This window comes from Pinus tabuliformis, chromosome 7 (genome assembly GCF_031772625.1).
Source record: "Pinus tabuliformis cultivar Carrire ecotype Pingquan chromosome 7, CPIR1, whole genome shotgun sequence".
Lineage (NCBI taxonomy): Eukaryota > Viridiplantae > Streptophyta > Pinopsida > Pinales > Pinaceae > Pinus > Pinus tabuliformis.
Genome location: NC_142293.1, coordinates 217024158 through 217096246, shown reverse-complemented (window position 1 = coordinate 217096246; position 72089 = coordinate 217024158). Strand labels below are relative to the sequence as shown.

General features: G+C 36.6%; 2 protein-coding genes across 2 annotated transcripts in view; one reads left to right on the top strand and one right to left on the bottom strand.

Moving 5' to 3' along the window:
* Window positions 1-5802, top strand: part of LOC149246633 (uncharacterized) — a 6993-nt gene extending 1191 nt beyond the window's left edge. The window contains exon 5 of the mRNA XM_089442055.1: window positions 5430-5802. Within this exon, the coding sequence (XP_089298181.1) occupies window positions 5430-5713 (284 nt within the window). The 3' untranslated portion in view covers window positions 5714-5802. The remainder of the gene's footprint in view (window positions 1-5429) is intronic.
* Window positions 5803-45711: 39909 nt separating this feature from the next.
* LOC149246632 (uncharacterized) lies at window positions 45712-46120 on the bottom strand. Its single transcript, XM_089455728.1, has one exon. It carries the CDS (start codon window positions 46043-46045, stop codon window positions 45806-45808), a length of 240 nt encoding a protein of 79 aa, XP_089311854.1. The 5' UTR covers window positions 46046-46120; the 3' UTR covers window positions 45712-45805.
* Window positions 46121-72089: the final 25969 nt, after the last annotated feature.

Sequence of the window (72089 nt, the reverse complement as noted above, 5' to 3'; positions counted from 1 at the left end):
GTGAGGTCTCTTTTTTATATATATATATATATATATATATAGATATATAATTTTTTTTTTTTTGATATTCAGTCTGTCAAAATGATCACAGAATCCCCACAAGCCGTACTTGTTAACAATCGAAACCGAGAAAGGAACTGTTGGGGTGTTATTCGGGCTTTTAAAAAAGCCCATTTGTTTTTTCGTAGGATTGGGCTACTGGGGTTGACGTTATAGGATCATATTTCAAGCTGCTGAGTATGATGTAATCAGGTAATTTGATGTGTCAGTTAAGCAATCGATATGGGATATTTCTTTCAGTGGCTACCAGTCACAGTTCGAGCAATCAATTCATTTCTTCCAGTAATTTGGGTTTTTAGCCTCTTGCCGGTTGACTTCCTTTCAATCCTCCTGTCACCATTAAAGAAACAACACGGCTTACAGCAAGGAGGGTTTTGATCCACTTACAGTTACAGGAAATTTCATTTTATTTAGTGTCGGAAGGAACGGTGAATCTAAGACAGGGAAGAAAGAACTTGAAAACTGACTGTATGGAGGAAGTTACCCGAATGTATGAATATCCATATAACTGTATTCTCGGTAAGACTGGCTTGTCACGCACTATTGATCGCTGGCTTGTAACCCCCACAACATCTTCTCGACTTGAACGTCCGCACCACGTATGATTGGTTTTAACCGGCCAAAAGCTGGAACTGTTCGCTATGGATCTTTTATCTGGGCGGGGTGCTGCTCGCTTCCTTCCTGAAACAATAATACATATTACATTTGTTATTGTGCCTTTTTGTTTCTGCTCCGTATTGGGTTATCTGCTGGCCTGCTTCTCCTAGATTCATTGTTAGCCGTCCACTGCAAAGGTTAAAGGGCTTGATACTACGAAGTGCCTGAATTCTGCTCCAATTTGATCGATTCCACGGTCCTTGATCCCTGGACCTTAGGAAGCTCTCTAGTGATCTTGAGGGTAGACAACTCATAGACAATTCAGAGCTAGGGGATAGGTAGGTTTTCGACTGGCATATCAGACCATTGACCACATCTTCACTCTTAGCGCCATGATTGAGGAGGCATAATACCGCTCTTCAAAAGTCTACTGTTGTTTCGTAGATTTTCAAAAAGCTTTTGACTTTGTGTCGAGGGAGGCCTTGCTCTAGAGACTCAGAAATATTGGCAACTCTGCAACTTTATTGACCGTTATTATGCGCATATATGAGTCTGTTCTTGGTCGTCTTCTCGCGGCTCATGGGATGTCTGATTTCATCAGAAGCACTATTGGGGCTAAATAGGGTTGTCCACTGTCCCCTACCCTGTTTGGGATCTATATTGATGGGTTGGAGGCATTTCTACATGAGCATATCTGGACACTGGTGGTTGCTTTCTTCACCAAGTTCTAATATCTATTCTACTCTTTGCTGACGACGTTGTCCTCTCCTCATCTCCAGAAGGATTACAGAGGCAACTGGATGCCTTAGCTCTGTTTTATGATCATCGACAATTGGCGGTCAACCTGGGTAAAACCAAGGTTATGATCTTCAATGGGGTGAAGAAAACCTCAGACCTTCACTTCCTATTTAGAGGGGAGGAGATTGAGATCACCAGCACATATGCTTACTTGGGGGTGCAATTTTCAGGTCCCCCCTTCAGTGTGTGACCAACGCTTCAGCCACAAATCAACAAAGGATATGGATCCTTAGCCCTTCTCAAGAGACAGTGCTTTCGACATCACTTCCAGGACATCTCGTCAAAGATGAGCCTCATGGACACCTTGATCCATCTCACTGTTCTATATGGCTCAGAGATTTGGGGACCGTCTTTACTTGAGTTAGATTGGGCTTCTGCTGAGAGAGTCTAGATTCTTCTTCTCCGCCGGATCATTAGATGCAAACTGACAATACCGCAACACATCATCCTTGTCGAGTTTGGAGCTCAACCCTTTCGGCTTGAGACGGTCTTTAGATTGTCTTTAGATTGGTTTCATTCTTGCATCATGTCCAGGGCTTTGCAAACTCGGTAAAGAGTAGGGACCGGTATCCCTACTTGGCATATTTTTCTTCTAAGACTATTACCCGTTCTACTCCCTTAGACCGAGCTAGATGTTGGTTTACAGGAGTTTCAGATCTCTTAGAGTCAGTGGGAATTTAGTTGGATCGTCTCCCTCCTTTTCTATATTCCTTAGATGCTCTTGGTCACCTTTTACCTATTAGACAAGTGCTAAACAAGATCATCAAGGAGGACATCTACAGGGAGTTCATCTAAGTCACTTGGGTCAATCCTCGGAGAGGTTGCGCCCAAAGATGGCCTTCTACGCTGAGCACTTCTTGGAGTTGAGAGATAGGCTCATTGTTCGACCCCAGTATATGTTTCACCATTGGATGCATGCTCTTCGCATTCCTCTAGGACAATTCAGAGTAGGTTCTCATAGACTTCAGGTAGAGACGGACCACTAGGTGGATAGTCCAGACAACATTTGCCATGTATGTTATTTACAGGAAGTGGAGACCGAAGTGCACTTCATTCTTGGATGCCACGTCTACTACGAGATCAGATGAAGGTTTCATTGCTTGTTTAGAGATTCTCGGACCCTCACCGACTTTTTCAGGTACCCCGATCAGAGATGTTTGGCCCTATATATGCAGGAGGCTCTCAAGTTCCGAATGCATATTCTTCAACCTCCCATCAGACCAGACCCCACACAGAGGATCATGACATTTTTTAGGGTACTACCTTCAGATAGGGGCACCAAGAGACCGATTGATACCAGTACATATCTAGACTCTAGATCAGTGAGGATCTGTGGGACCTCACCCCGCCACACGAGATCTCAACAACAAATCTGTCTTGGATCCATTCTTGGGAGACGGACTAGGCCCTCCAGACCTTAGCAGCGCGTGAACCCCCCCAGGGGACAATTTAGTGGACAATCCGCACTTTCCACCAACTCTTCATCGAGCCAACAGACCTTGTTGAGTTTCTTCATTGCTCTTTATTCAACCTCGAATGTTAGGAGAGATGGGTTTGATCCTCAGACTTATTAGCTCCTAGATCTTTTCCGCTAGGGCCAAATGTTGATTTACTTTATGCATTATATCTTTTTTTATTAGACCGTTTGGTTCCCCGCTTTGTATGGACATCATTGTACTCAATAGTCCTTTTGACCTACTTTGTGGTCAGTAATTGTACATAAATATAATTATCTTATCTTATTATCTTAGAATTACTTCACAACAATGAAATCCTTGGAGGTAACGGAGATTTCAGATTTTCATGACATACAAGCTTTGTTACACGGGAACCTCTCTAAAGAGTTGGGAAACCCGTTCCAATGGCTCTCGCGCTCCCGAGAGCTTTGGAACTGTATGGGAACGTTCCCTTTTCAGCGAGAGCTGCAATGGGAGCTTGGGAAAGTTTTGGAAGTTTTGAAGACGGTTATTTTTGGAGTTCTGACATTCCCTGGGGTTGGGGAATACAAAACCTGTAGAGAAATATGTTGCACTACCCACAAAACATGAACGTGAGTTGAAAACTTTGTAGGAAGAAAGGCCAAAGACATCCTTAACATCGATATCCTTAATTGAGAAACTGGAGCAATCTCTTGATTGGTTAAGGAAGTGTGTGGCATCTCGATGTAAAGGCGATATTTGGGATGTCATGTTGACGAGTATTTCTTCTATTGTTTATGTATATATATCGCAGAAGATTGTGTGTGTGTATTGTATGTAGCAGTGAATGCTTAAACATTAGAGTTGCTTTACTTTTTCGCTCAAGAATAACTAGAGAAACATATGTAAAACTGTTCCTTTGTATTTTTAAGCCAGATTGTTTCAAAGACTTGTCATGTGTCATAATGAACTTGACATTTTAATATTTATATATATAAAAGGAAGAAACTCAGGGAGAGAGATCCAAAAAAATATATTTATATATAAAAGAAATTATATATTTATTATTTATATATTTAAATTGATTTTAATATTTGAATATTTTGATTCAATATTAATTTTGATCATTATATAAATTATGTAATTAAACAAATATTTTTTTATTTTTTTATTTTTTTATTATATAATATTACCGCTTTCAATTAGCTATTTCCTGTAAATTTTGGAGAAACCTCCCATAGTTCTTGACAACCATACTTAAGTTCCCAACATTCCTGCATTCCAAAAAACTCGCGCAATATAACATACCAGATATCACACATAGGATATGAAACTTATAAAAGCATGTGAGAATTGTCTAACATAATCTTTTTTTGATGTTACTCCTCTTATCGATCAAGAACAACGTCGCTAAAGTATGTATAAATCAATGAATCGAAAGATGATATAACATATCTTCATCTTCCCCAACCGTAAGTGTTCAAATTCAGTTGTATTCGTTGTTTTGGTGTGGCCCCCTGATCTTTTATATTCAGATCCAATCCTTCAACAACCCTTCTGCATTTAACCAACCTAGTTGGGGGGCAGAGATTATAGTTTTTAAAGAGGCCTTGTTAATGACCACTCAGGCAAGCATAGGACAAATGGCCATTGTGAGCTTGAAACAATCATGGTAAATCTTTTTTTTTTTTTTTGGGCCTAAAAATGGTTGAAGCAAGTCTTTCCAGAGTGAGTGAGCTTCATAACAGTTTCATTCATTATTCCAAATAGTTGGTGGGCAGGGATTATAGCTTTTAAAGAGGTATTGTTAATGACCACTCAGGCAAGCATGGAACAAATGGCCATTGTGAGGTTGAACAAGCATGGTAAATCTTTCTTTTGGTCTAAAAATTGTTGAAGCAAGTCTTTCCAGAGTGAGCTTCATAACAGTTTCATTCATGATTCAAAATTATTCTCATTTTGATAATACTCTTGGCCGGCTTCAATCAACTTCATACTGTCATTGGACAATAGTCTTTAGTCTGAATTAGATTCTCAGAGAGTAGCTTGTTATGCGAACGAGATTCTCAGATTGAATTGGTCACTGAGCATACATTGAATTCTTTCGTTTGGGGTGAGTGATGCTCTGAATCTGTTTCATGAAGGCACCCATTGCTATCATTGTAAGCAGGTTCCTCTAACTTTCCATATACACCAGCTTCATTGTGCCAGATAGGAAATCATTATCACATAAGTATGTTTTAAATTTATCTCTTTCATATTGGTTAAATTTGTGACAACAGTATATTGTAAAAATCAAAATTTACTTTATATAAATGTAATGGTGTGTTGGTTTACCAAACTGATAGCAATTATTTAGTGGTGCCAAGATAGATATTTCTATGTAGCCACAGAGATGGGATAAATTAATGGTAAGCTTGATTTTCTTCAATAAAATATCTTACCTTCTCCTTGACATACTCTTAAGCTTTTACCACTTAAAATTGGCATTATGTGATGAATTTTTCCTTGTGCCACTTTTTGGGGCTGAGTTTTATTTTTTTCCATGGGGCACAGAGGAGAGAGGTCGCAGAGGTTTAAAGTTCGTTGAGCATGCGAGAACCCGTGCAGAGTATCTTTGCTGTGGAGGAGCGGCCGTGCGTGTCAACACAGGAGATGTAGCCAATTCTGTCGCCAATTCTGTCGAGTCCGCACGGAGGGATTATCTCGAGCCACCCTTTGCAGAAGTCTGTGCAGAGGAGTTGTTTGCAGAGTGTTCGAGAAGTTTGTGTGGGTTAAGATACCTGTTCTGGGGCCTCGAAGTCCTCGTTCGTGGAGTAGTATTTAAGTTTTTGGAGTAGTCAGAGGGTGAATTTTTGGAAATTTCTTCAGTTTATTTATTTTTGGTTGAAATTAATGTAGAAATGTATTTTTGAGAAGATTTCATTAGTTGAGCATGAGCTTTATATTAAGATTTAGTTTCTACACTTTATTCTAACTCTCTTACTTGTATGATGTAAATTTTTTATACATTATGGTTAATGATATTATTTATTCATGATGGTTAATAATACATTCATAGAGTGTTCTGTCAGAGAGTCTCCAGGGGAAGCCCTCATCTGAGAGCTGTTCAGTTTATTGAATATATCAGGTGTCTTTTAGTTAACAATTTTCTGATTTAATTTGTCTTAGAATTTCGCAGGGATTTATTGAAATCCCAAATTTGACAGGTGAATTCTTCACCATCAAAGTCTCTTAGGGTTTTTGAGGTTGGTAAATCCACATATATAATCAAAAAACCAGTTTAAACAACACCAATTAAGATTTCGCTACAATTGTTTTTTTTTTGCCAGATTCCAACAAAAAAATCTATTAGAAATTCCAAAAAATCACACTTAAAAATTACAATGTTTGTTTAGGATTTCATCCGAGGTTTGTAAGCGGAAGGCAGCAGATCCTGTTTTGCTATTTTCACTGGATGAAGTTCTAATAGTGTTAGAGATACTTTCAAGAGCTTATCTTGCTGTTTATGTATACGAGGAGCTCAATGTGCTTGCAGATTGCAGATTCCTTATCTAAAAGGTGTTTCGCTAGTTTATATGCAGTGCCTAATCAGAGAGTCCAGAAAAGCTGAACATTATGAGTTTTACCCCCCACACTTTTTATAAGAGGGAGTCGTTAACTGAAAACTCTCTGGCAGTTTTTTGAGATATAACTGAAAATACTATTAAGAAACTTCTATTTTATTTATGTTCAAAGTTTATATAAATGTTGAACTTCAAAAAGATTTTTTCTGCCTTCAAACCAAGACTGAAAATTATGCATTTATCTAATTTTTGGATTTACGTGTATGTATCTGGAAAATGTAAATTTAACTATTTTTTTGGAAAAATGTAACTCAAGGAAAAATAATTGAAGTTTATAAAATTTTATGGTTTTTTTTTCCTTGTTTCATGAAAAATTGAAATGAGTTGAATAACCGCTATTATGGTTAACAAAAATGAAGTAGATTTGTCATCCATGACATTTGATATGGCCGACCGAGAGGTTAAGAAGGCAGGCTTGAAATTTGTTGGGCTTTGCCCGCGCAGGTTCGAACTTTGATGGCAATGATTTTGCTGTGTTTATAATAATGTCTAATCTGCACTTTGCTCTTGCAGGTTCTATTAGCACTCTTCAGTGTCCCAAGGTTGAGAAAGGAAGCTAAGGAGATAACCTCATGCCAACTTTGGAGTTGGCTAGGTTGAGAAAGGAAGTTAAGGAGGTAACCTCAGACCAACTTTGGACTTGGCAGCTAGCTCTGCCAAATCAGAGAGGGTTCTCTCTAAAACAACCTCACAGCCAATGGAAGTGACTGGAGAATATATGGATTTTAGGCTAGGTATTTAGCACAATAGGGTTTGATTTAGGGTTTGTTGGATAGAAGCACTAGGTCTGAGAACTAGGTCAAGTATCCCAAATGATTAGTTGCAGATATAGAATGAGGCAAGGTAGGTGTAATCAATGGCACAAAGTGAATTTGTCATTGTAGTATGGTGAGGGGAAAAAGGAAGCAAAATGAGCATATAGGTATGAATTCATTTGCTTAGAAGAAAAAACACTTATATGAAAATCTCAGACAAAACAGAGCATATTGATCATGAAATCTGCTTTAAAACTTAAGAGATAATCACCAGAAGAATATAGATGGATGCTGGAAATACGTAGCCATTAGATGCATAGAGAAAACTGAAGAAATATAGTGCCACAAACCACATCACAAGAATCCCATAAAAATAGTTGCAACTGCATATATTTCTGCAAAAATGTCTAGTACACTAGTCCAAGAGCTGAGCTTCAAGAATCCAACCCCCTCTATGAGTTCATTCTAACTACATATAGATGCAAAACAACATTCCCCCTCTCAGGGGTCGAATCCTGCTTCCTAGGAACTGATTTCCTAATCCTACCTAACCACTGCCACATCATGAGGAGTTAGAAACCACTTTCCTCCTTTACACTAACTGATTTGAATTTGACTTTGAAGGCATTTAATTACAAGATATTCACTCTAACCATCATTAAAACACTCAACTACATCAGGTAAAATCATTTTGACACTAATTACATCAAGAAAAATCAACTCTACACCACGAAAATGCAGAAAAAGGCTTCATCCATAGAAGCGTAACGAATGATTGCAGAAGCGCAGCGTTTGACAGAAGAAGCACAACGAAAGTTTGGAAGGTGATTTGGAGGCCTTCCCGGAGGAGTTTTTGGCTGAAAATGGTATGGTTGGAAAGATGGAGATGTCTACTACACCATGGAATCATCAAGCACTGGAAAACACTGCTCCAAACCCTTGAAAAATTGCCTTGAAGTCAAACTGTCCAAAAGAGCAGCGAGTGGTCTAAAATAGTGGCAGAAAGGTAAAAAATGAGCACTATTTTTTCATTTTCTGAAAATTTATGCATCTAAGTATGGGGGTTTACGCAGTGCATTATATTAGATATCATTTTGGGATTCAACTACGTTAAGTAAGTCATTCATATATGACCATTTCCATGAGAGGTAGTCGTAACTGACTAATTTCTCATGATTTTTGAATAGTTCACTTAGCACTCATTGCGTCGGGTGATGCTCACAGGGGTGAAGAAGTGGGATTGAAACTAGTGAAATGAATCACATAGCATCAATCATCACTTCCGGGGCTTGCACCCGGTAACCAGGACTTCCCAGGAGGTCACCCATCCCAGAACTCCTCTGGCTCAAGCGCGCTTAACTGTGGAGTTTTCTCCACAATCAAGCCCACTTAGCTTGCTACCAAGCTTCCCAAAGTACTTTTCTGTCATCCTTGCATCATTAGCCATCTCCACATGCTTTTCAATCTTCATTTAGAGCCTCTGGGAAAAAGCGCAGCGAGCACACGCTGTGTTTCTGGGCAGTGAAATTTCTGCATTTCTGCAAAAATAGGGCTCAAAGATGAACCAATATCTCTCTAACAAAAATACTTTTTGCAAAACTGGGAGAGGTTTTTGTAGATAAGTTTTTTATGAAGAAAACCTCTCTCAGTTTTGTAAAATTCATTCCCATCTTCTTGGAATACGTGCCACAAAAGAATGACTAAAACAGGAAATTAAATTGGAGAATTTGATTTTCTGAAATAGGCCTCCAAGAAAGTTGAATATCTCCCAATCTATGAAACCTGTGTAGAAACTGAAGGAGGTTATTGTGATTGGTTTTTCCTTAACATAAACCTCCTTTGGTTTTCCAAGATTCATCTTCATTACTTCAGAAACTAATTTTGAAATAAAATTATCCCTATGTGCAGCAAATGACCTCAAAACCCTAAAAATCATGCCAATCACCTCCTTTTTGGTCTTTGATGTTTCCATGGCGCAGGAGATGTAGACTTACCCTTTGAATCAATATGGAATGCAAACAAAGGTATGAGGAAGTGTTGCTCATGAGAAAGGTGTTGAAAATAGCAACAAGAAATGCTAAAATTAGCACTGCCATAAATCACATTTCGAGATACATTCCAATTTTAGTTAGTCCCTAAACTAAAATTGAGAATTAAAATTTGAATTTGATCTTAGCAGCTGTTTGTAAAATAATTAATTAATTCATCTTGAGTTAATTAGTTGTAGAAAATCAAACATGAAGTCTATGTGAAGACATGCAACAGTTTCTCCATTGATTGAGGAAGTTATCCCTTGATTAAAGGAGATCAGGATGAGCTGTAATTAGTTAGCTCAGTTAACTGAGTTAAGTCTAGTTAGATTAGTTCAAATAGTTTGTTGAATTAATTGTGAGTTCAGTTAGTTAATGCACGCATGCATGTAACTGCTGCACTTCAGATAACTGAATATTCTCTCATAAATAACTCATTTATGTCAGTTCATATAGAGACCCAGTTGAGATCAGATGATGGGGCAGCGTACTATCAGTTGTAGGAATATTCCATGGAGTATATCTCTTGCATGCAAAAGGAATTCATTCCTAGAGATTGCGCAGTTACTTTTGGGTTTGGTGAGTGTGTGATGAGGCCAATTCACATAGGTGGCAGCATTGGACCCCAAGGAAAACTGTGCAAGGAAATAGGAGGCTTGGAGGGCTGAGGGAAGGCATATCTTGTGTCTATTCAGTTTGTGAACTGTATTGTTCGATTGTACTGAGAGCAGGATAGCTTGTGAGTTGATGCTTTGTGTAATATAAACATATTTCCACTTGTATGATAATACAGAGATCGGGGTTTGCAGCTTAGGCTTTCCCTAGAGTATTCTTCTGTGTTCAGGTGTGATTGATTTCTCATTCTCAATTATATGTGTTCTATTTGATCTTGCTCAAATTCTATTAAGCTTCCGCAAGTTTGTTGTAGAAGTAGATATTGTATTTTGCTTTAGTATATTGCATAATCTGTTGATCTACAGTGGAAATTTCTACAAAAGGGGTTGTGAAGGGGAGGCAAGGGATTTGATTTGCAAAACAGGGCTAAAAGCGCAACAAGTTGGGGTGAGGAAATGAAGGGGAAGGGAGATGAGATAATTCCTGAGAAAATTATGGGGAGTAGGGAAGTGTTTTTGGAACACAATGAGAGTGGAATTTCTGAATTTGAGTGAGGGGAAGGGGGCAAAAGAGGGAAAACACAGTCCTAGTCTAGAAGCACAGCAACTAGCTAGGGTTGTGTGAGAAAATGATGAAATAACTGAAGTAAAGTGAGGGGAATGGTAGGGAGTGTCTAATGAGGGATATTAGGGATGTATAGGCCAAGAAACTAGGAAATTTCCTTATTAAGTGAAGCAAAACCATGAAATCATAAAAGCACAACAACAAACCTTAGGGAAGAAGTTTATCAGTTTTGTGAAGGAATTGACTAAAGCATGGGTTTGTAATGGTCCCACTTACTTGTTTGAAGTTGTTTGAAACACCGAGATGGAGTTTTCACCTGTTCTTTCCCTCCTTATGTCTCCAAAACAAAAGCGCAACAACCCTGCCAGAAGCGCAACAAGCTAGTGAACTGAGCAATTGGTGATGTAATCTGAACTTCTAATGGTTGTGGCAAGTGCTACAATGGTTGAGAGGAGCTCTTGGAGACTTGGAAGGATAGAATGAACTCTTGAAAAGCTTTATTTCTCTTTATAGCTCAAAAAACTCAATTTTGGCTCATGACATCATGTGTACTTTTGAAAGAAAGACTATTGACTGATGTGACTGCAACATAATTTCTTCAAATGGAAATGTTACCTTTTTACTTTATTCCCTAAGTTGCTAACTCCCATGATGGTGACCCAAATGATGGACATGACTCCCTTATTTGATTTTTATTGACTGACATTATGATGACAATCAAATGTAAATCCTAGACCATGACCTATATGATGGTACATTAACTCTTTTGATGACCTAGGACACCTAAATGATGACATGACCATGATGAGTGATGATGACCTTGAGCAAGTGGAGGGAGTAGAAATGACCTAGACAGAAACCAATGACCATTTGACAACCAAGAGGTATCAAATTTTATTTGAAAACATAACAATTTGACCTAATCACCCTATCAACCACATGGAAAGAGTACATTTGATCACTGGTGACTCATAGACACTAACAGGGTTGGATCCTGTTGTCGACGTTCCTTTTAAGTCAATGTCCTGTATCAGCACGTCTGCACTTCTATTTCCAAAATGCTTAAGCATAAATTAGATTTGGCAAATGGGAGAGTACGAAACCGCTTAGGCATAATTTGCATAATTTAGATTTGGCAAGCAAATCAGTGTCATGTATCAACACTTTTGTTTCCAAACTGCTTAGGTGTAAACTAGTCCAAACTTCTTCAACATAAATCAGATTTCGCAAATGGGAGAGTATGCAGAATTAGCATGAAGTTATGCACAACTTTGGTATGCGCTTTAACATTAATTTTGATCCTAAATTATAGTTCCATAGATTGTTGACAATATAGATCCCACCCACTTTAGAAGAATTTTGTCAAGCTAGAAAAACTGGAACGGGGAGAGGCGACGAACCCTAGTTGCCCTCACGCCTATTTTCATGCCTCCCCTTGCCCTCTTGCCGTGTCGTCTTTTTGTAGGTGGCTCAGTGGTGCGGTTTCACGGTTTATTCAACCGTGGATGGTGTCGTTATTTGAATGTCGAGGGTTTCTCTTCAGTTGGTGTGCTCAGAGTTACCCACTTCCTAGATATCTTTGTCACAATTTGTATGGTCCCACCTGTTGGTTCTTTTGGTGTCGCTGGTGAAGAGGTGGTCGTGGTTTTCCCTTGTGCCCAACGACCCTGTTTTTCTTGGCGGTTTCCTACTCCGTGGTTGCGAATGTCATTCTAGCCGGTTGATGCTTTGGGGTTGCTGTCGTTTTTGTGGGTTGTGCAGCCATTGGGGCCACTCTCTTACTCTGTTCAGAGTTTTGCCTTGTAATTTGTCCCTCTGAGGTTTTTATCATGGGCCCTGCGGCTCTTTTTCTTTATGCTTCTCGGGTGGGTTTTTTTTTAACCCGCATTGTATGTTGCTCGTTATAGGCTTCGTCTAATGCCCTGTTTCGAGGTTTACATTTAGGCCTATGTTTTCTTATAGATATTTAGCTACGCGTTTTAGTTTGATCGTATTTTTCAATGATGTATTTTCGGGTTTTTTTCTTCAGGCTTGCTTTTCTAGTTTTTTTTCACGCTGGTTGGAGCGTTTCTAGGGTTTTCTTGTTGTTCAGAATATCTTTTGGTGCTATTATGTTCTTGTTGGTCATAATTTCTTCTGGTGTTTATCTTGCTGGTTACAATATCTTTTGACGTGTTATCATGTCAGTGAAAGTATCCTCTGACATTGCTAGAATGATGAGTGGTTGCCCGTCGTTGCGCTATAAATGGTGTTCCCTATGGGTTTGCACTATAAATGGTGTTCCCTGTGGGTTTGCGCTATAAATGGTGTTCCCTATGGGTTTGCGCTATAAATGGTGTTCCCTGTGGGTTTCTTTGAGGGGCCTGCGTGCCTTTGAATGATATCATTCTCATGTAATATGAGATTAGACTAACATGTAATATGGGATTATACTAGCACATATATGCTATGCATATGTAATATGGGATTATACTAGCTTGCTACATCTAACAATGTTTTTTATTTAATAGAAAGTTGTTGGTTTTTCCTTTCCTAAAAAAAAAAAAATCTCACCTAGTTCCAGTGTATTATAGTGACATACTAGAAACATGGTCATAGTCCAATTTTCATGTTTATGTTGTTGATTGTCAAAGTAAAGGAGATAAAACTCTTCACCATGTTCAAAATTTTGTTGAGTTTTGAGAAGCTCAAGTTATTTTCTTAATTTGGTTGCATATGGTTCCACCCAAATTGTTTTAAGTGGAGGCTGCAAACCCTATTTTGTTGGTGAAGGCTGGTGCTAGTGAAGATAGAACCAACCTTTTTTGTTTGGCCAATGGAGTCTATTTTTTATAAAGACCAAATTTTGTCCAAGTTTTTGGTGGAAGCTATATGAGGCTACAAAGACAGTAGTCGAAGGCAACTGTTGAACCTTGAACCTATTTCAGGAGTTGTCAAGAAGAAGGGTTGTTTTCTTTTTATTTTTGGAGATTTTGGTGTATTATTTTTAATTTTTGGAATTCAAATTGGGATATTTAAAAAAAAAATGTTTTTGTGGATCTTGTGTGAAGAGAATTAATGGTGAAAATGAAGAATGTCAAGTTGGAGGTGGAAAGGTTTAATGGTAAAACTAATTTTGAATTATGGAAAATTCAAAACGTGAGACTTGTTAGTGCAGTAAAGATTGCATAAGGCATGAGAAGAGCACTCAATAACAATTGGTTATGTCTTGTAGAGGATGTTTTATTTAATATTACTCTGGGCCTACAGGTATTGTAGTGGTTGATGATATGTGTGGATTATTATCTCATTTACCATTAGATAACATTTTCACTTCTTCATAGCTTGCACCAGGGCATAATGCTCTTTGTTGTAGGTAGGGTAGTTAAGAACTGACCCATAAAATACTCCATAATGGTAGCATACAAGCCTTCCTCCCTGTATTAAGACCGCTCCCATAGCATATTCACTCAATGTATCTCCACTTCGAAGGGATGTTGCAAGTTCAGTAATGCTAAAATCGGTGCTTGACTGATTTTTTTTCTTTAACTCCTCAAAGACCGTTTGTTGACCCTTTCCCCACTAGAAACTCTTTCCACTAGTTGTTATGGCATGGAGTGCCACTGCTACTCCCGAAAAAAAGGCTATGAATTTCCTTAAGTATTGTGTTGCCCCAAGGAAACTCCTAACCTCTAAAACATTGGTCGAGACCAACCACTTTATCTCTTCTCTATCTATCACATGCCCTAGATACACCAAATACTACTGTGCAAACTCCTATAGCCATCACATGCCCTAGATACACCAAATACTACTGTGAAAACTCCTCAAAAACCCTTTCTTGACCCTCTCAGCGCTAGAAACTCTTACCACTTGTCGTTATGGTGTGGGGTGGTGTTGTTACTGTTGAAAATGAGGCTATGAATTTCCTCAAGCATTGTGTTGTCCTAATGAAATTATTTAACTTCAGAAACATTAATAGGGACCAACCACTTCATGATGGTCTCCATCTTGGTGGTATATATCTTTAGCTCTCTTCCACCTATCACATACCTCAAACACACCAAAGACTGTTGTGAAAACTCACACTTGGAGATTTTCCAGCAGTTTTTGCTTCTTCAATGTCTATAGCACCTACATCAAATGTGAGTTGTGCTTCTCCCAAGTAGCAACGTATACCAGTATATCATCCAAATAAACAATAACAAATGAATCTATAAATAAACGCAATATAGCATTCATTAACCTCATAAATGTTACTGGTGTATTGCATAAGCCAAAAGGCACGACTAACCACTCATACAAAACTTACCTAGTTTTGAAAAAAGTCATCCAAATATCCTCCTTTTTTACTTCAACCTGGTGATATCCAAACTTTAAGTCTAGCTTGGTGAGGTATTTGTCTTGTTGCAAATGATCCAACAAATCATCTATCTTAGGTAGGGGGTACTTGTTATTGAGGGTAATTTTTATTAACAACTTGTAATCGATATACATCTGCCAAGTCCCATCCTTGATTGCAACAGTGATGATGGGTGAACCACATGGTGAGGTACTTGGTTGAATTGTACCATGTTCTAGTAGATGTTGCAATTGCTTCTTCACCTCGCTTATATAACAAACTACTTGTATATCCCAATGTTTGGCAACGAGGAGTCTAGAAATAATTGAATCTCATGCTCCATTTCCCTCTTGGATGGTATCCCATTAGGATCTGAGAACAGACCCATGTATGCATGTTGCAACTCATCTAGTTGTTATTTATGTTTTTTACTACACTCCTATGTTAGGAAAAAATACTAAGAGGGGGTGAGGGGCCGGGGGTGAATCAATGTTTTTAATTCACTTTTAGTTTTCACAATTTCACATTCAAAATTTTGTACGTTATTGTTCTTTATGTAACCCACATCTGTACGCGACTTTAGTGAATGAAAAAAGGTTTATATCCAATTTACTTAATTTGTCATATCTTTTATCAGTGAGTTATCTTAACTATTGCATTATTAGCTATCCAGAACATAAGAAAGAGCAAATAAATCACAACACATAGGAAGCACTTTTAAAACACCAGGATTTTAGGTGGAAATCCAATATAGAAGAAAACCACCACTGTCATTGTCTCTATCTTCTTTTTTAATATATAACGAAAATCATCATTACATCTTGTATTGGTGCAAACTCTTATTAGCACACAGACACCCACCCACAGGAGGCTACAACCTCCACTAGTTCTCCAACACCCACTGGAAGAAGGCTATAACCCCAAGTCTCGTTTACCGACTCCTACAGGAAGGGAGATCCTACTCCCTCACTGAAGGCTAAAACCCTCAGCACCTTGGAAATGAAACACCACTTTGCACGTAAGATGGACTAAGTACATTACCACTACTGACAACATAACCACCGACAAGAAAAGCATCAATAAAAGAAGTACCTAGTTGTACCAAAGGTTGCATGGGGGTAGGAGTGCCCCCGATAGGTAGATGGATGCTAGAAACATTCCCCCCAAACAATAATGGAGGGGGATTTAAACTAAGCAATGGATTCTAGCCAAAAGGGTTATTGAAGGTTGTGGAATTGGGAACACCTAATGGGGTGGGAGTTGAGGTACCACAAGCCAACACAAAAGGAGTTGGGTTGGTGGAGAAAATAAATTATTGAGCACTACCCAAAGTGGGTGTAGTTGGTGTTCTTGGATTAATCAAAGGTTTTATAGTTGGATAACCAACAACATGTGTTGAACTTGGTGCATGTGGGTTTAGTGGTTGACTGAGTAGAGGTGAAGCAAAGGTGTCCACAAAGGAGTGGGATTCACTAGCCATCATTGGGACATTTAGATGGGAAATTGAAGAAGATACAAAAGGAAAAGGAGCAACCTAAATCAATATAGGCCCAAGAGGGTCAGTGAGGGGAGGATTATAGTGAGGAAAAAAACCTTATGTAAAAGGATCCTTTGACAAGGGAGACTTTGGGTAAGTAAGGTGCAATTTAGGGTCTGAAATTGGATACAAACTCCCCTGATCAGAGGGGTAATCTGGTTCACTCGTATATTCCTCCATAGTGAGTGGATGGAGGCCTCGTAGGCATCTAGGTCTACGAGGTCCTATAGTAGCCATAATTAATGATATATTTTTTTATAAATATACTCGGTAACAAACAACACACTCCTAAAAAGAAAAAATAATTAAGAGATTAACACACAATCCTACTTTTTCCAATAAACACAACTAGTTGGATATGAATCCCAATATCAAAGGACTATGAGAAGAATCCAGTTGGGATAGAGACAATTACTATTACTCCCGAGCTTCGCCCAAACTTCAATGGTGCAAGCACTCTCATGGAGATGAGTACCCTCCCAACAAGCTAAAGATGGAGTAGGTTCGTGTTAGGCCCCTATACTACTAGTGTAACCCCTTATTGTTATTAGTATAACCCACTTATTATATTGTTGTACCCATGTAGTGCCCATATTGTTACTATTGTGCCCCATAGAAGCCCACTATTGTTATTATTGTGCCCTTACATTATTATTGTTATGTCGGCTCTGATTATGTTATAACCCCTCAGACTCCTATATATAGAAAGGAGGTCTTTTCATTTGTATCATCCAAGAATTGTTCATTTATGTAATGTAAAGGAGGTTGCCCCCTCGAAGAGGCTGAATTCTAAGGCGTTGATCTATCTTTTCTATCTTTTCTTGAGCTGGTTTCATAACAGTTCGTCTTCCTTTAGGTACCAGGGCAACCTGCCCCAGTCATCTTGTGTATGTTTCCATAAGATTTTGGCCATTACCATTTACCTACAAATCATTGTTACTACGGGGGGGTCACAATCGTGGGAAACACGTTGTGTGGGTAGGGTACCTAAGACCCCAACACAACCCCGAAATTCCCGAAGGAATCCCCTGTACATAGAATGTCCACTAAAATGCACTTAAAGGAAGGACACCTTCTCATACACTCTGATGTTGCCTCACGCTTAACTCTTGTGTTAGAGGAGCGGTCCCAGTCAATGAGGGTGAAATAGTATTTTCACTCACTATTAACTCTAGTCTGATTTATATCCTTGGGGAGTTGACTTGCATAGCCTAACCCAAGACCCTATCCTAGACTACTGTGTGTTTTTCCTGCTAAAAGAGTTGCTAATCAATTTTATTATGTGATTGTTTTTAGGGTACTTCTTAAATGTCTCTAGTAGGGGTTTTGACGTATGGAATTCATGATAACTCTGACTCAAACTATGTAGCTCATGCTCTTTATATTTTTCTTTCAATGAAGAATAGTTCTACAAGGAGATAGTAGCACAATTCGTTTCCCAAAATAAACAAGAACAATGCAAACTCCAACTCACCTAAGAAATCTAGACAACCATACTCAAGTTAAATGCACACTAATGAACTGAACGATCAAGCAAAGTAGATAAAATGATTTCTTTTTTCTTTTATTTTAAGGATGCAAGTAATGCAAGCTAAGCTAGTTTTCAAAATAAAATGATGAATGCAGGAAAATTAATCAAAGTTGAGGACAACAAATACTCCAGGGCCACAAATAGGCAAAACACAAATAATCAAATCCATAACAAAGTTGAGAAATAGAGGCTTTAAAGTAGTAACATAGGTGATCTAAAGAAGACAGTGTGGCATACACAAGAGTAACACATTGGGTACACAGAAAGGTGTGTTATAACGCTCTGGTTTCTACTTATAGGAAGCATTACAAGATTTTTACTCAGAAAAATACAGTCTAGGTAAAAAAAACAAGAACTCAAATAAATTAAACTAACATGCATGCAAATGATAGGAACTCAATTAGTGACGAGATTAGAGATCCAAGATCTAGGAGAGAAAAATAAGCCAAGAAGAAATACGCCTCCTAGTGGAGTTGCCAATTCTGTTGGAGGGAATAATGCTCATATGAACAAACAATTACCCTCTTAGGTTTTTTTGGAAACACGAAATAGACATGATAAGGGATTGACTATCTTAAGACATGACCCATTCAACAATGCAAGAAATAAAGCAATATTGACAAAGTAATGCTAAGGAAGAACCTTCTTGTATTCCTTGTAGATGAGTTGAAGTTGTCAGTGTAGCTGGGAAGTGCTCCTAGCTAGCTCCAAAGGCTTATCTTGCACACAAAGGAACAAAACAAACCCTTCACAACATAATAATACCATCAATCAAAGCCATAATAGATAAAAAAAACTAAGCATCATTGAATAAACCATTATAAGCCAAGCTTCCAAACAATCATTAGTCAATCATAATAGAGATAATCAATGGACAATGGTCTGGAAGGAAGAATAGTCGATCTATATATTAATGAGAAGAAGGAAGTTTACAACCAAGTGTTGAAGTTGCAACATGACCTCCTCTAGCTCCTATCTCTAATACTCTCTCTCAATGATTATCTTGATAGCGCAACAATTCTTTGAATTCTGATCCCATTTATGAATGGCCAAGCTCTCAATTTATAGGAAAATGGAGGCTATGAAGACTGTTAGTTTCTCTCTAGTACAAATTGGTAAAATGGTTTGGAGTGCCTAATGTTTCCTATTGTCAAATGCTTTAACACTATAAGGAAAATACCTTCTAGCGGAGGTTATAACAAAGGCTTTTAGTGTTATAAAATTGTCAAAAAAACATTCATTTGTGATAATGGATGTTTTAGTGGAGATTATAACGGAAATTCATCATAACTGAAAAAATCTAGGTGACTGGAGGTTTTAGCAAATGTTTTTTTGTGATGCACTTAATAGAAAAAATAGCACTAGTGTGCTACATATATCAAAAGCATCGAGGTTGCATACATAACTAAAAGCATTAAGGCGTTGAATGCAAAGAACACTAGTTTTTGAAATGTATACTTCCTTGGTGTGTATACATAAAAAAATGCCACGGGGCATTATTTTAAAGAATGACACCAGGGCACGCAAAAAATATTGCAGACCTAGTGCTTTTATTTAAACTCGCAACGTCAATGTGTATTGTTTGTATAAATGCACCAGTGTGCTAAAATTATAAAAGGACCGTTGTTGTTAACTTTAATATTGCACTAGAGCTGATTTTTTTTTTTTTTTAGCTGTTGTGCGCCCGTGACCTAGCCTGTGCCTCTGCCTCTCGCACTGCCTCCTGCAGCAGCCCTGCGTGGTAGCCTACTGCTGTTGGGTTGCCTCCCTCCCCTCTTGCTTCCTCTTGGTTGGATCCTTCCGCGCTGATCTCTGCTCCTTGCTCTGGGCTTGGCAGCCTTCTGCTACTGAGCTTTCCTCTGGCCAATGCCTAACCTGTCGGGGGACGACTCTCCTTCTCCGAATGAAGATCCCAACCATGAAGCAGCCTTTGCCTCCTTAATAGCAAATCATGGAGCTCCAAAAAACAGGCCAGTTGCAAGTAAATTTGTCAAAAAACTAGATGACATTCCTGAGATATCTTTACCTCCAACTCTACCTCGAAAAGCAGCCATTTCTCTGGCCGAACGGGGACTGGTTGGGCAGTTCACAGGTCTGTGGCCCTCCCCCAGAGCAGTCCAAAAATGGGCGGAGAGAAACTAGAGCGCCAATATACAAGGGAAAATCGCAATTAGGTTCTGTGGAAGGGGATATTACACATTTTTGTTTGAATCTAAAGAAGAGAAGAACCTTATTTTCAGGAATGGACCATACTTTATGGATTTGAGAGGCCTATATCTGAATAGGTGGTCTCCGGACTTTGATCCGAAGATGGACATCCCAAATGCAGTGCCGGTCTGGGTCAGGTTGCCGCATCTCCCTCTTCATTGATGGGAGGACGAATCAGTCAAAGCTATAGGGAACGCAGTGGGCAAGTATATTGATAGATGCGAACCAAAAGACAACATGCACGCTTGTGCTAGGATCTGCGTGGAACTAGATATGGGAAAAGGGCTTCCGGAGGCAATCAAACTCAAGGTGGATCAATGGACGCACATTCAGCAGCTGGACTATGATCAAATCCCCTTCAAATGCAAGGTATGTCACGAGTATGGTCATTTTGCAAATAGGTGTAGCAAACCTAAGGATGTCGAGACGGTTGAGACTGCTGAAACTCATGAAAATAACTGGGAACAAGTGAAAAGGAAGAAAACTAGTAATAAACAAAACACTCAGAACCCTCCTCAAGCTCATGGAAATACTGCTACTTCCTCAAACCCCCTCTCCAACCCTGCTCCTCTGGTTGAATTGTCTTCTAATCCCTTTGAACTCCTGGAAGAAGATCCCCCATCTCCTCGTTCCCCTCCCCAACTCATTTTTGCCAGTGCTTCCTCCCCACCCCCAGCTTCTCGCCTCCCCCACCCTCCATTGATAGAATCCTCACTAGAAACAAAGTCAAAGAAACATCCAATGCTCTGGAGCAACCTAAAAAAGCTGGGAGGAAAACCAACAAGGAACTTAGAGATGAGGCCGCAGCAAAGGATATGGCTATCGGAACTCAACAGCCAATGGACACTTTCCTTGGCAAACAGAAAGGGAGTGGGGAGAAAACGCAACCAAAGGACAAGGCTAGGAACCACCATAAACCAAGTAAATAATGATCTTGGTCTCTTGGAACAGTAGGGGGTTGGGTTCTGCCTTAAAACTCAATGCAACAAGAGATCTAATAAAGCAAGAATAGCTGGATATATTAATGATCCAAGAGACCAAAATCAATAACCGAGAGTTTCAAACCTTGATAGCAACTCAAAAAAATTACGAAGGAATAGCAACAGACTCAAACAGGGCCTCAGGAGGCATTGGTACGTTGTGGAATAAATGGAACTGGAAAATTATCAGCCAAAAACTCAAGACTAATTGGATCAAGATAGATCTAACAAAGAAGAACACAAACATCAAATATACGGTCATAAATATCTACGCACCAAATCACTATAGAGACAAAGCTTTATGTTGGGAGTCTCTAAAAGAAGAAATACAAGATGTTCAGATAGACAATCTAGTCATGGGAGGGGATCTAAATCTGATTCGGAATATAGAGGAAAAGCTGGGAGGCAGATTCATAGGAGATTCGTCAAGAGCAGTCTTGGAGGATATTATTGCTGAACATAAGTTGCTTGATATCCATCCCAGCAACGGAAAATTCACATGGAGCAACAAAAGAACCGGTGCTCAAAACATAAAGGAAAGGCTTGACAAAATCTTGATTCAGGAGGATTTAGCTGCAAGTTTTACGTCCATCAAGAGCAAAATCGTGCATGCCTCGGCATCCGATCATAAGCCGGTTGTGCTCACCCTGGACAAGTGGGAAAATCAGGGTCCGATCCCATTCAAGTATAGCAAAATTTGGGACAGCAAGGATAGCTTCAGGAATTTAATAAAAGCAAGCTGGGACGCAGAGGTGTTGGGCTCCCCACAGTACGTATGGGAGACCAAGCTCAAAAATGTGAGAGAAAAAATAAAAACGTGGGCCAGAGAAGAAGCTTTCAGGGACAAGAAACGAAAATCAGAGTTGCAAGACAAGCTGGAAAAGTGGAACAAAGAAAAAGAAAGTCAGCAAGTTACTGAACAAGACAAAGCCCACGAAACAGAAATGTTTGTGGCCCTCTACCAACAAAATAGAAACGAAGAGGAGGAACTTAGACAAAAGTCCAGATGTCTTTGGATCCAAGCAGGGGACAAGAATACTGCCTTTTTCCACAACAACCTCAAGATTCGACGAGCAGGCAACCAAATTGACAAAATCCAAGTGGAAGGGCAGGAAATCAAGGGGAGAGAAGAAATAAAAGAAGCAGTGTTTAACCACTTTAAAAACCTCCTCACAGCTGGGGAGCTACAAGTGGATAGCGCTGATTTTCTTCAGCAAATTAGCAGCAAAGTTAGTGAACAGCAAAACAGTGAGCTCGAGAAGGAGGTAACAACGGAGGAAATAAGGGAAGCTGTTTGGAGCATGCACCTGGAAAAAGCTCCAAGCCCCGATGGATTCACCATCGCCTTCTACAAGTGCCATTGGGAGACAATTAAAAAGCTCTAGTACGTATGATTAAGAATGTTTTAAAAAAACATAAAGTGGGGGAAAACACAAAACTTTCTCACTTGGCCCTCATCCCTAAAGAGCCAAATCTTGTCTCCTTTGACAGATTCAGGCCAATTTCTCTATGTAATTCTTCATATGAAATCATCACCAAGATTTTGGCAAATCGACTAAAAAAATCCTTCCTTGTATCATTTCGGAAAACCAAGGGGGCTTCATCCCAAAAAGGCAAATAATTGACAATGTAATCCTCATTCAAGAAGCCATCCACAGCAGCATCCAAAACAATGAAAAAGGTATGGTTATAAAGTTGGATATGGCTAATGCTTTTGATCGTGTTTGTCATCGTTTTCTTGTTGCAGCTCTTCAAAAATTTGGCATTTCAAACAAGTTTATTAGGATCATCGAAGCTTGCATTTCCAACCCATGGATTGCAACTTTCATTAATGGAAGGCCCAGTAAATACTTTTGCAGTACTAGAAGACTAAGGCAAGGATGCCCGCTGTCCCCATTTCTCTACATAATAATGGCATAAACGTTTAGCATACAGCTGGAAAATCAGCGAATGAGAAGGGAGATTACTGGCATTAGAATTGCTCGTGGTGTTAAAGAAATTAATCACTCTTTCTTCGTTGACGACACCCTCTTGATTGGGGGCACATCTAGTATAATTGCTAGAAGGTTCAAAAAGGTGTTAGATGACTTCCTAGCTACCTTGGGAGGTCTTTTGAATAATAAAAAATGTAGAATATACACCTGGAATGTGCCTAATAATATCATGCAAAGGATATCTAAAATATTGGAAATTCCAATTCAACGAAAATGGAGCCATTTTATTTATTTGGGATTACCATTGGCCAAAGAAGGGATTAAGAGAGAGACCTGGAACAAACAAATCGAGAAAGTTAGAGGGAAAATCCAAAGTTGGGGGATGATGTGGTTAAACTTGGCTGGTAGAACCATTTTAATCAAAGCTCTCCTTTCGGCTTAGCCAATATATCAGTTCGCCTTAACTCTGGCTCCATCTAGCATTTATAAGCAAATGGAGCTTATAATCAGAGGCTTCCTTTGGCGGGGAGGGAGATAGGAATCTAAAAAGTTCAGTTTGGTACAGTGGGATCAAGTGACTCTTCCCTTTGAATATGGAGGTATCTCCATCCGCCTCCCTAACATAACAAACAAAGCTCTTGGAATTAAACTAGTCTGGCACATGCTAATTGGGTAGGATCAATGGTGGGGAGAAGCCTTGGCCAAGAAATATCTCAACGGGCAGAGGTCCTTGCTGATTAACGCGTTGATCCCGGATCGTCCTTGTACCCAAATCTAGAGGCTTATTAAAAAATCATTCCCCACATCAAAGATCAATTCTCAAGAAATCCTGGAAATGGAGAAAACACCTCCATTTGGAATGATCGAATTATGGGAGCAACACCGTTAAAAGGACATCACAATCTGAATGACCTTCATGACTGGTTGGAGGAGAAGGGTATATCTTCCTTATTTTCCATCTCGGAGTGGGATCAAGATAAATGGACTGCTTGGAAAAAGCCTCCTATACCAAATCGCCTCTCTGATCAGTGGGAAGAATTGAAGGCCCTGCTATATGGCTCAGCTCCGATAAACAAAAAGAATAAGGACAGTTATATTTGGGACCCCAGCAGAGGAATGTACACTGTCAAATCTGGTTACAACTTCCTTCGTAATTATAGCAACTATGATAATTGGAGCCTCTGGCCTGCTGTGTGGAAGAATGCTTGTCTTCCTAAAATCAAGTTTTTCGCCTGGACCCTTCTAAAAGGGAGGATTCTTACTGCTGAGAATTTGAGGAAAAAGGGCATACATGGGCCTTCAATGTGTGTTCTTTGCCAATCAAAGGAAGAGAGCACACAACACCTCTTCCTGAACTGTCCCATTGCTAGACAGTGCTGGAAGCAAGTTATCAGCCCCCTCGAATTGAATATTGAGTCAATTGTGCAACTGTCTCCTTTACACAAGAACTGGGCTCACAGCTACCCTTATGCTAAGCGAAACAAGGCTGCCATTATAAGTGTTTGGAAGTGTCTCCCCTCCACACTTTGCTGGCACATCTGGTTGGCAAGAAACAAGTGCATCTTCAAGGGCAAAAAACCAAGCTCAAGGACTATTCTTTCCAAAACCTGGGCCCAAATTGCGGAAATGATCAGCTCTAAAGGTATGCCTCCCCCGGAACAAACCAGCTGGACTCTAGTAGAAAAGGATTGGTACAATAAGATCCCCATGGATGGCCTAGCCAGGAATTATATACCAAAGAATGTTGGAAACAAGCAAGCAAATTGGAAGCTTCGGGGTAATGAAAGGGAAATAGAGGGGTGGATCAAAAATAAAAAAAACTACATCCTCTTCTTTGATGGAGCCTCAAAGAACAACCCTAGAAGAGCTGGGGCGGGTGGGCTAATTCTGGATCAGCAAGGTGAAACAATTTCAACGTTTGAATGGGGGCTAGGGACTCTATCAAACAACAGAGCAGAGGCTTATGGTTTGCTAATGGGAACCAACATTCTCATAAAGCTCCAAGCAAAAGATCCAATTATTATTGGAGACTCTGCTATTATAATAGCAGCAATGGATGCTGGAAGAGAATTTAAAAATCAAGCCTTGAATAAGATAAAGCAAAGAATTATTGAAAATGTCAACCTACTTGGGAAAGTTGTCTACAAACATGTGTTAAGAGTTCATAACCAAGCAGCAGATGCCTTAGCCAACAAGGCGGTGGACAGAGGGGTCGGGACAGCAAGAGAAAATAATGATGTCTATGAAAAACCAATACCTTAACCAGTCTTCAAAGGTGATTTGGCCCACAATACAAGACCTGGGAAAAATCATCACACATTTGAAAAAAGAGGAAATTAGTACAATGCAGACTTAGAGCGAAAATATCCACCATAAGTCTGACAGAAAAAACAAAGAAAATCTGCCTAGAGCAGCGTGGAAAATCCCCCCAGTTCAAAACAGTAAGCTGAGTATCCTTATGGCAAAGAAATACCGTCCTCAAGACATGATAGAAGTTGGTAAAAGTCTCTTCAAGTGCAGAGGATCTAGTTTTGTCACGAATTGCAATGACTTCGCTGCAAGAAGGGTTCATGAGGAATTTCATATCAAATATTATAAGAAGCAACCCGGGATCAGGTTTCCTCATAAGAAGAATTATCTCAACATCGTTAACAGAAGTTTTCCAGGTCGTAGTGTATGTTTCAGGAGGTTTCCGAGGAGTTTCATAAGCTCCCTTTTGTGCGTTGGCAGAGGTAATGTTGTTTTGGTTTATTGGCTATGCAAATTTTCAGCTAACACTCTATTTGTTCCTGTGGTCTCGTGTAGTTTTGTGCACAGGGTTTTTCATGCTTTTTCTGTGGTTCTCAAACCTTTTCCTTTGCTCAATACCTCTCCACGCCCCCAGAACTTCATCCAATCTGCCAATCACCCCTCTCCCTCTTATATCATCAGACCTGTGGGCTCTAGATGTGATCTCTTTATTTGGCTGGCTCTTCCTCGCTATCTCATCTCTTCTTACTTAATCTCCCTCATCCGCAGGCATTAACTCCAGTTAACTTTTAATGAGGATTTTCATTCCAAGCACTACTCGGGCAGCTTCAGACTTTCGAAGCAAGGGAAAAATTCGATCAAGAATCTGAGTACTATTGTCCCCTACCTATTCACGATCAGAAGACCTCAAACTCAGAACTGCAATAAGGATAAGAAGAGCTCCTTCCCTGTTTTCAATATGTCTGGTAATCCCTTGGAATAGATTGAAAACAACAATAGTTGCGCGCTCTGCAGGGCAAATTGCTTCATGATTGGGCGCTTCATCAAAACTCTCAATGAGCTCAGGGCTGAAATGGAAACTGAAAATAAATCCAAGAAGAAAAAGTTCGAGAAGCAGAAAGCAGAGATCAAAGGTCTAAAATAAAAATGCCAACATTTGGAAGAAGTGGTGAGCTTCATTAAAACACTGAACCGAAGCAAGCAAGGCAAAGCCTCGACCAAGTTCAGCAACAAGAAAGACAAGCCCCCCGAGGATTCTGTCAATCAGTTTTGGTGACCTCCTTGATAATTTACTATGTTATGTAAATTTTGTGTATTGTTAAGACAGTTCGTCCGACGATATAGTTGCATTGTTTTTCAAATTCTAAGAAGCAAGATCAATGTTTGGGAGGACAGGATTGCGTTCCCCTTTTGCACCTCCCTCACTGATCTTCCCTCTCCACATGTACTGGGACCTTGTCCCCTCATTGTTGTTTTATAATATATCAGTACCCGACCTTGTAAAATATATATATATATATATATATATATATATATATATATATATTGCAGTAGAGCTGGAAATGCTATTTTGTAGGATCGGGGCATAAGTTTTATGAAAGCATTGGTTCGTTAAGAATTGAAATGCACCGGGGCGTTAATTGCAAACAATACCAGTGCTTGAAGAACTAAATGCCCTGATGTTGTCATTTAAAAAAAAAAAATCGATCATGCAAAAAAGATGTCGTCACGATGCTTTTATATAACATAATGCACCAATGCATGCTTATGTTATGAACGCACCGGTTTTTTGTATGAAAAATTCTTTCTTTTTTTTTAAACATCGATCTGTGACAATGTGATTATTGTAATTTTTAAAATCTGTTATTCATCGAAAAATCGACATATATCTTAAAAAAAAATCATAAAAATTAAAATTTGATCAGTGCATTTGTATATGATGTTTGGATTAATTTGTTATATTATGAGATTTTGTATCTCTTCATCATAATATTTAATTAGTGTTGTAACATTTCACAACGACATTGAATAACAATAGAGTAAATTAAGATGTATTTCATTATATATAGATAAGAGACTATTTTTCATACAAAATAAGATTGTTATTGGTAACCCCTTGTATTTCAATAACACTATGTCCATTACATTAATTAAAATGTTTGATTTTCACAGACAATTATTTCAAAAAATAAAACAGGTTGCGTTGATATCCAAATAGATCATCATTCTTTGTTGGAATTGTTGTTAGTGCTTGAGCTACTTCCATGATTTGGGTTATTTGGATGAATGTTTTGTTGATTGCATCGATTGTTTTTGTCTTATTGATCTTGTTCCATTTGAAAACATAAAAATAAAGTGTAATGAGTGTATATACATTGGTGAGAATAATGGAAATTGAAATAACTAATATACATCAATGTAAATTGAATAACAATGTAACATAGAAAAATGTGACCCATAAAATGTACACATGGTTTTAAACCCAAGTCCCATGCTTTGCTGCAACAAGTCTTTTGTTGGCATAGTTCCATACCTTGTTTTCTGCATGTTTTAAATCCCATTATAAATCATATATTTAATATAAGGGATTTTATTGTTCTATTAATTATAAAATCAAAGAAGTAAAACAACATAGATACTTACAAATTTCACAACTAATTTTTGATATGCCAACATATATTTACAGCCCATATTTAACCGAATGTCAATCAATTCTTCTCATGGCTCTTCTTTGTATGTTAGCATCTATTTGAAGACATTCAATGATTTTTGTTGTAAAACAACTTAAAATATACGAAAATGAAACCTTGAGTTGTTATAAGGAAATATTAATAATTACTCACAAACTTTGATATCAATTTTCTTCTTCCTTGTCATCATGTTTTATATGGAATGTTTGAACATTTCGGATTTGGACATGGATTTATAGATGTGGAAGGAGGTGCTTCACCAGTTCGAAGATGATGGTTCTCATGTATGACAGACTTAGCAAGAATACTCAAATTTACAAATGAGTGACACTCGGGACATTTTACTTCTAATGAAGAAAAATTTACAATCTGTGCAAACTCAAATAATGAAATATGACGACAAGGATTTAAAATAGAACTGGAGCAAGCGGTATCTACAATGCTTGGATCTTGATAAGCTGATGAGCTTCTGCAGGCTTGTTCTATTCTTCTGCGGTCTATTGTGGATCTTCTGGGAAAAGACAGGACAACAGAGGATTGATTTTCTTGGATATCTGCAGAAGTTATTTTTCTCAAAGCAGGAGGCTTGGGATTAGAAACGACCCAGTGTTCTGGGAAAGTGAGATCTTCCCAACGAATAGTCTGGTGTTCAATTTTCTGATTTTTTGAGTCAGTCAAAACAACAACACTAGACTTGGAATCTTTACTGGGTGCATGGAGGACGACTGGATACAAAGTATTAGTATGCCAGAAACAACCCCTTGTCTGGATAGCAATGTTATGTCTCTTCTTATGCATATCAAATCCGGTGGTTTGGATTTGTAGTTGTAGGATTTGATCAATAGTTTCATCAAAGACATAAACTGAGAAATTTGGATAACAGTCAAAATAGACTGGGCCATTAGACAAAGGAGCAACTATTCCTCCTATCAATGAATTGGTATATTTGTTATGGGTTAAGTCTCTGACAGTGGCTAACACAAAAGTATTCAGGCCTTGATGGGTCAGAGGATTTATGCCGATTCTAATACATCCCAAATGCAAATATTTGGTTTTAAGCCTCTTTGCTTCAGCTTGTAATTGTTTTGGATCAAGAAGAGGGATAGACTGTACACTATCAGAGTTTTCTTGGATCTGGCTTATTGACTCTTTAATACTGATTCTAGTAGCAGCTTTTAAGTGAAATACAGACAGATCTGAATAAACTTCTGATGCAGCAATGCTAGGAAGTTGCCATCTTGCAGATGGCTGTGTTTCTTCATATTCTAGTTCGGCTTGGTTTAACACACGACTAGAACAAGATGCAAACATATCTTTGAGGGGATTCTCATTTACAGATAATTCTCTTTCTTCTATATCGTGGAAAGAAATAGACTTTCTGAAAGGTTCCATTTCAATACAGAGTGTTTTTCTGAGTACTAACCTGAACCAAACGCTTTGGCTTTGATACCAATTTTTAGCAGGGGCTTCTCACACAAGCTTGCTCGACCTTTGGCCTTGCTGCGTCTCTTCGATTGCCTTCAACTATCTTCCTTTACATGAACCCAACGTGAACCCATACACGAACCTACTTGGATATTTCTCGCTGTGTCGAACTTTCACACGGCTTCCCTCGCCTTTTAACGGTCTGGCGTCCCTTCTATCCTTTGGCGAACTTTTGGCGAACTTCAAGGCAAAGATAAATTGAAAACAACTACTACACAACAGACATTTACTCAAGCGCACAAGTACTCAAATGCGGAATGAACAACAACACTCTTCTCATATTATTTCAGAAAATGGAATTGATTACAATGTATCCCTTCCAGAGATCGACTGTGTTTGCATTTATCGGACTTTCGGCTTCTCACAGAGGAGAAAGCACTACCGAAGGCTTCCTGGCAACACACAGACTCTATCTCAGAATATACAGACTCAAGACTCTAAACTCTACTAGATCCGGCCACTTTAGATTCTTACCAGTGCCGAGCACACTGATACGCAGGCTTCTCAGATCTCTAAGACTCTAAGACTCTCAAACTCCGAATGCCTTGAATGAGCCTTACCCCTTTCTTATATAGGAAAAGGAGGGGACAAACATCCAGACATTGGGCCGACAAACTTTTGGTACTAATATTCTGTCAGTCATGGAGATGTGGCTCAAAGCGCACCAAAGGTCGGAGAAGTGCTCCGAGTCTCGTGACTGAAGAATCTTTGTACAGGAAAACACTGTGGATGATTTATCAAATCCACGGAAAATACCTTGACAAAATATTTATAAGGTAGATGCTTTTGTACAAAAAATCCCACGAGAAACTGGTCATGAATAGTCCTCGTGACTAGACATCATTATTTTACAAAGTGGAACCTTTTAAGGACAGGTCCACGGGAACTTCTAAAAGACTGTGATTTCGGGGAACCGAAATCTTTTATATAGATTTTCATCCCATGATTTAATAAAAATCCTCCTGACAATCATGGGTTTATTTGCAAGAAAATACTTGAAAATTAATATTTAATGCTAAATAATTTTTTGTATATGTACAAATTCAATCATGATTACATACATTTGAAGCACATTGTTGTTGATATGACTCTTTCTGTGATGCAATTATGTCCATTTCTTTGACTATCCCCTTGTAAACTTTTTTGGACATTCTTATTAGCATGTTTCACATATCAGCCCGTTGCTCATTTGAGATTTTCATAATCTTCCTGAAAAAAGTAATAAACTATTTTTATATTGATATATGAAAACTAAATATAACAAAATAGATATTAATAAATAAATGGTTTGTATTAATATATACATATAATTCTAGAAAATCATTTTAATTAGGAATATTACCTTTTGAATGATTTTTTTTTGTTATTGTATATTTTTGCTCTTGTAAGTTTGACATGTTTCATTGGTCATTTCTCTGGAAACGCTTCGTGTAATTTAGATATAATTTGGTTCTTAGAATCATTGGATTGATTTTTGTATTGTAAGTGAAAAGCAATTCTATACGTTTGTTCCATTGAATCCCTGAGTCATAATTTTGTAAACTCCCCCCTCCCACCCTTTTGATTAACCTCCAACACCACTCCAAATGAGCTCATTAGAGAAATTTTGAGGTATGAAATGAGTCTCCTAAGAAAAATGTACAACCAAAATAAATTGTATAAGAACCAATAGGATTCAAGATGATGATGTCAATCATGGGGGATGATTCACCATTTTTAGAGTAAAAAGTAAAAAGATTATAAATAATAAACTAATAAAACTATTTTTTTCAACTCGTATTTTCAACCTATCTCCCTATGTTTTTACTCAAATTTCGAGCGGGAGTACTCACTGAATGCAAAATTTAATTCCTCATCCAAGGAGTACCCATGTTGCATACTTTTGATGGACCCTGCTACAGGAAAAATGAGAAACACATGAAAAAACATGATTGCAATCACATTTTTCATGTATTTCTCATTTTTCATGTAACATGGTCCATCAAAAGTATACAACATGGGTACTCCTTGGATGAGGACTCTAATTTTGCATCCAACGAGTGTTCTTGCTCGAAATTTGAGTAAACTCATAGGGAGATAAGTTGAAAATACAAGTTGCAAAAGCAGTATTTTCTTTTCCCTCTAAAATTTGATGATGTAATATAATCTTATTTTATTATTTCCACTATTATTTTATAATTTCTTTAGGAGGTCCATTTTAGATCTCAAAGTTCTTCTAATGAAAGACGAATTCATCATCATTTATATGTTCCATAATTTTTATTTTCTTAGAATGACATTGATCTTTTTATTTGTTGTTTCTCCCTGTAGAACATTAAACATATATGAATTAATAGATTATTTGAAACATGTTATCTAATATTCTTAAGTATATTATTAATGAAAAAAGAGACTCATATTGAATAGTATTTTTTCATTCACCTGATTCATCTTTTTGCAATTTTTCTATCAAGCTTTTACCTTCTTCTGCATTTAGATTAGAAATAATCTTATCCGCATTCTTCATTTTGTGGCTCTGCATGACACACACTAACCAATACATATTAGTTAAATTTATATATAGTTCAAACATATTAATTTTGTAAATAATTTACAAAGGACTTGTTTTCTCTACTTTTTTCAATGTGTTATCATTGTATCGATCAATATTTTTGTTACTTGACATATTCTCAGACATTTTTTTATCAATATACAACTTGTACCATTCAATACAGAAACCATTAAATATATTTTATACATAAATCAAATAATTTCATCCAAAATGAGCTCTGGTAACTGGTGCATTTAGGCCATTAAATACACCCGAAGTTTAATTGTTCAGTGCCATCAACGATTTTTTTTAAAATAATTTTAAATTATGATAGTGCAATTTGTAATGAAACACATTGCAATGACTTAATGGTGCTATTTGGTAGAGGCGCATCAATGTGTTATATTACACTGGGAGCACTGGTGAACAGATTGGACATAACCTACAGGGTTATAATACACTGATGTGTTGTATTATACAAGGTGCATGGGTATGTTATATTACATTAGTGCACTGTGAAACATACGTTGTTTTAAAAAAAAATGGACATGGCCGATAGGTTTTGGATCTAATTCAATAAGCGATTCCCCTACTTTACATGTCAAACACCCTATATATAGTAACTACACAAACCCATTAAATCTAAAATGCCTAAAATGAAAAACTCTAATTGTGAAGTGGTAGAGGGGTTTGAACTCTAAGTTGAAATTTTGCAGACACATAAGAAAAAAGCAGCAAGGTTTTAAGATAAGTATTGTTGTTGTTGTTGTTTTTTTTCCCTGAATTTTAATTAAATTTAAATATGAATAGAGGGCATAAAAATTTGTACTAGTAAAATCAATAGTAAATTTTTATTTTTAATTTCATTTTTGAATTGTGAACAAATCTAATAGAAATTGTAAAAAAAATTAACAGTAAAATCATTAGTAAAATTTAAAATTTTTGATATGGAGGGTTTTGAGTGAATCACCATACCTTTCAAATTTTGATCTTTCTGTAGTTCCAAAATATTATGCTTCTCCATAGTTCTCCCAATATGTCTCTCTTGCAAATGATTCACTTTTAATTAAACCTTAACAGAAATTGTAAATTTTTTTATTAGTAAAATCAACAATAAAATTTAATTTTTTTTCTATGCAAGGTTTTGAGTGAATCACCATATCTTTTAGCTTCTGATCTTCTAAATAATTATGTTGCTCCAAAGTATTTTGTTGCTGCACAATGCTCCTGGTATGTCTTTCTTGCAAATCATTCTCTGAAAATTTTGGGAAACTAATGAAATAATGAATAAATTTTTACTATTTAAAAGACTTTATGAAATGAGATTTCAAAAAATCAATTGTTGCTCATTTTTTAATCTTAAGAAAAAGAAAAAAATCACAGTTTGTTTTGTTTTGTTTTTGTTTTTGTTTTTGTTTTTTGGTTTTTTCACTTAATTTGAACATCAATGCATTCAATAATAAAGAGCACTGGTGTATTTACAAGTAAAGTGCACCGGCATTGTTGAGGCACCAAATTATTTCAACACATCGACATGATACCCTTTTTTTTCAAAATCCCAAAACAGTGCGATTAATATTTTAACGCAACGGTGTAGTTTGTATTTAAATGTATCAATGTTGTATCATAGTTTCAACCATACTAAATTTTGTAATTTTTAAAAATATCTTTGTATTGTTTTTTAAAGTAAGTCGTTTTGCATGCAATTTCATATATAAAATTTTGATATAAGTTCACCAATACATAATTTCTAATAAATATTATTTGATAAAAATAAACATCATGATGATAACCATATAACAGACATAAAAATCATCTAAGATACACATTCGTATTCACTACCATCATATAATTATATACACTTCTAGCACATATAAACGTCATTAGCTAGCACACAAACTTAATAATCTAACAAGACATCATCACATCTAACTAAACACAAACATTGTAATCTAACATCATCATCGTGATCACATCTAACAAAAAACAAACATTGTAATCTAGCATCATCACCACACATTCTCAAATTAATATACATCTCATGTCAAATAATTGTTATCACATACAGATATATCTGTAAGCACATTAAATAAGAATATATATAGGTTTTAACCCTATACAAAAATTACATGCAAATGAATTTGTAACAGTCCAAAAATAAATATCTAATTTAACATTAAATTTAAATGAGAGTGGCACTTACCTAGCCCAATAAACATGTGATTAATAAAACTAAATTCAACTGTGAATAGTGCTTACCTGTGGTAGAAGTAGGCTTACCCCAATAAGGTTTTGGGGACGACTCTCCACCCAACCGTAAGCTCAATTGTGCAAAGATTTGCTACCACTGGTCACCCCCAAGCCCTCAATCAACGTACTACTGCCAGTGACTCCTATGTCTTAGAACACCATTCTCCCAAGAGAATGAAAGACAAAATCTCGGAAAGATGGAATGCAGGAATGTCTTTCATCTTCCTCACCATCTATTAAATAGAACAACATTGGAAGGGGAACCACATGCACACACTCTATGTGTCTACATGCAACTTTCTTTTGATTTTTTAGCTTCCTTGTTTTATTTCTTTACTTTTCTTTTGATTTTTAGCTTTCTTGTTTTATTTTCTTCTTTTTGATAGTTTTCTTGTTTTATTTCTATTTATTCTTATTTAGAGCTTTAGTATAGTTATTACTATTTTTATTTTTAATATCATTTATTATTTAACATTTATGATTTATTATTTTTATTATTTATTATTAAGGGGAGGGATATTACATACTCTCCCACTTTAAGGAACTTCGTCCCGAAGTTAAGTTGAATTATTTATTATTTATTATTTTTATTATTTATTATTTTATTTACTTCATGTTGCCAACACCCTCTGCTGAACTAGTATAACCAGCAGGCATCGAAAGTCCCCAACACCCCGAGAAATCTCAAGGAATCTCTGTCCTTTTTCCCACTTTCGGCACCAGGCATAAGCCTGACCCAGTCTGTATCCTAGTCCAAGGCTCGCGCCTGACTCAGACCTCATCTGCCCCAAGGTAGGCATCCGGTCCGGTACTCAATGACCTCGGGCATCTCGCAAGGCTGGCCCACTCCCTCCATAACTACTAAGGCGCACAACCCCAGGCATCGAATTCCTTTACATCCCTTCCAGACTTCGTCATCCCAATCCAATACTAGGCACCTAGCCTAGAACATCAGGCATGTGGCCTCCTCAAGATGGTCTCATAGTTCTTCTAGAGCTATCCATCAAGAGTTATACACAAGACAAAGGAACCACTGGCATATGTAGTGTTGATTGAGTTTATCCCTAGCCCATATGGTGTTACTTATTCTCTCTCATGCGTATGGGCTCATATGAGATCATCAAATAAACCGGCCCTTTCGGCCCATTTGTGGAGTCCTGTGAATCATCACACCTCAACATAAAACCAATGCATTAGCTATACCATCATAGTATCATAGAAAATAATCCACATGCCAAGTCTTTCATGTCATCATGAGAACATTCATCATTGTTAATCGCAAAAAATAACGAATTGTATGCTCATGCATGTCATAAATTTGTATGCAACTATCACATGCTTCACCTCATGAAATACCATCATAAGTTATAACATCAACATATTTTCATCAAAAATATATCATGACCTCACGTGATAAATGAAACACATGTCAATATACATCTTATCATAACATCATGATCTCTATGAATATCATACCCATTATGAGCATTCAACATCGTTATAATAACAGATAAATAAAAAAGCATCACATATACCCTCATACCATCACATCATGAAACATCATTAATATGATAACCATCTCAATACTTATCAAATATAGAACAACAATGCACTTTAAGCATTATTATCATGAACTGATTTCATTTAATTATATAAACAATGAATACTAACTATGAATTAAGATTATTCAACATCCCTCTAAGATCTATGTTATCTCATGAATACTATTATTGTCATGTTTTCATCAAGATACCAATTGCTTTCCAATATTCATTTTCACTTCTTTCAACTAGGAAGTTGACAATTCATTAAGTACATCATGAACCTCATCAGCTTTGAAATTTAATCTCTCGTCATATTTTCTTCCTTCCTCAATATATTACTAGCCTTACAACATTCCTTAAATTATTAATATTGGATTTTACATCAATTTACACCTTTGCCTTACTGTCTCATTATATTCATCCTTAGTTAATCATTTGAAGCCCAAAGCCACTATCATCCATAAAAAGGTTTCATATGCTTGTTGTGCTTGGTAACTCCTTCCATTTCCCATGGTAAAAACTTGATAAATTCTTTTGCAAAAGCCTCAATATCATGAATCCAGTACATCCTCTATTAATTGATTTTCTCTTCTCTTATCAATCTATGTGTAGTCCCTCTCAAGGTTTCATTATATAATTCTTTTTCCTAGGCTTCATGTTTGGTGTTTAATATTAGTCTACATAGTCTATATCATTTTCCAACAATTAATCATCATTTTCGTCCTAGTTTATCACTTGACATTCTCATCAATTACAAGTATTCTCAACTTCCAATTTAGACACTTTTAAATCTTCCAATTTTGCATCTACTTGCAAAGTTATCCAATTCCCATCATACAAATATTCATGCAGTTATTACTTCTATAACCCAATGTTACCATAATTTCATTATCGCCTTTATTAAAAAAATTTGTGCATGCTATAGGGAGCATAAAAAAATGTCATCATTCCTTGGCTTCTTCTTAACATATGGAATTTCTTAATGACATGAATTGCTTATTATAACTTTTTGATCTAACCACTAGGATGCCTACAAACTCTAACAAAAGATATTGAAAGAATTGTTTACAACTTTTGACCAATACAAAAAAATAGACGCAACCATAACTATCATTATACACAAATTGGACAAGAAAATAATCTTCACCAAGTCAAGAACTTGCATCAACTACAAACTTAAACCACATTTCACCAATTTCATTATTAATGATTCTTATGAGATTTATGTATAACTTGATCTTTTTTTTTTTTTTTTTTTTACCATATCCATATAAAGTGTATTCAAATTCTGAAATAATACTTATTTGTAACCATATTGAATATCGTAATTTCACTACTAAAATATATAATACATTATGGAATTTGACAAAATATTATGATTAATAACAAAATGCATGATTGGATTTTAAAACAGATCATTCAAGAAATCACTTAGTTTAGAAAATATGGCTACTATTAAATTCCCTAACATTAAATATATATATACAATATAAACCATAATTAAAATATTATAATTTCTTATTAACTTATAATTCAAGTTCACCATATATATATAAAGTTATATATTGAATAAATCAGCGTTCTCAAAGGAGAATCAAAATAATAAGAGCCGTCAATATCTCGTTGTTGTCATTTCTTAAAGAAGATTTTATTTATTTATTGTGCAAGTTTGTTAATGGAAAAGAATTCAAATTTATAGTGGGATGAAATGTAAGTATTTATATGCCACTTCTCCCAGTTATATTGGAATTGATTTTAAGTTGTATCAAATTTACATAAGTTCTATGTCTAACATTGATGCTACAGTCAATCCTAATATAATTTTATGATGATACTCATCCTTTCATTGTTGCCGCTAACAAGCGTATGGTCGTTGTATAGTTTAAGGAATACCTTCATACTCATACTCCTATTTTTATACATTCTAATTCATTAGCGTCATTTTAAACACCTAATTTGGAATATGAACAGTGTGCACAAATTGCAGATTTGACATTATAGGTTGGTTTAAAAAATTAATAAATCAAATTTGAAGGAATAAAAATGTAATCTCGCTCAGGCAGAATTTGAGTTTGCAAATTCCAACCGGTTAAAATTTAAGAGTTTGGATAATTTCCTATAATTGAAAACACCAAGTTTTCCTATATACTTTCTCCAGGGCAAAATCCTACTCATCATGAGCCAAAAAAAAAACAAAGAATCTCATTGAAATCCCACTATAAAATGGCTAAATCAATTAAATCAAGAAAAATCAGAACAACTTAGTTAAAAATCAGTATGCAGGATGAACAGATTGCTACAACACTGCAAAGACAATGTAGGAATTAATAAAGTAACATAAATTCGGAGTAATTCCTTCAAAAATTTTCTTTCAATCTGCTGTGTTAGTGCAATGATATTCTACTTTTCAGGAATCAGGGCACAGAATTTGGAAAGAAATAATAATTTATTCAAAAGATAGAGAGAAAGTATTACCCATACCTGAAATGAGATTTGAACGGCGTAGAGTCTATTTCAACGATAAAAGGAAGAGATGATCATTTATTGGGTAAAGAGATTCATGAATTCAAAAGTCAACAGAGAGTTTATTGGCCTGACAATTGTATGGAGCAAATCGTACTTCAAACTCACAATCTAAAACTCTCTCTACAGGCAATCAATTTCTCTTCTTCAATGCACATGAAATCATCTCATAGACAATGGATTTCTTCAATCCAATTTCAAGTAACAGGATTTCCCAGTAAGATAAACACGATTCCAAGCACAACTATTTGATTCATACAAGTTTTAAGTGGGAAAGAAACTCGATTGCGGATCTGTCCACTCTTCAACTACAAATTAAAACAAGGGCACAGAAACCATGAACCTTGTAATTTTTTTATTTTATTTTTTTTAAAGCGGAGACTAGAGATTCTAATTCCGTTTTATAGACATACTTAAATCAAACAGTTCTCTAGACCATTTACTAAAAGTACCCTTCTCATTTTTCCGCAGCTTCAAAATAGAATTACCTTCCTGCTTGCACAATATCCGGTTGTGCAAGGCTTATCCTCCTTCAAACACCAAACCAGTTTTTACTTATCATGCACAATAATAAGAAGAAGTTTACATCCTTTGAACAATTTCAATGATGATCCATGGAATTTTCTAACAAGACAAACTTTTGGTGATATATGCGGTTTCAAAATATGATCCTTAACAGTCGAAAAGTTTTACAAAATTTTAACGAAATCTTCATAATTAACAATACGAGGAACAAAAGGATTTGCCTAGATATCTCTACTTGCAACAAATATATCAAATATATGGTTTTCCTGGTTTCTAATCACTAAACACCATAGTTGTAACCCTACAAACCACTCACAATCAAACCCTTAAACAACCTGCAACCTTCAATTATGCAAACTCCAACACCACAGCCTTACTCTGGTTATCCCCATACAGGCAGACAGTTTAATTAAAATTAGTGATTTCTCTAGCTTTGCACACCATTAAGCTTCTTATTCAGCAGGATAAACTTGATTAAATTGTGCATATTCCTGATCATTAACCATGGATACCGATCTGATTATTTCACGAAGCTTGAGGCCACTGCCTCACGGGACATATACTGACGCCATCTTTACAGACACAGAAGAATAGCATAAAAAAGGAAATAAAATGACAAAAAGCCCACGCAAAGTGAAAAAGTAAATTCAGCGTAACTCACCTGGAATCCCGGTACAGAAATCTGAACAGTGCCACTCCTACTGCATACAGAAATTTTTTTCTCAGTTATACTGAATAAGTCTTTGGTTTCTTGGTTTGGTTGTATTGTAAGTGGACGCTGAAGAAAAAGCAATGACAAATCTTCATTCCAATTCCTATTTTCATCTGGATTTGAATGGCTCCTCCTTCACTTCTATTCCCATTGCCAATGCCAACGTTCGTCATTCTCAATCATAACCAGAAGAAAAATTGGAGTACCAGCTTCATCAGAAAGCATAACAATAATAACCAGAATGAAATTCGAATTCCCGCTCCAATTCCTCTACTGCCGGATACCTGCGCTTATCGGTGGATAATGCAAATGGATGCAAAACTCTGAAGGAGGTCTACGCTCGCAGAAAAAGGAGGGATTGGCTACGATGGCCGGGCCACGGTTCCCATGCTGTGGGATAAGTTGAGAAATGATGTTGTTAATAACGAAAGCGCCGATATTATCGATATATTGAATTCCGATTTCAATCAAGTCGCCAAATATCCCCAATTGGATCTCTCGCCCCCTTCTTTTTTTTAGAGACCAAATACACAGGTGGAATGATATTATATATCCGAATGTCAATAATGGAGTTTACAGATGTGGGAAGTGCATGTCGATTACCAAAATTAAATAACCAAACTAAAAAAAATTCGGACAAAAATGATTGCAGAAACAAATTATCTTTCAGAACCACAATATAAATAAATTTATGATAAACGAGTTTTATCTGATGCCTATCATAAAACACACACCACTCGGTTTATGTTGTTGTAGAACCCGCAAACAATTGTAAAAAATGGCTAATAAATTAATGAAAACAAATCAAAATGCGGAAATCTAGAAACCCTGATTCCAAAGTTCAGTTGCCGTGGAAATTACTCGTAGGAAAGTAAGCATCCTGTAACTTTCAACAACAAGTCAAGTTAAAAATCCCAACAAATAAATTTTTTTCTAAGATGCCCATAGGCCCTAAGGGTTGAGCCAAAGCTCTGATACCATATGTAACAGTCCAAAAATAAATATCTAATTTAACATTAAATTTAAATGAGAGTGGCACTTACCTAGCCCAATAAACATGTAATTAATAAAACTAAATTCAACTATGAATAGTGCTTACCTGTGGTAGAAGTAGGCTTACCGCAACAAGGTTTTGGGGACGACTCTCCACCCAACCGTAGGCTCAATTGTGCAAAGATTTGCTACAACTGGCCACCCCCGAGCCCTCAATCAACGTACTACTGCCAGTGACTCCTATGTCTTAGAACACCATTCTCCCAAGAGAATGAAAGACAGAATCTCGGAAAGATGGAATGCAGGAATGCCTCTCATCTTCCTCACCATCTATTAAATAGAACAACATTGGAAGGGGAACCACATGCACACACTCCATGTGTCTACATGCAACTTTCTTTTGATTTTTTAGCTTTCTTGTTTTATTTCTTTACTTTTCTTTTGATTTTTAGCTTTCTTGTTTTATTTTCTTCTTTTTGATAGTTTTCTTGTTTTATTTCTATTTATTCTTATTTAGAGCTTTAGTATAGTTATTACTATTTTTATTTTTAATATCATTTATTATTTAACATTTATGATTTATTATTTTTATTATTTATTATTATTTATTCTTTATATTATTAATTATTATTTTTGTATTATTTATTATTTTTATTATTTATTATTAAGCGGAGGGATATTACAGAATTCTTAAAACAAAAAAATATACAATGCCGAGAACATAGAACAGATATACACAGAAATTTCTCTTAGGTCCCAAAACCGAGACTACGAGATTAATTTATCATTATATTCCTTTCAATGTTACAATGCATATATATACATGTCGAAGCATTCATAAGCCCCAATCCATTAACCCTAGATTAGAACATAATCATACTTCCATTGACTGAATCTACAAACCATCATGCCCAAAACCATGTGCAAAACCCATTCACAAAACCATGGGTAGGTCCATCCACCATCTTTGGGTCCGCCCAAATATTATTGGGTCCACATAAAAAAAAACTCATTGGCCATTGCCCCGACTCTTTGTACGGTGGCTACTGCGCCCTTGCAAAATCTCCGACAGGGGGGTGTTTCCCCCCTTATGACCACCCTGCTGCACCCAATGCAACATACAACGCGTGGGACTAGTCGTGGAAATAACATAACACATACCCAACAATATATAACATGACCTAACAATATAAATATCAAAACCAACATATAAATTAAGCACATAAACATGAACAAAAAAATGCACTATATATATATATATATATATATATATATATATATATATGTAAGTCAAATAAATACAATCAAATATTTGATATAATAGACTTAGTAGTGCCAATCTGTTTTGTAGCAAAAGACGATGGATGGTCAACCACTGCCTCAACATCTGCCGAACTCTGAGGTGGAGGAGGAGGTGGTTGGTCTGCAGTAGAAGATGATGGATGGTCGACTACTGCCTCAATGTCTATCAAACTCTGAGGTGGAGTAGGAGGTGGCTAGTCTACTCTATCAGGAGAAACATGAGGCACATCCTCTAGCTCTTGCATATGATCATCAAGGGAATGACGAGGAGGTGTACTACCAAAAGGATCACTGACACCCTAACCATGATTTGATGAAGTGGAACTGCGTGAAGGCCCATCTGACATATTGGATACTGCCATGCCCTACATCCCTCATCACTACTACTAGCCTACTAGCTTTGACGATATGATGCATAAGAGTCAACATCTCACGTGGAGAGTCTCTCAAGAGATCCACAAACCTAGGATTTGCACTAATGTCTCGAAACCTCATAGTGTGGACTCCCTCCTCAACCAAAACTCTAGACAATATATCGCAGTAGTCTGTCCTAAATCTCATATCATCCCTACAAGCCTAGATGCCTACACCCCCCTGAGGATGTGCCTCACCCTCTTGGGCGTCACACATGTCATCATCTACTCCCTTCGGTGGGGGAGGAGGCATGTTTCCAAGCAACATGTCAATGCCTACAAAATACATAGTACACAATAATAACTAGACAATTTCATTAAACATTTTAATAAAACAAGTTAACGAACGTGCTAGAATAAATTTTATTCTAATTAATTAAGATAATAAAATGAAACTAGATTAATTTAACGAAAGCACTAATATTACATCTATCATCTTCGGGTTCATCTAGTGTGAAGAGGATGTTAGGACATTGTCTCTAATCAATACCCATGTACGGATGCATAAACAAAATAAACACATGGTCGTCCTCACTGGTCAGTAACGCCAGTGCCTTGGTGGAAAGATTGGTCAGATACTCCAACGGACCCCTCTTGGGCATCATCTAGCCCCACATTCACACTTGTACATCAGTCATCAACCTAGAAGGGAAATAGTCAAATGTAGGGCTCGTCCTTGGAAACCTCTCAAACAATAAACAAAAAAGATTTGAAACTAAAGGGAAGTTCATCCTCCCATGTATCATCACACACCATCTATTTAAATCCATACAAAATTGCCTCAAAAAAACGACAGACCGTTGTTGGGACTCAGAAATGTCATATTTTCATCCACCTTTTTCTTCACTATTCCTTACATTTCATCATCCCATTAACCTTTTATCATGTCATTTTCATATATACATTTGGGTTTCACCTTCTTATTTTCCATTTTATTCATTTTTGTATTACAAGTGAATTTATGATTAAATATTAAAAAATATACATAATTTTATATATATCTCAAGAATATGTGAGTTTTGTGATGTGTAGGAAATATGTGAAGAATTAATTCCAAGAGACTTCTCAAATATCTCCTCCACCATATTAAGGATATAATTATGCAAGCCTATTTCTAAGGAGAAAATCATGGAGGATTTGGTTGGCATATCTTATCCATATCTCCTCCACCATATTAAGGAGATAATTATGCAAGCCTATTCCTAAGGATAAAATCATGGAGGATTTGGTTAGCATATCTTATCCAAGATATGTGAGAGATTTTTGGAGGATTCAAAGGGATCATATTTTGTAATAATGGGAAAGTAGTTGAAAATGCTTGAGAGATTTGTGGAGGATTCAAAGGGATCATATCTTGTAATAATGGGAAATTAGTTGAGAGTGCTTGAGAGAATATTGGATACGTAATTATGAGATGGTTAGCTTCCTCATGTATATAAGAGAGTGCTCTCTCTTCATTTTGATAATAATGAATAATGGAAAGGAATTCTTAGTTTTTCATATTTTATTGTTATGCTTTCATGATTTGTAATTTGGTTCTTGTAATATAATTTGAGATAGTTTTATTGTTGTGAGCTCATATATGTTGTTTGTCATTCAAATTCTTCACATGTTGTATTGCTTTTCCAATTTCCTGCTTTCCTAGTTAGTGCTTCAATGCTTTTCTAGATTAATTTGATTTCAGTAATTTAGATTAGATTAGATTAGTTCCACTTCAGTCCTGCATATATAGTGCATGTGTCTCATAAGTTTACGAACCTTAGATTGACAAATTAAATAGTTGGGAAAATACTACAACAGAATTAAACGATAATATTTTCACCCAACATTTTGGCGCCGTTGCCGGGGAGGCACGATGGATTGAAGTTTAGTTTGATTTTTCATGCAAGTGTGAATTTCAATTTCTGCAAGTGTGTTTGATTTTCGCAACTGTGAAGAGTGTTTGATGAATTCATGGTTCATGGTTGTAATTGAAGAATTCAATTACTCAATTAATGAGTAGTCCTTGTAAGAGGGTTTAATTGAGTATTGAATTCAAGATTATTTCTGTGGTCCTTTTGTTTTTAATTCAATTTTTAGTGTGCTGATTTGGAAGAGTTTTTGTGAACTAAAACCTTGTAAAAGGACTAAAAACTCAAACAATTATTAGCACTTTGTTTTTAGAATCTCTTTCAACATGATTTTATAATGAGTGTCAGCTTGGAGCTACTCACTCAGATCCTTGCAGAATTCGGAATCTCCTCTTCCCTGGAAAAGGAGATCTTGACAAGAATTGATGAAAGTTCAACTAACTCCCCAAGAAATAAACGAAGATTCAACATCTGAAGAATCCTGCATATCTGATGACGAAAAATCATTCGAACAGGAGATTGAGGAAGAAGAACAACAGATCGGAGAAGAAGAACATGAGTTACAACATGATCTAAGTGAGAGAAACTGTGCCTATCAAAGCTTTATCGAACAATGGTTCCGGGTAAGTACTAGATTAGATTCGTATTTTTATTTTTATTTAGTTGATTTACAGATACAACAACTAGACTCATTCACTTTCGAATATTTTCATCCATCATTTAAAAAATTGTTACTGAATATATTGTTGTTACTGCTACGTGAATGGCTTCATTGGAAGTTTAATTACACATAACTATTTTTTTTTCTCTAATTAGTATAGAGTAGGTAGGCTTTCATTTTTAGTTTTTGCTTTCATTATCAGTTTTGCTTAGAATAAGTATGCTCTCCTCCGCGCTTAGTGCAATTGCGAGGATCAGAAAATAGGGATGATTTAGACTAATTTCAAGAATAAATAAATGTTTTTCAATATGCTTCATCAAAAACATCTTTCATTGTGTCCATTTGTTAAAAAAATTAAGTCTAGAGAAAGTTTAGTTTCTTTCTAAATTTTAGTTTTTCATTGATTAAAAAAAATATATTTAAAAACTAACCGTTTTTTTTTTTGTAAAGATAGGGTTAATTTCATTTTTTTTTAACTTTTAATAAAAAATATATATATAATAAAAAATAAAACAACCAACCAGCGCACTCACAAAAACAAAAAAATAAAACATAAAAAAATATTAAACGCATCGCCGAAAGGAGAAAAAGAAAAAAAATGCACTGTAGATTGCAGGCCCGAGACTGCAGATTCACCAACGCCATTTCTCAACATTTCTCAATGAATTTTGGTGGCAACGCTTCACCAGGCCTTGCTACAGCAGAGCAGAGACGTGCACAGAAGAAACCATTGCTTCTGCTGCATAATAAACTTGGAATTCAATCACTGCACCTACACATTTAAAACAATTTTGTCATAGCGTTCTCATACATATGCCTCGGGACTGAGACTTGGGGATTGCAGGTTATTAGTGCAAATCGAAAAAATGTAAACGAATTGTCAATACAAAAATGGAAAAGATGCCCTCCTCCATCGCAACTCCCTCATGCAACCGAGTAGAAATGAAACATAAGAACTCTTCCTATTAGAAAATAACCATAGGCATCAGAGAATAAACCATACAAAAAGGATTTGAAATGACAAAACATGTTAAAACTAAATTGTCATGAAAAAAAGCTCAAACAAAGCTAGGAATTGAACGTCAGTGCTCATGCAGAAAAATTCATCTCCTGTTCTGGTCCCTGAAGCCTTTCTCAGCCTCAGCCTTCAAAGTTTTTGAAGCTTGTTCAAGTTGTTCAAATAATTTCTCTCTTTGCTGAAGAGCTCTCTGAGAAATTTCTTCCAAAGCTTTCGATGATTTCACAGCAAATCTCTGAAATGAATGACTGTTGGCCAGGCGATCCACAACGAGTTCGTTCACTATGTAGGTGAGAACCCTGTGCATGAAATTTCTGCCCGCCATTTTGTCCCCTCAACCAACCTAAAACAAACCAACAAAGTTCTGTATAGCGCTTTGCGTTGGACACACAAACTTAGAACTTTATTAGGTCCATTGAGAGAAATTGCTAGGTTCAGCCGGACTTCGATCACAGGATTGAATAATAATGCGTATCAGATATCAAGAGGAAAAGAGCTTAACAGGCAATGTGCGCTAGACAAAAGCTGTGATTTTGTCAAGGGAAACTTCATGAAGATGCCTTTCTCCAACGATACTTTTGATGCAGTTTATGCAATTGAGGCTACCTGTCATGCACCAGATGCAGTTGGCTGCTACAAAGAGATAAAAAGAGTACTGAAACCTGGCCAACTGTTTGCGGCATATGAATGGTGCATGACTGACTCTTTTGACCCAAAGAATGAAGAACACCAGAAGATTAAGGCAAAAATTGAACTTGCAGATGTCTCATAGTCTTTGGCCGTTTTTTTTAATTAAGGTTAGTTTCTTTTATTGTTTTTATTATTAGTTTTGTTTTTAATAAATAAATAAATAAAATCGACATAAATAATAAATTAAAAACTTTTGTTTTTTTTTTTTTAATTTGTTATTTATTAATAAAAAAAATAAAAAAATAAAATAAAATAAAATTTCCCTCATTCATTCATAATACTTGTTCCCTAAGAAATACAAAAGCCTTTTCAAATGTTTTAAATCAATTTTCCTACAAACCAATAAAAACATTTTGAAAAAGTATTGCACAATCAATGAGTACATTGCATGGGGACATGCAATATTTCTAGATTGGGGGGAAATAAAGTATGTTGGATTTTATCATTTATTTTAAAGTGAATTTGTGGGCAAGAGTTAGGATGCATATACTAACAAGTGAAATGAGATTGGTGTTATGTGTAGGTCAACAAGAAGCTTATGCAGAAAGCTCAACATTACGATGTGACACCCTTTTTCATCCACAATTAGTGTAACTTTGAAAAATAATGGACATTTCATAAATTCTTGAAAATGAGCTAATTTGTTTTTGAGTCACTTCATACAGGAATGATCGATGGAGATGGCACACAAAGGTGACAATTTTTATGCAGGAATGGTGCTAAGTTTTTCAAAGTGAAGACAATCTAATGCAAAAGTGATTTTTCGAAATCACAATGAAACATGCATCATTGGACGCTTGAAGGAACTAATTCTTCACTGCACATATCATGACATTTTCCACTACACAAAAATCCTTTTGCATCATGACTACTCACCTATTTCCTTCCAAACGCCTAGACCATCCCTATGTTGCAGCCATCTTCCATTACCTTATCTTTCACAACTTCATGCACGCCTATTTTTCTGAATCGCATACATTCCTTTATCCTTTTCAGTTTATTTTTGCCTTCTAGTTTTCCTTTTGAATAAAACTCATTCCCTTTCCATGATTACATTGCCTTGTTTTCCTCGCCATGCTGATCCACACTGCTTGTCCGTGAGTTCTTTCCATTTATAGTCCTACCAAATCTTTTTGTACAAACTCGCATTGAATGATGTGGGATTCCTTAAGGCCCACCTTTCAACAAGTCTTGCCCCATCGACATCAGCACCTTATCTGGGAAATAGACTAGATTTCCTTTTGAGTACCTAGGGGCTTGCATGCCTTAATGGCAAGTTCTCTCGCTAACGATTATGGGAATACATCAATGTCCCTTGATCGTCAGATCTTGCAAATGGCTCGACGTCAACCCCTCTATTCGTATTTTGCAAGATGTACTCGGGTACCTTGGCACTCATTGACATCAATGGTGAGTTGCCTCGCATTGGTTAACGGCATGCATCAATGACCGGTAATCCAATGATTTCTTTTCATGCTCGACATCAACACATTCTTTCGCATGATTAGAATTGTACCAAGAAGTTTAGTAGCATGTGAATACTGTACACTTTTTCACGACTCCCTCAGCAGTTACAGCAGCATGAGTTCTGATCGATAAGAGTACCAAAGTTCCACTTTCAGCGTTTATCTTTTCCATGATTTAGCATCAACAGTTCAGATTCCTTCATTTCCCAGGATCCAATTACAACAACATCAGTCACATTTTCCTAATCCAGTAGCAGCAGTAGCTACATTCCTATTGCATAGTTCATCATTCTTGGGTAAGTAAAGGTATGTTGTTTTCTAATCTTTAATCATGCAATTCCTTATATGCTAACTTGAATATTTTGGAAAATTCCCTCACCATGCTACATTTCCTTTCATGAGCCATGTCAAGTTGCATGAGGACATGCAACCAATTCAGTTGGGGGGAGAACTATATTCACTACATATTCACTACCATGATTCCATTTATTCACCACTATCACTCCATTTTTTTTCATTTACCATTCACCAACATTTATTTTCCAATGATACTTTGTTGCACTTTGCTTCATACACAATATTGGCATGCTTCATTAATATTACAAAAGGGATTTCTTATGCACATTATGATTTCCAATGAGTGTTTACATTATTATTGAAGAAAAGAGAACAGAAAATGAAATGAATGTTGTTAACACAAGAACCAACATTCTTTGTATTCATGGTTGTCACACAAGAACCAACCATAAGAAAATGTAAGTTGTTACTCATGTCTTTCACATATCCTGGAAACATTCATTATTAAAAGAAATCATCATGTAAAGACAAAGTTCAAGATGTCAAACGTTCTTAAAGAGACCCATGCATGGTTGCATGAGGACATGCAACAAGTTCAGTTGGGGAGGATGTTGGGACTCATAAATGTCAATTTTCATCCACCTTTTTCTTCACTATTCCTTACATTTCATCATCCCATTAACCTTTTATCATATCATTTTCATAAATACATTTGGGTTTCACCTTCTTATTTTCCATTTTATTCATTTTGTATTACAAGTGAATTTATGATTAAATATTAGAAAATATACATATTTTTATATATATCTCAAGAATATGTGAGTTTTTTGATGTGTAGGAAATATGTGAAGAATTAATTCCAAGAGACTTCTCAAATATCTCCTCCACCATATTAAGGAGATAATTATGCAAGCCTATTCCTAAGGAGAAAATCATGGAGGATTTGGTTAGCATATCTTATCCAAGATATGTGAGAGATTTGTGGAGGATTCAAAGGGATCATATTTTGTAATAATGGGAAAGTAGTTGAAAATGCTTGAGAGATTTGTGGAGGATTCAAAGGGATCATATCTTGTAATAATGGGAAATTAGTTGAGAGTGCTTGAGAGAATATTGGATATGTAATTATGAGATGGTTATCTTCCTCATGTATATAAGAGAGTGCTCTCTCTTCATTTTGATAATAATGAATAATGGAAAGGAATTCTTAGTTTTTCATCTTTTATTGTTATGCTTTCATGATTTGTAATTTGATTCTTGTAATATAATTTGAGATAGTTTTATTGTTGTGAGCTCACATATGTTGTTTGTCATTCAAATTCTTCACATGTTGTATTGCTTTTCCAATTTCCTGCTTTCCTAGTTAGTGTTTCAATGCTTTTCTAGATTAATTTGATTTCAGTAATTTAGATTAGATTAGATTAGTTCCACTTCAGTCCTGCATATATAGTGCATGTGTCTCGTAAGTCTACGAACCTCAGATTGACAAATTAAATAGTTGGGCAAATACTACAACAGAATTAAACGATAATATTTTCACCCAACAACCATCTAATACATCGTGGCACCTGAATAAAAGAATAGACATAATACAAAATATGACAACTAATATGTTGCCCATCACTAGTAATGTGTGCAATGGTGGTCACTAATAATCACAGGTGTTGAAAAGTGTAGCAAGAAATTCTCAATTTGACTTTTCCTTGGTCAAATTGAGAAAATTCGAATTTCCACATCAACAGACAACTTGGAGGTAGTTAACTTGTGTGACATGGTTCTTGTCACTCAATTAGCTTAGTAAATTCAAGTTAGAAGGTTTGGAGTTCAGTTAAGCATGTGTGATTTCTAATTTGGGGAAATGAAAGTCAATTATTTCCAGTTGTATTTAGTTAAACTAGTTCTAACAATTAATGGAACTAGTGGAAGGTCAGTTGTGCAATTGGACAATAGTCTAACTCAGAGATCATCCAGTTGTACAGGTGTTGCATGCAATCAATGATCCAACCTTTGGAATTGCACAGTGAATTAGAGGGAAATTCCTATAGAATAGGGCCTAATTCCTCAGGATTTGCACAAGGAAATAGGGGCTCAAGTAGAGGCAGAAATTGACTAAGTATGGGTCAGAGCTTCTCATTGAGCAAAGAGATAGATTATTCACTTACAAGTTGAGCTCAAAGCCACCTAGAAATTGTGATATAGTCTCTATTCATATGATTAATGCAAACAAACTTAAGGGGTTTTTAGGAGTTCCTTTCCCCTAGAAAAATGTTGTGCATGTGTATTGTTTCTTATTGCATGTATGAAATTGTTGTTCTAAATTTCCAATTAATTTCCGCAGAGTAATAGAGTAGAGTTATGTCTCTTGATTTAGATTAAAATTTCTTGAGAAATTGCAATTATACACCATATTTCTACATCACATCAGAGCAGGATTCACATTAGAATAGGAATTTCGAAGTTGTTCCTTAGGAGGTTTGAATTTGTAGCTTTAGTGTAGCAGGAACGCTTCAAAGTTGGGAAGATGACATTCAACAGACTGAGATTGAAGTATGCCTTGGAAGAAACTAAAATTTCATTGCATGGAAGGATTGCATGGATTCGATGCTTGATGACAACGGATTGCTAGAATATGTCAAGACAAACATTGCAAAATCAAGATCAGTTGATGCCTAGAATCTAGCTTAATGGAATAAAGATGTAACAAAGGTGAGGAGAATAATATTGGAGGGAGTGTGAGACCACATTGTCTCAAATATCCATGGGAAAGAAACGCCTTTCGCAATGTCGAAGGCACTGCCGGAGCTATTCAAGAATAACAATGACCATAGAAAACTGGCCCTCAAAGACAAACTTCAAAACATTAAGATGCAAAAGAATAATACTATTATGCAGTATCTCACTAGATTTACAAAAGTTCAGAATGACCTTGGAGGGGTTGGTGTGAAGGTTGCAGAAGATGAGATGGTGAGACTATCTCTTCTAGGCCTTCCCAAAAGTTGGCATAGCTACCAGGACTCCATGAACGAGAGGGAGAAATTACCAAATTGGGAATTCTTATGGTTCGATTTGGTACAAGAAGAAATCGGGAGAAATACCAGAGATGGAGTAACATCCACAGAAGCAGAAGAATAATTTTCTCTAGTTAGCAAAGGATTGAAGGCCAAGGGAAATAAGTCCAAAGGAGAGGTTGAATCCAACCAAGGGGGAAAGAAGAAGGACTTGTCCAAAATAAAATGCTTCAATTGTCATGAATTCGGGCACTATGCTACAAAGTGTCCACACAAAAAGTCTAGCAAGAAGGAGCATGCAGTAGGAGGAACATGTGAAGCATTGGCTTCATAGTTTGAGTTAGAATTCACCCTGGTCGTATGCATGGCCAACACTGTGAAGGGGAGTGTGTGGTACTTGGATCTAGGTGCCTCGTTCCACATGATAGGGTGTAGATAGTTTTTCAGTGACTTGGAGGATAAAGATCTCCATATGCATATTGAATTTGGGGATGATGGAAGGTACAGTGTTACCGGGATTGGTACAGTAACCTCTAAGATGTTATGTTTGTACTAGGCATGAAGAAGAACCTCATCTATTTAGCAGTTTTGGAAGACTATGGCTATGGTGTGATCTTCAATAAGGGGAAAGCCTTTCTGAGACACAAAGCTACTAGCAAAGAAAAGTAGATTGGAGTCAGAGTGAGAAACCTCTACAAGATAGAGGTAGATTTTTCCATCCATGTAGTTATACCTCCAGAAGTGAGGTGGTAGTCTTACGACCGACATGGAAACCATGCTCCTGGACACTCTGCCATTGAATTAGATGTGCCAACAAGATAGAGTGCACCTTCAGGGATGCAACATTCTCATAGTAATTGAGGAGGCCTACATTCCTTAAGAGCGCTCGGGTTGTTGCGCTAATAAGGCGAGGGTATAAATCCCTCTCCCTCTCTTGGGCTTCCCATGGTCATACCACATTGTATTGGTCCACTATTTCCTCTTGCTCCTGTTGTTGCTCTCTCTGTTGACGTCTCTGCTACATGATTAACATATAAAATACATCGACCTCATACATAAAACACAAATTTTTTTATTAAATGAAAAATGTATTTATAAATATGGAAACATATCTTTCAATTAAAAATAATATAAAAAATCCTCAATGCGCCTAAAAAAAAGTATTGCACCTACTTTGGTGTGATATCAAACACAACTGCACTGGATACAATGCATATATACGTATGACACACCGCTTTTCGTTCACATATTTAAAATTTCATCGCAGTGCATCTCAATCTTATGCATTGGTGCACATGTATAACCTTTTTGCAGTCGTACGGAACGTTCGGGTTATTGAATGCACTAAGCTATATTTTTTAATATTATTTTTATAGTGTGTTTGGTAAATATAAATGCACCGAGCGTAACCTAAAAATGTATGAACTTATGTACAGTTTATAGATTTTCCTTATGTGTTTTCATTTACGAAAAACACCACAAAAATAGTAGTGTGTTAGGTTCATGCATCAAACGATGGTGCACCCTAGAAATTTATATGGTGCACTGCTATCGATGCAAGCCAAAGTTGTCCAACGCACCGTGCAGGATAAATTTTTTTTTTAAACAATGGATTTTTTGAGCTAATTTGCAATTCTAATTTGCTAAAAAATTAAGTTAAAGAGAAACATAGACATTACTTAGAGATTTGCTCCTCAGAGAGGCATTGTTGATATGTAAATGAGAAAAACAAATTTCACCATCATTTGATAAAATTGGAAATCCATGCATTGAGCACGACACGGAAGGATGGTGAGAAAGAGAAGCATCAATGTCAAGGAACTAGCATGAGGCAAGAGTGACATTGGTGCTTTAGAGCTCTAAAACATTGTAGATGGTAAATATTAAATTTATAATTGGGAGATATTTTTTATTTAACGCACTGGTGTGTCAGATATCCAAGAGCACCATTTTTTTTAATTAAAAAACCTATAGTTGTGGTTTTGTTAAGACACCCCGAGGCATTCTAATACATGTCCCACACTGGTGTTTTGTTGGAATATAGCACCACACTTTTTTTAAAATTAAAAACTGCCTAGCGGTGCTCTTTAGAAGACGCATTGGGGCATTTTAATACATGAAAAACACCAATGCTTCATTGGAATGTAACACCATATTTTTGTTTAAATTAAAAACTATAGTGGTGCTCCTTTTAAGTATGCAATGAAGCATTTTACTACAAGAAGGACAGCGGTGCTGTGGGTGTATATAACACCGACAATTTTTAAAAATTTAATCTTTTTTCCGGTGTTATCAATTATTTAAGCATCAATGTGTGGTATATTGTGCACACACTAGGTCGATATAATTCTAGTTTAGCATCAGGTCGTCGTCACAGTATAACATAGGACTAGGCAAAATTAATTTTACGACTATCTTTTTTGTAAATTTAACCATTTTCCAATGCTATCGAGTAGTATACACACTAGTACTCTTTGTTATTTAGTGCACCATTTTTTTTGATAAAAATAAATCTACCTCGGTGCACCATGTTATATTCGGAAACGATGCTTATATCGATATTAAAAAATCGATGCATTTGTATATTGTATATGCATCATAAAAAACCATCCACTAAAACATTTGTCTGCCCAAATCTGCTAGTGACCTTCGTTACAAACAATTTTTTGGGCTATTTTTATAGGGGCTTCCACAAAAACCTTCGTTAGAAGGTATTTTCCTTGTAGTGTAAGCCACTTTATAGTGATTTATTTGAATAAGAAAAATCTATATATGAGGTTGGGGTGATAAGGTTCCACCGTGTAAGAGTTTCCTTATGTGAATGAGACTATCACAATGAGTTAACTCAAGATTTTTGCTCGTGACTAGGTGAGATTTTGGTAACGCGGGCTAGATGAAGCGACAAAGTGTTACATACTAAGGTAAAGTAGGTTACATAATATATGACCAACATTATGACACGCTTTTCTTAGTAATAAGGGTGTGCTACAATCTTAAATAGGCCAGAGAAGGAGGTTAAGCCAAAATCACAACGATCTCCTCTTAGTTGATGAGGAGGTATTTTTCGTTTATGTTTTTTCCTAAAATCTTGATGCTTGTCGAATATCTGATAGGATTTATTTAGCGGTCAAATATTTGACGGATTGCCCTATCTCATTGATTATCCAACGATTTCCTATAATCCCTTCTATCATGGAATATTCGACGAGAGCTCTTTTATCATCAGATATCTAATGCTATATCCAATATAAAAATGTGTTGTCCAATTTTCGACAAATGACAAATAACCATTGCATAACATTCAATTCCACCATTAATGTTTTTTTCGCTAACAATGTCTAATATGGGACTGCTTTACATTGATCAATTTAACTAATTACAATAAATATAACATTAATATTATAATTGCAAGGTCTTGAGGCCAAGGAGAATTCTAATAAAATCAACTAAAAAGCATTGTAGCGACTATGGACACGTTGAAGGCGGACATGAATATCATCCATTTGTAAGTTACTTATTATGTGTCTCCGTATTGTAGATTGTTTTTGTAAATATTTATATGTATATTATATTTTAGATTGTATGTTTTTGTATTTTAAATTGTATTATCTTTCTATTGTAAATGTATTTTATAATATTCTTTTTGGAGGTGCTTGAACTATGTTGTCATCTTGATGTGGACTAGAAATATTATTTGATTATTTTCGTGAGGTTCGATTAAGGGGTTAGGTCGAATTAGGAGATAATTATTTTATGGGCTTAGGGATAAGGGGTTATTGTTTAAGAGTTTAGGGGTTAGGGGTTAAGGGGTAGGGGTTTAAGGGCTTAGGGGAACAAGGTTAAGGTGTTAGGGGGTTAATGTATGTTTAGGGGGTTAATTTGGACCTAGAGGATTTAGAGGTTAATAATGGATTTTACATTATAAATAAGTTTTTAAAGTATATTATGAAAAATATGACATTAAGAAAGAATATGACATTATAATGATGAATGAAAAATAGGAGCAATATGTTTTTTATTATGGTCGTGACTATATATCTTAGAAAGTGTCTCACTTCCTACATGTCAAGAAAAGTAACATCTTTCTTAGATTGTTTCAACATACTCTTAAATATCTTGATAAATGACACAAGCATCAACATTGATTTGTTTTATTTGTTTCTTGGTCTCACCTAAGTTGTCTTTTTATTTGTCTTTATTGTCTTTATTTTCCTTATATATTATATTTGTAAACTATTAATATATTGATGTTTCAATATTTGATATATATACTAATTTAATTTATTGATTGTAATTCTATAGTATCTCCCCCCTAGGGCATTGCTCAACGAGGAAGACGTGGTTATAGAACAAGCTCCTATTCAAGAACATGGAGCGATTAATATTAAGGATCAAGCTTATGATCATATGGAAGAATATAATGATGTTGATAACATAGTTGACGAAGACGGGACAAATAGATTCATCCAGGAGACATTTAATAATGTTAAAATGGATGATGGTGACAACCAGTATGATGACCGTGCTTTTGATTTACTTGTACTTGAGAGGACAACTAAACCTCTTTATGAAGGCTCAAAAACATCTCTTCTCTTTGTTGTATTGTTGCTGGTCAACTTAAAGGTGGTGAATGGTTTTCCAAACACATGTGTGAGACAACTCCTAAGGTATGTAATATATTTTGTGACATTTAGTACTATATACATGATAAAACAATTATTTTTTCGTTGTTTTTAATGTTAGTATGTTGATCTGCATCATTTCATTAATTTGTAACATTTGGATGCAATATGTACGATTAATATTGTTTAGTACATTAACCAATAATATTTTTTTATGTTGTAGACTATTAGGTGAATTTTTGTTACCACTGTCAAATGTTTTACCTTGTACGTACCGAGATTTACATGCCATTATGAAAGACATTGGAATGGAGTATCAAGCTATTCATGCATGCCCTAATGACTATATTCTATATTATAAATAACACGCGTTTAAATAAAAATGCCCAAAATGTAATGAGAGTAGATACTAAACCCATAAAGTAACAAAAAAGGTGCCTCGCAAGGTTCTTCGTTATATTTCCATAATTCCATGTCAGCGACAATTGTTCAGGTGCAAAAGTGTAGAAAAACTTATGGATTACCATGCAACGAATAAAAGTGAAGATGATGTTCTTCGAATGCCTGCAGATGGATTTACATTTAGGAATATAGAGGAAAAGTGGTCAGAGTTTAAAATAGAACCTCATAATCTTAGGCTTTCATTAGCAGTTGATGGTGTCAATCCATTTGGAGAGCTCAGATCTAATTACTTGGTGTGACCCATTTTTGTTATCAACAATAGCATTCCTTCGTGGAAGCCAATAAAGAGGGGGAACATAACGTTAACAGTGATTGTTCAATGTATTAATTTGTTTAGAATAATTTTTTTTAGCACAATAACATCTCATTTGTCTTGTTTGTTTCATAATTTTGTCTTATATTTTTTTGTTAATTTACTCATATATGTTCAATTATGCCTTATAATTATGTCTTATAAATTTTTTTATTTACTCATATATGTAGTAATTATGTATTGTATGTTCAATCAATTAGGTAAGTACTAGGTCAAAGATATGAATGTATATATTGAGCCTCTTATTCTTGAGTTAGTGGAGTTATAGAACAATGTCACTATGTATGATATCTCTAGACCAGTAGTTGCACAAAGGGAATTTGAATTCCATGCAATGCTTGTATGGACAATTCATGATGCCCCAAGGCTAACACATTTATGTGGTATGTTATAACATTACCCTACACTTTAATAATGTTTAATTTTATGAAGTTAATTTCAAGTATGTTTTTTAAATAGTTCGACCTTCATTATACATACTTAAAATAATTGATATAAAAATTATTCCATTTCTTGCAGTCTTCAAACAAAGGGTAATTTTTTTTGTCCAGTTTGTGGTCCTAAGATGAAATTTCATCTTTCAAGAAGCTTATGAAAGGAGGTGTTTGATGCGTATAGGCACTTTTTTTCTAAGAACCATAGGTACTGAAGCAGTGAAAAACATTTTTTCAATGGGAAAAAAGGGACTAGATTAAGACCACGGAGAATCACAACTCGTGCATGGAGGTTGCAATATAATAGAGTCTCTCAAGGTATGGATCGAATTGTCTATGTATAAATATACATGATATGTTTGGATTATTTTATCTTTTTATGGCGTTTTCTTCATTATACTAATTGACATGTTATATTATTGTTATAATATCTTTAATTATGATTCACGTTGTAGGTCGTCAAGGCATTAATAACAGGGCACTTCCATGAGGAATGAAAAGTTATCTCTAGAAATTCAATAAACTCCCCTACTATGAGAACCTAGAAATTGTTCATTTGTTTGATGCAATGCACATTGGGAAGAATGTAACAGAGACCTTATGGAAAATCTTAGATGGAAGGAGAGATAAAGAAAAAATCGTCAAGGTTTGTAATGAGATTAAGATGGTCGACTATGCATTGCAAAGTGCGATTCATTCAAATAGTGATGGAGATGGCCAAAATATAGGAACCCTTCCATGGTTATTGACAAAGTATCAAGGCAAGAATGTTAAAGAGGTTATTGAAAAAATCAAATTTCCAACTAGATTTTCTTCAAACATAAAGAATATACTAACAAATAAAGGTGAATTAGGTGGGGTAAAAACTCATGATTGGCATATGTTCATTAAGGTAATTATTTTGGTGTATATATATTTTATACATTGGTGAAACATCTTGTTAATTAGTGTTTTTTCTATTAATTTGGGAAAAAATAATGATCGATCATTATTTTTGTTACAGTATGTTCTACCTTTATCTCTCCCAAAAAACTTTGACAACAATGTCAAACAAGTTATATATGATCTTGGAAAATACATGAGGTAAGTGGAGATTTATGTGCAAAGTGTAATTTGTTCAATAAGTTGTTGTGTCACATATTTTTTACTGCATGTGTTTTTCTTGTCATCATGTATTATATTATACTTTTTGTTTGAAACCTATGATTTTCTTGCTTCATTTGTAGATGGTTGTCATCTAAAGAAATCGATAAAGAATATATAAAGTATTGGAGAAAACAAATTCCTCGTCTAATGTGTGAAATGCAAAAGTATCTACCTCCGACATTTTTCAATGCACAAGAACACTACCTCATACACCAAGTCAAGGAGATTGAAAAGTGTGGACCTGTACACACAAGATCAATGTGGATGGTTGAGAGGCACTTGAAATCACTAAAGGCTTTGGTTAGACAAAGAGCATGTCTTGAGGGTTCTATGGTAGAGGGATATATGGTATATCAAACCATGGTTTATATTCATCAATATAGTGATGAAATAGGAAAAAGTATTAATGTATTGGATCACATTTGGGATGTCAACTCCGTGGACGATTTTGAAGGGGAGCACCTATTGGGGAAAGGTAGAATGAGCAAAGTGAGATGTAAGTAGATAGTGGAGATTTATAGCACATTTGAATTTTTTGTTTTTATGTATATTGTACTTATTTAATTTTTAGTCTTCCTGCATAATCCATTATTATGAAGGTATAACATGGTAACAAATTACATAATATTGGATTATTGTGAACAATAAATATTGGATGGAGGTATGGTTTGAACGATGCAAACAAGCTAATATTGGTAGGTTATCATGGTATGGTGAATCTTCATTGGTCAAATAAGCTCAACGTAGTGGAGATACCAATCTTACATAGAGGGAAATTGAATTAGCATATGGTTTAAAAGATTATCAGACAAGCATATTCACCTATATTACTTGGTTTTTTTACAATTATATTGATGCACATGGAGTGGTTTTTTCTTAATTTTCAAAATTTGCAAGTATAAATATGCATGCTTATCAATTGACAATGCATTTTTTTAATTTTTTAATTTTTTTATTTTTATTTTATTTTTTTATTTATTTTTAATGTTTTTGACATATTGCAGTTGAAATACCACAACAAAATGTGGTGCAATGGCTGCAAATTTCGCATCAAAAGGTTTGATGAAAAGATGAAAATTTTTGATAGCGGGATATCTGCAGTATTTCAACTTATCAATGTTTCCTCTAAAAGCAACAGACATCCAAAACTCTCTGAGAATCGATACCATGGGTATCTGCATGATATAATTAAGTGTGAATTTGAATCCTTCAAAATAGTTGTGTTTGATGTCAAATGGTTTAGGCTACGAATCCATGAACATGACCCTAATAGAATTGTTATTAAGCATGCTAACAGATTTACCATGGTTAATACAAGGAATCTTGAGCCAAGATTAGAGTGATATGTTCTTCCAAGCCAATGTGAACAAGTATTTTATGTAGACATCTCACGTAAAGCGGGTTGGTCATATGTTGTTATATATGATCCCAAAGGAAGGCCCGTAAAGTATAATGTAGTGGGAGAAGATGAAATTGAAGAAGAAGATGTTGTAGAGGAGCAGGGGGTTCATTTAGTGTCAGAAGAAGATGTCGAAGAAGTTCAAGGAATATATGTTAATCGATAAAATGTTAATTTAGATGAACTATATGATATTAACATTGTGTTGGACGAAGAACTTGAGAAAGTTGAACCTAATGTAGAAGAGCATGTTCCATATGATTGTATAGATGATGATGATGATGTTGATATGGTGAATCCCTTGAAAATCAATTATGAACTGGATTATACAAATGATGAGATGGATGATTAATGATCTCAGAATGTTGAAAAGTATGAGGTATGTATTTATATGTTTTCAGTTGATTTGTTCTCTTTCGTTCACCTAAAAAAATTATTTTCCTAGTTGTTATGCTTGAATGTTACTGTGTTTCTTTCAAATATATTATAGTAGATAGATTGTGTATCAGGGAATTGAGAGTTACGTGAGGAGGGGGAGGGGCGATATAAGCCTCCACCTTCATGTGGTTGGCCTTGTTAAGTAGAGAATATATTATTCTTAAAAATAAGAGAAGCTCATTTACGTTTATACCATCATTCAAATTTTGACTTTGGTTCGTTAAGCAGATGTATCGGGCAAGTTGGGCGACGGGTGAACCAAGAGACACGACAGTCGGCCCATAACTACCCATGAATTGAGTTCCCACCAGGGTTTCTCATAATGATTTTTAGAAAATTGACTAAATTAATGTTTAGGTGTTAAAAGTCGATTTATAATTGATTGATTATGCATCATGGAAGTACTAAAAAATGATTACATTTTATTGTCATTGATGAGCTGATGATTTGTGCTGACTAATTTGCATAGTAAGGAAAACACTCAAGCCCTGGACACATCCCCACAAAGGCAGAGCGACCAAGCACCCCTAGGGGCATCGGGAGCCTGGCACACCAACACGTCTGCTCGATAGGGGTGCCCGTGCGACAAGTTGGTGGGTCGACCTAACATGGCAAGGGGAGCCCGCATAAAAGAAGTAAGGTCAACCCATGATTGCCCATGAACAAAGTTCCCACCAAGGGGTCTCATAATGAATTTTAGAAAATTGACTAAATTAATGTTTGGGTGTTAAAAGTCGGTTTATAATTGATTGATTATGCAACATGGTACTAAAAAATTATAATATTTTTTTGTCATTAATGAGCTAATGATTTTTTTTCACTAATTTTCACAACAAGGTGAATTCTCGCACCCTGGGCACACATGCACAAAGGTGGGCTGCCCAGGTGCCTATGGGGTCTTCCTTTGCTAGCCGACACGCTGGGGCACTCGCCTGGTAGGGGCGCTTGTGTGACGAGTTGGTGGGTTGACTCGACTTGGCAAGGGGCACCCACACAAAAGAAGTAATGTAGGCCCACAACTGTCCAACAAAGTTACCACAAGGGGGCCTCATAATGATTTTTAGAAAATCGACTAAATTAGTGTTTGGGTGTTAGAAGTCGGTTTAAAATTGATTGATCATGCAACATGGAAATAAAAAATGATAATATTTTGTTGTTATTAATTAGCTAATGATTTGTGTTCACTGATTTGCACAATAGGTCAAACGCCCACACGAAGGTGGGGCATGTGGGTGCCCATGGGGGCGTCACATATTGGGCACACCAAGGCGCCCGCCTGGTAGGGGCACCCGTGCGATGAGTTGGTGGGTCGACCAGACTTGGAAAGGGGCACCCACACAAAATAAGTAATGTTGGCCCATGATTGCCCATGAACAGAGTTCCCACAATGGGGATCTCATAATGATTTTTAGAAATTTAACTAAATTAATGTTCAAGTGTTAAAATTCAGTTTATAATTGATTAATTATGCAACATGGTACTAAAAAATGATGATATTTTTTTTTCATTGATGAGATAATGATTTGTGTTCACTAATTTGCATGCCAAGGTGATCCCCCGTGCCCTGGGCACGCCCATACGAAGGCAGGGCATGCGAGCGCCCATGGGTGCATCATGTGTTGGGCACGCAAGGGCGCCCGTGTGATGGATTGGTGGGTCGTCCCGACATGGAAAGGGGAACCCGAACAAAAGAAGTAATATCTTCCCATTACTACCTATGAACAAAGTTCACACAAGGGGCTATCATAATGATTTTTAGAAATTTAACTAAATCAATGTTTCGATGTTAAAAGTCAGTTTATAATTGATTGATCATACAACGTGGAAATAACAAATGATAATACTTTGTTGTCATTGATGAGCTAATGCTTTGTGTTCATTGATTTTCACAACAGGGTGAATGCCTGCACGAAGGCGGGGTGCCTGGGCATCCATGGGGGCGTCATGTGCTGGGAAATATAGGGTGCCCGTGCAATGAGTTTGTGGGTTGGCCCAACTTGGCAAGGGGCGCCCACAAAAAATAAGTAATGTTGCCATGACTTCCCATGAACAAATTTCCCATAAGGGGGTCTTATAATGATTTTTAGAAAATTGACTAAATTAATGTTTGGGTGTTAAAAGTCAGTTTATAATTGATTGATCATGCAACATGGAAATAAAAAATGATGATATTTCGTTGTCATTGATGATCTAATGATTTTTTTCATTGAATTTCACAATAGGGTGAACACATATGCCTTGGTCGTACGTGCATGAAGGAAACGCACCCGGATGCCCATGGGGGCATTGCTTGCTGGGCACGTTAGGGCACCCGTGCGATGAGTTGGTGGGTAGAACTGACTTGGCAAGGGGCACCCGGAAAAAAGAAGTAATGTCAACCCATGACCGCACATGATCATATTTCCCACAAGGGGGCCTCATAATGATTTTTATAAAATTAACTAAATTAATGTTTAGATGTTAAAAGTCGGTTTATAATTTATTGATCATGCAGCATGGAAATAAAAAATGATGCCTTTTTGTTTTCATTGATGAGCTAATGATTTGTGTTCACTGATTTGCACAGCAAGGCGAACACCCGCGCCCTTGGTGTGCCCGCACGGAGGTTGGGCACCTGAGCGCCAATGGGTACATCACGTGTTGGGCACGCCAGGGCGCCCGCCTTGTAGGGTCACCCATGCAATGAGATGGTGGGTTGGCCTAACTTGGCAAGGGGCACGCACACAAAAGGAGTAATTTCATCCCATGAATTCCCATGAACAGAGTTCCCACAAGGGGGTCTCATAATGATTTTTAGAAAATTGACTAGATTAATGTTTGGGTATTAAAAGTCAGTTTATAATTGATTGATAATGCATCATGGAAATAAAAAATGATGATATTTTGTTTTCATTGATGAGCTGATGATTTGTGTTCATTGATTTTCAAATAAGGGAAAACGACCGAGCCCTAGGCACGCCCTCACGATGGCAGGGCATCCAGGTGCCCATGGGGGCGTCACATGTTGGGCATGCTAGGGCGTTCGTGCGACGAGTTGGTGGGTCAACCCGATTTGGAAAGGGGTGCCAACACAAAAGAAGTAATTTCAACCCATGACTTCCCATGAATAAAGTTCCCACAAGGGGATCTCATAATGATTTTTATAAAATTGACTAAATTAATGTTTGGGTGTTAAAAGTCAGTTTATAATTGATTGATCATGTAGCATGGAAATAACAAATGATGATATTTTGTTATCATTGATAAGCTAATGATTTGTGTTCACTAATTTTCATATCAGGGCGAACGCCCGTGCCTTGGACTTCCACTTACATTTACACTATTATTTTCCAAATACAATAAGACAAAACTCTACACATAAGATAAAAATGGCTAGATCCTAATAAGACAAAACTTTGCACATTCTGCTTGAGTTTGAGGAAACTCTAGTTCGAAAACTTCTACTTGTAGTTCCATAGTAAGATATTGGTACCAAGCTTTATATTGTGCTACTATGTCCTCAAATTTTGAAGGAAGATTTGGCTAATATCTGACTCTGGCCTCCATAGCATCTAGATAAATAGTTTTGGAGCCAGTTTGAGATTCATTCCATAATAAGAATAGTTTCGTGTTTACTTTGGCAGGTCCAACTACATACAACTGCATGTTTTGTCTAGTGATTTCCAAATATTCTCTAGTAGTGATCTGCTTCAAATTGTCCAAGTATTTGTGGATTCATTGTCTGATGATGTTTCTGCCCTTCATCTCTGCACATGGTCCAATAGAAAGAATCTCGTGTGCTTTGATGAAGGATTACAAACCATTGTACAATCGTGCATAGGTGGTTATTATGTTGGCCGCATAAGTACCAAGTTGCATGTTACTTTGTATGAACATCCTAACCTCGACCTTTTCCAATTTTGCTTCATATCTAGTTTCCTGGCCAACTCTGGTGGTGCATTCCTACTCTTGGTACCCCATTCCTGGCTCGCACTGATGGTTGCATGAATCACCTTCAAGACTTTTACATTTTCCCACGATCTCTTTTGCATTGCATGTAAGGGCACTACAACCTTGTGAAGGGTAATCATCTCATCATAAAGTTGTCTCATGTTGCCTCCCAGTAATTGGATTTCATCATATATCGCTACTTGTAGCTCCTTCAAGTGAGAATTAAAAAAAGACAATCTTTGGTTCTCAACTTGGGGATGATCAATCTATTGTCTTGCAACAGCTAAGTCCTTTGCCAATTGTTTTTTTCTTCCATCAAGAAATATGTGTTCACTTTTACAGCTCCTGCAAAGGCTAGATTTGTTGCCGCAATTGTCTTTGAATTTATCCTGGTGTCGATCACAATCACTCTTTATGTATGTATGGATGGAAGTAAGATGAACTAGGTAATTAATACTCTCATGTACTATTCTTCTCTTTAATTGATCAAAGATCAAGTTGGAAATATCCATGACCATATCTTCATCTGGAGGAGATATTCCCAGATCACTGAATGGGATGTGGCCACCTGTAAGAAAAGGTGAAGGTTGACTATTGGTTGGTTCTGAAAAGGGCACAATGTCAGCCTCTTGGTTATATTCCTCCCACTCAATATCCATATCCTGGTCCTGTATTTTCTCCTCCATCTCTCGTGCAAACTCTTCATCCTACTTTTTCCCATTTTCTTCCAACTGTCTTTGTTGTTCTTCCACTAGTTGTTTTTGTCTCACTTCTTCTCCTTCCTTCTTCAATTCTTTCGGTGTCAGCGTGCCTTCCCTTTATTTCCTTTCTTTCTATTCTTTCTAGATCTATTCTTCTTCTTGTTTTCGTTTCTCCTCTTGCCTCTTCTCTTCATCCTATTGCTTTCTCTTCCTTCCAGCTGCCATGGCCACTCTCAGAATGATAGGATCTACTTTGAACTTACGACTCTGCTCTGCTTATGGATCATGTGTAGTCTTCCTCTTGTACTTGATGCTTACTAGAGTGGGCACTTCCTGTTGCTTTCCTTCCTGGGTAACACTCTGCTCAGTGACCGCACTAGAAGGGCCTGCCTTTTTGCCTGGTGCATGTGATTGGGAAGCATTATAGAAATTCTTTATCTTATCTTCCTTTGTCCTGGAATAAGACTCATATAGCTAGGAAAGTGAAACTTAGCACAATGTTTTTTGCATACTCCTCTGGGATCATACCTATGGAATCTCATTAAACTAAACTTAAGGCTTTCAAGTTCTTTCACTTCTGCTTTTGCAACCTTTAAGCTCTTAATCTCATAGGATCCCAGTCGCAGAGGAAATGAATGTCAAAGTGCTTTCTTCTTCCTCTATAGCACTGAAAATAGACCTGTGATACGATGATAAGAAATCTCCTGCATGAGCACTTTATTTGTCACATACCTCAGTAAAATATGAGGAGGCTTCTGACAATCAAATACTTTGAGGTATGTGCCATCCAGTGAGGCAAACCAATCTGCTACTTTTGTCACTGTCTTCATTGCCTCATGGGACATGCAAGGGGCCTCTTCCTCAAAGATCATCTGATATAAGACCTTGAAGAAGTGCTCAACGAGCCTTTCATACACTCCTCGATAGTTGCATTCTGCCAACAATTTGCAATAAATGTGGATAGGGGGTTCTCTAGGGTTCCACCTCTAGTTTAGACTAGGGAATTCATTGCGAGCACATATTCCATCCAACAAGTATGCAAACATGTAAAATTGTGTGTGCTTTCCTTGCGATGTGTTTTTCACCTTGTTCAAATTGATTTGTAGTTGTTGAGATAATAAATGAGACCTATTGAATATATTCCCTTTTGTGACAATCAGATACAACATGTAGATCCACCCTTCGAGGAAGGATTCAATATTCCTTTATCCATAGACTTGGCAACACATAACCATCAAGTATTGGTATATTGTTTTGAGGGACTTGGTTTTGTAAGTATTATTAGGTTTTAGGTGAAATTTGGTCAGTTCCTTCCACCATGACTTGATCACTTCTTTAGTATTCAGATAGCTCCAACCCGCATAGAATTGAGAATCCAAGTGTTTCTTAAGCTTGGGCAAGTTGTAAATCAAGTGAATGTCATGTGGTCAATAGGGGGCAAGTTGTTGCCCACTAAATTTGTTAAAATTCATGTTCTTGGTGTTTGGGCCCTACAATATCCACTTGATAACATATGAACATGGTAGTACTGGAAATCTGCAGGAAACCTTGCAAAACCCTAATCATTGGATGTTTACATAAACTTGCATATCCTCCATATCTTCTTTGAACTCTATTGAGGTGAATACATCTTTGATGGTGATCCAAGTTGTTAGTGTCAGTATTTGCATACTGCCATTAGTGACCAAAACTCTTCTTTTCATATTCATACTAGGGTCTTGCTCAGAAATTTTTGTCATTCCACCTAGGTCCTCATTCAAAAATTTACTCATTGATGGTAGCCCAAGTTGAAACTCCATCCCCTCTCAAAAATTTATATTTTCTGGCCCACCTTCATGTCTTACTGAGCATACATCAATTATGAAAGTTTATTTCATCATGTCTCTATGTCAGTCAAGTCACCATGAAGTCTACTCACTCAATGTCCCATTAGGTCACTAGGTTTCATTTGCCAAGGTCCAATAAAACACCATTTCACTGCATAAGGTCAACAAAGTATGAGAGAGACGAAAATAATATCCCCTTTTCAGTTAAATAAGGGTTTATAAGCATGTAACCATAGTTGCTAAAATTCCAATTTTAATTTTAAGCAAGAAATTCATTCTAGTTTGTAATTTTTATTTCAAAAGAGAGATGTAATAATTTTTATTTATTTATGTAATTTTATGTTTATCATATGTAATAAGTCACTATTTTTAGCTGTTTACTCAAACTCCATTGCCAATATCATCCAAACCAAAGTAAAAAGTGAAGATTGCCAAAACTTCAACATCATCCACCTGCAAAGGAAAAAGTCAGAAAGAAAATTAGCAAAGAGGTCAAAAAGAGGTCAAATGAAACATTAGAAAGTGGGTTTGAAAAGCAAAAGATCAAATTCACTCACCTATAAAGGACTTCTTGGCTTCAAACTCAGCTTCATTTGCCTCCTAGCACTCATTGAGAAAACCCCAAGAGAGCCTTTTCACAGTTCTGGGCAAAATCAGCAGAAACAGGGCAGGCGTTGCACGTTTCCTTCTAGCGCTGCACATTCTCTTCTGGTGTTGTGCATTTCCTTAAGGCACTACGCATTCCCTTAAGGCGTTGCGCGTTTTCCTGAGGCGTTGCGCACTCTGCATTGGCACTACGCGTTTGTCCAACAACGCTTCAGTCACCTCCTCAACTCCTCCAAAATGTTTTCAAGCTCAATACAAGTAAGTAGCAGCTAAGGGATGTGCTTTTCCCCCTCCTCAAGTCAATTCCTATGTGTTTGAAAGGTTTCATTGAAAATTTGGTTTAATTCTTATATCTAAACCCTAAATCTTCCCCAAAAACTACCTTCCACTCTCATTCCCTCCACCCTCCTTCCCTTTACCTAAATATTTTTTCCCAGATACCCTCTAACCCTTTCTCCAAAAACCCTAAGTTCTAGGTGATACAACTACCTAGGCTCCCAAACCCCTATATTGCAAACAATTTCCCTCATCCCCAAACTATCATACTACTACCCTGTATCCCTCTCCAATACATATATCCCTTCACCCATCATCTTCATATTTACCCTTCCCCATTTATTATTCCCTAAAAATATATATTCCCCTTACCTTACACCTCCCTAGGGTTTGATACTAAACACCATGGCAGAGGAGGAATACAGACCACATAGTGAGGAGGAGGAAACATATATAGAATAAGATAGGGAAAAGAGGGGGCCACACAAAGGAGGCCAGATACACAGGTTTGAGCCCACAGATCTTAGGGAACTCCTAGCATCCCCTATGACTATGACATCCTTCAAATGGCTAGGATGTTATGATTTCTATGAGCAAGTGCAAGCAGTCCAACATCATCCTAAGTTGACTAGGCTCTTCATTTATAAACTCCAAGACAACCAAGTCACTCTTGCAGGTATAACATTCACTTTATCTACTGCCAATATATCAACTACCACTGAGATTCCAGATGTTGGCGAAAAAAGGTTTAAACAAGGTGATTTGGAGAGGCATTATTAGGAGCCTTACATGAAACCAAGGTACCGAAATGAAAGAAGGGGCTATTTTCCTTTTTTCACACCTCCTTGACAAATATGCCCCAATGATGAAGATAATTTTGAAATATTTTTCATGTGAAGGTAGATTCTCTAGGGTCTATTCTTATCATATCAGGCTCTTAATGCATTTCACTAGGGTAAAAATGCTCAATATACCCTACTATCTTTTCCGGAGTATTGAGAAGATGGCCTACATTGCCCAAAGAGGGAGTACAAAGATCAAATGAAGAGCTTATTTCATCATTCTCTCATTAAAATCATAGTCCTTTACCATCTCAAGGAACTCAACATTGCATGAAGTACCTTCATAGCTAATCCCATATTCACTCATGCATCTACTCAAAATATTCAAAACATCCCTTCATCATCTCATCCATCCACCTCCATTCCTCCATCTCAACCCATGCATCATTCATCCTCATCTGATGAGTCAGCCACACCATCACCTCCATCATCACCATTTCATGAGCCTATTCAATCACCTAGAAGAGATGAAGGCAGAAAGCAAGAGCACATTGAACATGGTGAGATCAGCAAGCCTAAAAGGGTTGGTTTGGGTACCTTGACACATACCTATCAGAGAGGGTATAGGAAAGTGTTTTCCCCATAGACTGTGGGAGGGGCCTTGCCTTCTTCATCAACAAAGCAGGTACCGAAGGGAAAGGAAAAAGTGACAGAGACAGAGATCCAGCAACGAGAGGAGGACCTCCATGAGACAGAGCAAGATTTTCACTTAGTTGACATAAGTGAAAATGATGACAGTGAGAGCATATCCATTTTCATCAAAGAGAAGAATGCACTTATAGGAGAGCCCCAAGTCAATTTGCAAAGGGAAAAATACATCATTTCATACTATGAGTAGGAAAACAAGCAGTTTGAGACCAAACATGATCTCATGGAGATTCAATTCATCAAGGCAAAGAGGGAGGCTAAAAAGGATAAGGCCTTACTTGATTAAGAATATGGAGAATATAGTGACTAGCTCGAGGAATAGGTGCCAAGGAAAAGGCCAAGGACTAGAGGCCTAAAGAGAGCTTTGGAGCTAGAAAAACAAGAGGAGGCTGAACTAGCTAATGAGCTCACCCTAAATGAGCAATTTGCCAAAATGGTAAATGAGAACCAAGAGCATTGGGTCTCTTAGACAAGGCCAAAATAGACACTTACATTCAGAGAAAGATGACAAAGTATTATTGCCGAAGACACCAAATAACAAGGGCAAAGCTCAAAGCTACTAGGGCAAGAATTGAAGCCCTAACTCACCGTGAGGAGAATAAGAAGCTTGATATACTTGCAGAGGCGTCACTCCATGCCTAGCCACCTCAGACATCAGCTTCTTGACCAATTTTGAAGACCCTTAACTCAATTTTTTTCATCTTGCTTTTCCTGTCTTTTTAAGGCAATTTTTATATTAACAATTTGGTCAAACGTGCAGCGCCTTAGGTGCTGCACACTTTTTGGAGGAATGGCCACCACCATTGGATTCAAAAGGACCAAGACATCCAGGAAAACCATGTTTCCAGCCTTGGAAAGCAAAATTGGTGGGTGAAAAAGGCAAAAAACCACCTAAAAATCATGTTTCTACCTCATTTCTGGACCAGGCGCTGCGCATTTGAGTAGTCTTGGGAGAAAGGAATTTTGGAGGGGAAAATCAAGCCCATTTTGAAAACCAAGGGTAGTTTTGGAAACTAGACAGGATAAGATTTCCAATGAGCTATCCTAGGCTAGATTTGGACATCAGGAAGGTAGGTAAAAGTCAGCTTGAAGATGGCGCTGCGTGTTTGACACTGGTGCTACGCATTTGACAGTCAACCCAGATTTTCATTGTTTCTCTCCAATTTGATTTTTACCTATGGGAAATTAGTGTTTTACTGATGTAGTTGATAAGGATGATGTAATTGTTATTATTTTTTCTGTTACCTAGGTTAAATACATTAGGTAAATGGCCTCTATGACTTGTAATGAATCAGTTTGCTTAAGTTAGGGATGAGTCACTTTGACCACCCTACACTCTAGCTATCAGTTCAGTCTTTGTTGAAACTGCTCCTCCTCTCATGGATTCGACCCCTGAGGCTAGGATGAGTTGGTTTTAGGCCTATATTACGTAATTTTTCAGTCATTCTACAGGTTGAACTCTATTGGATGTTGTATTAGTGTTTCATACTTTGGCATGAAATATATTGGATGAGTTGCAGCTATTTTGGTGGGATTCCTGTGGCATGGTATTTTGATATTATTTCTTCTCCAATTTCATAGGTATGAATGTTTTGTACCTCTCATTATTCATTTCACTCTAAGTATGTTTGATTTTCAAGGTGTGATAAGTAGAATTCATCTTGTATGCTATGTTTTGGGAAAATCATCATAGATTGTTTCATTTCTTCAGTTTAAAAAGAATTCATGATCTCATGCTCTTTCCTCACTAGTCTAAACCATCTCATCACTATACTACCAAGTGTTAAAGTAAATTTCCTACCTTGCCCCATCAGATATCTGCAATTCTGATTCTCTTTTAGCCTAACCTAGTTCATTCTCTGACCTAATTCACTCATCTAGTGACTACCCCAACCAAATCAAATCAAAATAACCTGGAGCTACTATATCTAGCCTAAAACCCTAATCCATCCATCCATCTAGGCTGTGATCCTTTGGAGAGAACCCTCTCCGTCTTGGTAGGGCTAGCCACCAAGTCAAAAGATTGGTTTGTGGTTACCTCAGCTGGACTCTTCCTCAGCCTTGGAGATCCCGAGGAGTGAACATATTGGTGTTGTTGTCAAAGACCGAAAGCTCTATCTTCCTCGGGAAAGAATTACAATGACTCAGATCCGGTTGTTGATGGTGGACAACAGTTGGACACAATAAGGTTGAATCATCCACCTAGCAACTCGATTGTTCAAGATCCTGAGCTTCAAAGTTCAGAGCGACTTCACTGCCAAAGAATCCAGATTTCAGAGCATTGATGGTAATTACTAATGACAGGGTATGTGGCAAATCCTTTATGTGGTGAAATATTACTAACTTTTAGGAATGAGTTAGCAAAATTTCAGATTTATCAGAATTTCTCAACATCAGTATTTCATTGTTTGAAATCCAACTAACTCACACCTGAAAGTAAAAAATGTTTTCTTGGTTTAGTTGCTGAAATATTAGAAAATGAAATTGAACTATTGGATGTTCAAATTGAATCATATGATTTCCAAGATCCTAAACAGTTCTTGGAAACTCTCCCTCCTCCCAAAGAAGAAAAGGTAAGGCTGCCCTTGGATGGTTGGATTGACGGATGTTTTGATTTATAGCAAGGATGTGACAATCTCCAGCCGAGAGCATATGTTAATGAGTTGGGGCAGCAGATAGAATCTGGTTTTTATGATCCTATAGCAGCATATATGGAATATTTTCTTAGTTTGAATGACAAACCAGATTTCCTTTTATAGAGCCAGAGGTATTATGTGTATATATTGCTGGTAGAATTTCCAATTATGTTCTGGTTCAAGCACCGTCAAACAACCTCATCATTACAACAGTTGCTTGATTGGTTGATTTGGCACTTTAATATCACTTGATTCAGTGATTTTGCAGTAGATTAGTGTAGGATAAGTGTGCAATAAGCTTACTGGACAAGCATCCTTCAACATTTGGTTTATAGTTTGCAGTGTGTGTGTTTTCAGTGTTCAATTTGGTTGTAAGTTTTTTACCGTATTGGCCCACATGGTTAGGCACTTGGTCTACAGTGTTCTTGACACCTCCAAGGAGTTGCCATCCCCAATAAGGCCAATGTTAGTGTCAGTATTTTCATACTGCCATCAGTGATCAAAACTCCTCTTTTCATATTCATATTAGGGTCTCGCTCAGAAATTTTTGTCATTCCACCTAGGTCCTCATTCAAAAATTTACTCACTGATGGTAGCCCAAGTTGAAACCCCATCTCCTCTCAAAAATT

Excerpts from the sequence above, each read along its gene's own strand:
- LOC149246632 (XM_089455728.1), bottom strand. The coding sequence starts at position 46,045 with ATGGCGGGCAGAAATTTCATGCACAGGGTTCTCACCTACATAGTGAAC.